The following is a 60,255-nucleotide window of genomic DNA, read 5'->3' on the forward strand; positions in this document are numbered from 1 at the left end:
ACTGTAATGGTATTATTTGAACTGTCTCGTCTTTGCTGTTAATCTTTTTCTCCCTCTTTGCTACCTATTTATACCCAAAAAAAAAAAGAGCAACTTTTAATATATAAATGTCCGATATAATGTGATACGATTCTTAATAAAAAGTGAAAAACTAAAAATATTTAAAAGCTATAATAATTAATCATGTTGTTGCTCTCCATGTTGATATCTTTGCATTAATAATTCCTCGTTAATTCTTTGCACAAGAGCTAGTAAGTAGTAACTCAATACTATTTTCTATATATAAAAAATAAAAATCAATTTTCTGGTTATGGAGAATTTGGATTCAAATTTCCTACCCTAATTTATTGTAATTCTAATAATATCAAAAAGATAACTTTTTGTAATTCAAGTATTCAACTCTATCAGTATCAGACAAACCCAAACACTGCATTAGCATCTTGACTTAATGAATAAGAAACGGGTATGCCATTTCCCCTTATTGGGCCTGAAGTAAAGGCTTTGTCCAAAATCGGACCATTTAATACAAGTAAAAGTTGGCCCAAAATCAATATAAATACTATTATTTTTATTATTTTTTTGGGTTTTGTATTTTACACACACAACTTAGTACCCTAACATGTGAAGTTACAATGATATAATAACAAAATCAAAACAGAAATTCATCTATTGCTTATTGAATCACGAAGTTGCGAATTGCCTTTACTGTGATGGGAAGGGAAAGAAAAAAAAAACCCAAACCAGAAAAAGAAAAAAAAGAGAGAGTAGAAAGAAAGAAAAGTAGAATTGCATGCTGTTATTGGAAGCATAATGGACTTATTCAACATGCAAATACCCTTTGAATATTATTTTATTTAATCAATACCCCTTGAATTTTAGAACTAAATAATTTTGTAAAATAGTGATGTGTAACGAGAATTCAGCCCAAGTCTTTTCTCGTCCATATGCGTCGTCCAAGGAAAAGACGGAGAATGGAAACCCAAGTTCAACCTCGTCTGTCCGTCCTCGAAGGACGAACGAGGTTACTACACTACAAACATGTCTCCACTGGGTAAGAGAAAACGTACCGTTTCTAGTCAAGTCCAACCGTTGTGAAATGCAGACTTGAATAATCTAACTTCCACAGCAGTTATGGAAGTTACCTCTGAGCCTTTTTGGTTTCCTCAACAATAGGAACGGTTACCAAACAAGTAACCGCTCCCCGCATGCTATATAAACGCTCGCCAACAAAAGAGTAAGGCATTCTGAAACTTCCAATTTACTGGGAATCACAAAAAAGGCTAACTTTACCATTGGAGGGTTCTTGGCTGGCTTCCACCGGTCTCCTTTGAATTTTCTGTTTGTTTTCTCAGGATTCAATCACAAACTCATCAAGGTCTGAGACTTTTAGCCCACTAATATCACATGATTCATCAAATAGTATGTTACATATTCTCTCCTACATATATATATGTATATATATATATATTTTTTTTTTGAGATAATATAGACAGAAAACACAGGAAATAATAAAAGAGAGAGTGAGAAGACAAAATTTACAATCAATGTTTGAAATTAATGTTACATATTCTCTTCTGTGTTATTAACGTATTTTTGTAAATATTATTTTCTTAAAACGATAAATATTAAACAAACCTCACAAAATTTATGCATTAGAGTAACTCTACCTCTGCAACCACCACAATCAATGTTAAAGAAGTTGGCATGCCTCCTTTATAATCCATGTTTGCATACCTCCTTTTTAAAGTTGAGAAAGTTGTCAATTATTAATTTCATCACATTTACCTCTTTTGATCATTAGTAAGTGATCATTGCACTAAAACATATAAACATAAATACTAAATGACATAATTAAGTATTTCCAACGTAAATGTCTATAGTTGGCTATCAAAAACTTGGATCTCTATAGTTTGAATTTTTCTTCCTAACTTAAAAATATATAAAAACAACTAAATGCATTTAATTAATAATTAAAAAAAATAAAACGCCACTAAAAAACCAAAACTTTGAAAAATGAATACAATGGGTTATAATATCCCTAATTTTCTTAAGAATTTTTTGTATTCAGTTTTACCTATTTAAAGAAAAAAAATTTTTTTCTTGATTATTTAAACAAAATTTACCTAAAATTTAAATTCTGGTAAAACAAACTACATACTGTAACTAACAAGCAAATTAAGCATGTCTACTAAGAAACTAATAAGTATGTTGACGCACTTACTAATATAGGAATTATTTTGTTATCTAATCACGTATCTTTTGTTTAATCACGAGATGTGGTGAAATGTTGGCCGGCCCTTGATATGGTTGAACACTTATGTAACAAACTTATTAATAGCTAATTAATCATATATCCTTTGTTTATCAAAAAATATCATAAATGTTCATTTAGATTGAACCAACACTTAAGTAACAAGTAACAACTGAAGTAACAAGTAACCAACTCTACTATCGCTTGAACCGAAATATCAGCAAAAAAAAACCTTCTTCCTTTTTTTTTTATTTTTTTATTTTTTATTTATTTTTATTTTTATGATTAATATATAAATATAAATAAACAAATAAAAGAGGTAACATTCCAAATCAAAAAAAAAAAAAAAAAAACGTTTCTTTTTTCCACATCTGACTATTAATCCAATTCAATTTCAATTCCATTACGTCTCTCTTTCTCTCATTATCTCTATCAAATTCGTGGTCTTAGTTTAGATCTCTCTCTCTCTCTGCTTCGTAATATTGGATCTAAATTCAGTAATTTTGACTAGTATTATTACAATATAGTTTGGATTTTTATTTTTAGATCCGAAGGAAATGGACAATGGCGATATAGAGAGTGCGGAGGAAGAATTCCCGGGCCGTATTGGCGCTCGCAAGTACCGACCTGTCGTTGCCAATGATCGCGCTGTGCTCCAAATGTCTTCAATCGATCCTGGATCTTCTTCCTCCTCCACCGATCACCAAGCTTCTCGCCAGTACTTTCTCTCTCTACAATTGGATTTTGTTGTTGTTGTTGATTTGAATGGTTTGTGAAACTGTGAATGTGTGGTGGAGTTCGAAGCAGCTTTACAATCTCTTTTTTCAGTGCTTTAGAAATCTGTTTGGATGCATGCAAAGCAAATCAGGCTGAATTTGATCGATAAAAAGAAGAAAGGATTGTTGTTTAGGAGGATTGGATTAATGAACAAGAAAATGTTATTTTGTTAGGATGAGTTTTTGGACTTTTTTTAAATCTAAAATTTGAACTATCAAATCTAAAATCTGATTACTTTTTTTGGCTGTTCATAGTGTATGTTAGAATAGTCATGTTCTTAATTGAGTTCTTGCACATTTTCTTTACTGGTGGAGCATATTCAAGTAGTCAAAGTCGGAAATATTTTGATATACATTTTAAGATAGTTTTTTTGAACTTTTTAACAAATCTAAACTTTGATTATTTGTTTGGGTGTTCATAGCGTGTGTTAGAGTGATCATGTTCTTAATTGAGTATTTTTTTTTCACATTTTCTTTACTGGACGAGTCTATTGAGTAATGAAGTTAGATTTTTTGTCTGAATTTTGAGATAAGAGAGCACAAAGAACTTAATATTCGGTCTCTTTGATATTTTTTTGGATATGCAGAAATCACTGACGTGAATTTGGTTCGGTTGTGCTTAAATTATAGGAATGGACTAATAAGAAGGTTTTAGAACTAAAGGTTATTTTTTTGGATGAGTTTTGGAACTTTTCTATAAATCTAAACTCTAATGTTAGAGTAGTCATGTTCTAATTGACGTTTTCTTCACTGGACAAGCCTATTAAGTAGTGAAGTTAGAATTTTTATCTGAATTTTGAGATAAGAGAGCACAAAGAGCTTAATATCCAATCTCCTTGATATATTTTGTATACATACAAACCAGGCATAAATTTGGTATATAGAAAACATCGCCTGGGAAAGCCTCACGGCCCGGTGGTCGGTGTAAAAATAATGACATTTTTCGATATGCCACTGCCTGTTTATTAAGATCATCATAGTTTATTAATGTGTGCGTCCCATTATTGCGGAAATATTCCCCTGTGGCACACCCAGCATATGGGGCCAAAAATTGCAGAGGAGCAGGATCTGAAGTGGTGGCTGCTACAAGAATGGAATATTCCAAAGCATTTGCTTCTGAAAGAATTTGAACTAATTGTGCCACAGTTGAGCATTTAGGTTTTGCTTTAGATAAAGAAAAGAAAGCATTGTGTTTAGGAATAGATTAAGAAGTTTTTAGAAATAAGTGTTATTAATTTGGATGAGTTTTGAACTTTTTATAAATCTAAACTCTGATTACTTATTTGACTGTTCATAGTGTGTGTTAGAGTAATCATGTTCTTAATTGAGTTTTTGCAAATTTTCTTTACTGGATGAGCTTATCAAGTTGTGAAAGTTAGATTTTTGATCTACATTTTGAGATAAGAGAGCACAAAGAGCATAATATACAATCTCTTTGATATTTTTTGGATGCATAGAAATCAGGCTACGTGACGTGAATTTGGTTTGGTTGTGCTTAATTTAAAAAAAGAAGAAGAAAGCATCGTGTTAGGAATGGATTAATAAGAAGTTTTAGAACAAAATGATATTTGTTTGGATGATTTTTTGAACTTTTTACAAGTCTAAACTTTGATTACTTTTTTGGCTGTTCATATTGCATGTTAGAGTAATCATGTTCTTAATTGAGTTTTTGCACATTTTCTTCACTGGACGAGCATTTTAAGTAGTGAAGTCTGATTTTTTATATACATATTCAGATAAGAGAGCACATTTTATATATATATATATATATATATATATATTGTTTTTTGTTTTTTTTTTTTTTCAGAAAAATCAAAGTAGGAAAACAGGCTAATATGGGTGCTGATAGTAATGGAGGATCCTTGCCGATACATGAACAAGCCAATGGTCCCTCGGGAGAATCAAAATTGGAATTGTTCGGTTTTGATTCTCTTGTTAACATTCTTGGTCTCAAGAGGTAGGTTGCTTTGCTTTTGTTCTTATTGTTTCTGAATTTAATCCATCTTTTTCTCAAAATTCAGTTTATATATTCCAGTATGACAGGGGAGCAGATTCCAGCACCTTCTAGTCCTAGAGATGGTGACGATGTCTCCATTACTCTTGGGCGGCCAAAGGTATATGCTAGTTTCTTGAACATTTATGCTGTTTCCTTGCATAGTTTTTTCCCCTGCTGTTTGTTGTGGTATGCTTTGTTTTGATAGAAAATCATAATTTGAAATCACAGCATAAGAACTGATGAAATAACAATGCAGATAACATTCTTTCTTTGTATGTTAACGAAATGGAGATTTAAGAATCTAGGTTCTTATTTGTGGTTTTAATTGAAGAAAGTGTGATATTGTTTGTTATAATCTCTGGAGAAAGTGTGATATTGTTTGTTAAAATCTTAAGAACTGGTCTTTCTTTCCTGGATTTCATTTTCAATAGAGCCTTATTTACCGAGGGAAACTATGCTAAATTATTTTTAAAGATTGAATTTAGAGGTGTGAATCAGGTGTGTATTTGCCTTTTCATATGTTTCTTTTGACTGCTTCCTTCTATTCTAGATGTAACCTATTGCTTTGCTTGAAAACTGTTTGTGACTGAATATTGTATCAGAGTTATCTCTGGTTCATTGACCTTGGGCACTCGCTGAACTATATTTCTGATGCTTTTTATTTGGCCTTTTGATGTGCTATCATATGCAGCCTGCTGATCCCAAATTTGGTACTCTGATGGGTGTATTTGTCCCGTGCTTGCAAAACATATTGGGAATTATCTACTACATCCGATTTTCATGGTAAGCAATGTTGCTGGAGTTCCTGCTGAGACTAGTTAGTTTCATAACACTTGATACATACATATTCACACACAACTGGTGGGTTATGCATCCCCACCTCCATATTGCTCTTATAAGGGGAAGAGGTGCCATTGGAGAAGAGCTCATTGGTTACATATGTATATATTAATTGATGGGGTCTCACCCTATTTTACGTTTAATAATCATATTATTTATAGATCTAAACCGTTCAAACAAATCTTGTTTCTTGATAATTCGATAGTTGGGGGTGAAGCTATTTGAACCTTGGATGTCTCCATTGGAAATACTAGGAGGTGCCAAATCTATAAGCATGACAGTAGATAGTTGTCAAATTTGGCTTAGATCAATGAAGTGACCTATATGTTCATTTATATTGTGTGGGTGTGCTTCTATAATAAGATAATGTGATACCGCTTCCCACTTTTGGAGCACTTAGGTGAGCATATTGCATATATGAGTAAAAAAAAAAAAAAATCCTGTTTAGCTTTTAGTAATGTCGAATTTATAATTGTCACTTAGTTATCTAGTGTATAGGAGATGCTAAACCTATTGAATGGTTTGAATTGCAAAAAATTCACCATTATACACAAAAGTGGATGAGATCCCATCAACTTTGATGGAGCACTGTTCTATCATAGTTTCTCGTGTGTGTGTGTGTGTGTATATAGAGAAAGAGAAAGTAGTACGGGCAAGGGCTTTAAATAAGCAATAAATAACACTTTAGGGTTTAGAGTGCCTGCATAGAATCTGACTGAGAAGAAAGAGATCTTCTTAGCATCTTTATATGTATAAAAAACATACACTTACACACACATTCAGATGGTCATACATGTGTGTGTGTGTCCATGCACATACACGCACAAATAGAAAGGGTATTCTCTCCTTTTGTGTCATCTTACGAATATCCAAATTAACCATAAAAAAATTACTAGTAGAAGAGCAGAGATATACATCTAAGGCTTATTTAGTCAGAAAAATTAAGAATACAATTTTTTGTTCAGTTCTCTCAATAAATATCTTATTACTTATCAAAGAAAAAAAACTAAACTACCGTCAATCAACTTCCAACCCATGTTCACTGCCATTTTCTTCTTTAATTTCCCTGTGCTCCTTTCTTCATTTTCAATTTCTCTCCTGCAACTAAATAATTTACCAAATTTATTCATTTAACTTCTTTTATCTTTTATGTTTGTAACTGTAGTAATTCTCAATTATTTTTAAATAGTTAAAAAAAGAGACACATCATGTATGTCCTCATGTAGCGTGTGTTTGTGTGTGCATAGTTTTCTACACACACACACTAGATGGGGGCATATTTATAGAAAAACGTTTATACATACTTATATTGACATAAGCAAAATCATGAAATCTAGATTAGACTCAACCATGACCACTCTTCAGCCAACCCCCCACACCCGCCACTAGCACCACCATAATCAATCATGATTGGCATGCTAGGTTCTTGCCATTTAGCCAAAGTTGGAAATTAACCAGTTAAAATGTGGGACTGAAATTGTGAATGTAATCATTTAATCATAATTCTAACAATCCCCTAATGTTTGGGCCCAAACTCCCCCTTGATAATTGAGGCCCAACATGTGAAATTTTTAACAATTTTAAATGGGAGATAGAGTGGAGACATGGATCGAACTTAGAACTTCATGCTCTGATACTATGTTAAGTTACCAATTGTCCCAAGTGGTTAAGCTGTTAGGAAATTGTAAGTTTAATCATTTGACTATAATTCTAACATATAAAACAATGGATAGGGACAAAACTGCCATTTTTCCTTGTTGGTTTGACTATTTATGAAGAAAGATGTAAGGAGAATTGTGTGATTATATGCTTCATGCAGTAGGCTACTGTTTGATCTTGTATTCAAGTAGATCATGTTTGATATATAATCAGAGTTTAATTCTTACATATCATTGCTTGATAATTGATTTTTACTTTCTAGGTGCATGTGAGCTTAAACTAATAAATTGTAGTGTTCTTAAAGGGAAGACATATATATATATATATATATATATTTTTTTTTTTGTGTGGATAAGTAATGTAAAATTTCATTGATATCAAAAAATAGAGTTACCCAAGTATACAGGAAGTATACAATAGGGGACCATACAATCAATCTTGCGAATTACATAAGATACTTATATCTTTTACCAAGCTACTTGAAGTCTGCTTAAGATCTTCATTTTAACTAAAGATAGAAAAAGGATGGACTAGTGTAAGGCTTATGAAAGAGAGGGGGGGGGGGGGGGGGGAGAGGAGGGATAACCTAGAAAAGTAGGTGGATGAAAGGGTGGTAGCTATTTAACATCCTTGTTAAGGGAAGTAATCTTATTAAATTTAGGATATAGGTGAGGGCCCCATGGTATGCAGAATTTTGGAAGTTTCAAGATTTTGAAGAGAAAACAAAGTAGACTATGAAAATAAATAATTCTAGAGGCTCTTTATCTGTGTAGACCACAAAGATGAGCGCCATTTGTTTTTGTCAAGTTGACTGTAAGGTGTAAACCTTTTTGTTAAGAAAAACTAAATTTCCCCATCTATTTTATGGACTAAATAACAGAAAGGAGGCACGCCTATAATATAATTAAAAAAAAAAAAAAAACCTATAATGAAGTTTACTATTATAGAAAGAAAAGGCAGTTTTAGTTGACACTGCAATGTTGCAATTTGGAAGATTGTGCTGCATTGCTTAATGTGGTGCATTTTTGAGGAAGAGAAATGCTAGAAATTTTGAGGATGTTGAGTGGTCTCTCATTGAGCGTAAATCCTTTTTCTTTTCTTCTTTGCTGGAATGGGCTAGAGCTCTCCAAGTTTTCCCTTGTGTTTCCTTTTTAGATTTGTTAGAGTTTTGTTCTTTGAGATGTTGATGTTGATCTTTCTTTGTATACCCCTTGTACACTTGGAAGTTTTGCTAATTCAATAAAAGTTTGTTACTTATAAAAAAATAAAACTGTTATAGAAAGAAAAGCTCCAAGGTGGAAAAAAGTCAAGTAGGAGCTTTCCAAGTATGCCTGGACTAAATAACAACATTTGGTTATTTGGCAGATTGAAACCATCGAAAGATGGCCGACATTATTGTCTAAATTGCAAATGGACCTTGTCATGTCTACATGTTTATTGTTTATACCTTTTCCTAGATCGAAAGAATGGTTCTCCCAAAATAACAATTACATGTCCACATGTGAATTGAGTGTTCCTTAATGTACTTGCAGTGTTTGAGGTATTGGTGTTTGATTTATACATGGCTCCATTGAGGATGTTCTCTTCTTGTGTTGAGAATTAGTGAGTCATTATTTTAAGGCTGCTGTAAATTCCCCATGCGGCTGTACCAGGCATTTATTCACATTTGTTAGGGTGGTAATTTTGTAAGGGGGAGGGCTACCATTCCTGGGTTTGTGTTGAAGAACTCATTCTATGTTTGTTATGGGTAATTTATCAGGTAGCATAATAATGTAACCTGGATCTCTCTATAGTGACTAATTTTGACTGGATACTGATGATCATAATTTCTTTACCTGTATGTCCTTGTTGTGGTTTTTTTTTTTTTGGTAAATGATTGAATTCAATGTGTTGCCTTTCTTGTTTGACCAACTATTTTGTCAGTGATTTCTTTTTTCTAATTATGAGCATTGCAGGATTGTTGGTATGGCTGGCATAGGCGAGTCATTGTTGCTGGTGTCTTTTTGTGGTTTGTGTACTTTTCTGACTGGAATATCACTGAGTGCTATTGCAACTAATGGTGCGATGAAGGTAGATGATGTTTGCAATCTACTTGCTACTTTATCAGATTTGCTTGCCTCTTTTTGCCTCTGGGGTGATGATTATGAATGTCAATGAAAACCAAAACCACTAGCTATTCCAAATATATTAATTGATCATGCTTGAGAGGAGCAGGTGTTATTTCTGGGATGCCAGTGTTGACAAATTATCCGCAAGTACTTTTCTATATCTTACTTGTTGGCTTCAATATGTTATTTTGTGTGAGTCAAGAAAAAATTGGGTAGGTTATTATTTCTTCGTGTAAATTTGCGAGGGAATTGAGGGACTTCTCTCTCTCTCTCTCTTCCTGATCGTTAAATATAACTCACACACTCATATGGGATTGAACTATTCACTCCTTATTTATGGAGAGAGGAGATGCTATTTGGCCCTAAGATCATTGGGGACATTTTTGATGAGGGAAAACACATTTATTCTTTAATGTGTTTTATTTTGTACTGGGATACACTAGTGCAGATTGGTACAAAGTATTTAAAACCTGTGGATTAGATGATCAAGTGTTGATGCAACACACACACTCACTCACATACACACGAGATATTCACAGGGTTTTTGCACATATTTGGGTTTATAATTATATACGTTATTGTTCAAGTGTTCTGCTGCATTATATTGTTTATTGCAAAACCTCACCTCTGGAATGCCTATTCATATTAAAATTTGCTCCTGTCGATTTCACCAAAGAGATCATGTTGGAATTAATGATAAAATGTTCTTGGAGGGTTTTGCTTGTTCCTCTTTTTTGGAATTTTTAGATCTTTGTAATTTTTGTTTATATCTGTGTTGCTTTTGTATACTTCCCATGTACTAGGGCTTTACCCTCTTTTCTTTTTCAATAGAACTTTTATTACTTATAAAAGAAATTTACTTTGCTTCTAGGGTGGGGGACCGTACTATCTCATTGGTCGTGCCCTTGGTCCAGAGGTTGGAGTTAGCATTGGACTATGTTTTTTCCTTGGGAATGCAATTGCTGGAGCCCTGTAAGTGTATTCTATGAACTTAGCTGTGATAATGGCATAATATATATGGTTGAGGTCCTTAAGAATGATAGTCTTTAGGCATGCCATTAATGTGTCTCTATATTTTGCTTGATTTATGATATGAAAACATTACTTTTGTTAACTTTGCATTTTCATGTGCTTCTGGTACTAGGTATGTGTTGGGAGCTGTAGAAACCTTTCTGAAAGCTGTGCCAGCTGCTGGGATTTTTAGAGGTTACCATGAGATTTTGCTAGTTGACTGCATCCTTTTTTAGATAGCATGAGACTACCAATTGTTGACAGTTGATGGTTTGCACTTTGGTTTTCTAATAGCTGTGTGGTATTGGTACTGTCATTGCAACTCTGACCTTCTTGCCTGATACCAAGTTTGGTGTGAATTGGTGTGCAGTCCAGCATTTCTTTAATACAGTGTTTTTTTTTTTTTTTTTTTTTTTTTTTTTTTTTTTTAATTTTAAATTGGTAACTTTCACAGGACCCAATGGGTCTTGAGTGCACGACCTCACTTTCCACCTAGCACTTGCAAGAGGAAGAGGTGCCAGTTGAGCTTTAGCTCATCAGACTAATAGTAGAGATATAGTAAAAGTTGTGTTGATGCCAAGAGCCTTGTAGCTCAATTGGCACCTCTCCATGCACAAACTGCTTGGGGGATTAGGAGAGAAGGGGTTCGAGCTATGAGGTTAACAGCACATTATTGTATTTTTTTTTCTAACTGTCTCAAAAAATAAATAAATAGCTGATGTGGCATCATTATTTTAAGGTTGTTACTTATATAAAAATGGTAAAAGTTGTGTTGATGATATAGTAATGATTTTGAATCCAGTGTCTTCTTCTCATTTGAAAAAAAAAAAAAAAAAAATCCACTGTCTTCACCTTGACAGATGAAAAGATTTTCCTATCATGTAAATGGTTGTGCTATTTGAACTGTTACAGAATTTTGACATTTGATGTAGGACATGGAGGATCTTTCATAAAAGGCGCATTTTGTAATTCTTCCTTCTCTTTTGCACGTGTTCACCTTGCTTCCCTAAAACAATAAAAAATGTAGCATCTTTAAAAAAAAAATAATAATAAAAGAATGCACCCACCACATTTTTTTCTGTGTGAATGTACAAAAGCTTTTATGGTTATTCTATATGACTATCCATTATGTTTGCTTTCTCTGAGGTTTGCAGTTGCACTCTGTATACTTAAACCCAGTCACACTCTGTATAGTTAAATTGTTGGCAGTTGTTTTTATTGCACAAATAAGCAAAATGTACCGTTCAAAGATATTAAAATTGTATCTTGTAATATTTATAGGTTTCTTGTTGTTAATGCAGAGACTGTCACAAATGTTAATGTGACAACATTTGAGCGGGTAGAAAGTCCTAGTCCACATGACCTGCAAGTTTACGGGATTGTTGTGACTATTGTCCTATGCTTTATTGTGTTTGGTGGTGTGAAAATGATCAATCGGGTTGCACCTGCTTTCCTTTTACCTGTTCTATTCTCCCTATTCTGCATATTCATAGGGGTCTTTTTGACAAGGAAGGATCATCCTGCAGGTGAGTGTATTTTTTATGTTTTTCAATTTGGGAATTGGTCTCTCTCTCTCTCTCTATATATATATATATGTGTGTGTGTGTGTGTGTGTATTATTTAACATCACACTGTAGTGCACATGATAGCGATGCTGTGAGTCTCTTGTAGTTGAGAGCATCAATAGACACATTGAAGTAGCTTTTGGGAGAATTTTGTTACATGTCCTTATTTAGTTACTCCTCGTGGGACCCAAATCAATGTCTAGAAGTGAAAAGTGGGCAAGGGTTAGTTAGGGCGTTCCCTGTAAGCGATGCACTACATCTGTACTTTTTTATATTTTGTTTTAAAAAAATATTGATTAATACTTGGGGGCCTAAGGCAGTTGCCTCACTTGTCTATATACTAGAGCTGGTCCTACATATATGCACATACACACGTTTACATTCATTGTTATGTGTTGCATTTTTGGCTAATGATTCAAATATCAATTACGTAATAGGCAGGTGGTCTGCTTATGATATGAGGTCAGGTACTTTGATTGTCTTTATTTTGTGTGTCGCCATTTTTACATTTGTAGCTTTCGCCTTTAATTCTTATTAGATATTTGTGCTGCTGATTCTTTTATCCTTTTTCTGCTCATTCTGGAATTTATTTGGTGGAGGGGTCAATAAAGTTATCTTCTCTTGCAATCTTTGGAACAGTCTTATTAGATATTTGTGCTGCTGATTCTTTTATCCTTTTTCTGCTCATTCTGGAATTTATTTGGTGGAGGGGTCAATAAAGTTATCTTCTCTTGCAATCTTTGGAACAGTTGGAATAACGGGCTTGAGTTTGGACACTTTTAAAGACAACTGGAGTCCAGGTTATCAGAATACCAACGAAGCTGGAGTTCCTGATCCCGAAGGAACTGTTTACTGGAATTTTAAGTAAGCTATGGCCCTAATTTCTCATGCCAATGTTATCAGATAAATGCCTGGTTTGTCTATTATATCACTTAGGGATCCAATGCTATTTCTACAACATATTTTAGGATTGTCTCAGCTTTAGAGTTTGGTGGATTGTTTGGCCTCCAAATTATTTATCCCTAGTCATAAGATGATGATTTAATGACACTTTTAGTCATTTAAGAAAAAAACCTTAGCAATGATGGGGTTATACACCCACACGTCACTCAATATCTTTTTATTGGGTTTGAATTTTACAAATCTACCATTGGATTATATTTTCTTTTTATATCCTCCATGCTTACAAAATTTCTAGAAGATCAAAAATAATAGATATGTCATCAATCAATCATTCAAATTGCAAGTTTTTATAGTCTAAAATCTTGCATAAAAAATAAGTTTATGGATCATATAGTAAATAATATCTGATTGGCCCAAAATTTGACATGTGTGTTAAGAGCGTAAAGAATTCAACGATTAGATTTTCAAAATATGTAGTAATGTTAATTGTTTTGAAGGAAGTTGTAGTCTTAGGCTACAACCAAGTTTGTAGCCAATTATATCGTGCTTTGCCATCATTATAAGAGAATTAGGAGTTTCCATTTGGTCCTAGTTTTACATTTAACTCTATTAATAACGTGACTAGTTGTAAGATATCAAATCAGTTTTTTATTTTGTTTAATTTTTTAGTAAATAGCTGCTTAGGAACTATGTATAGTTATTAAAGGTGCTATGCACATCTAAATGCAGATTGTAGGGTCTTCCTAGAGCTTAAGCACAAATTTGAGAGCAGGATCCGTTCTCAAATTTTCAGACACCACCTTACATGCTAATCTCATAAAAAGAAATGACTGTTTAAGAAACTTAAGTCGGGAAATGATTAAGAGGTAAACTAGGAAACGAAAAATGAAAAGTCCAGTATTTATATAATTTATAAAAGAACTAAGAAAAGACTACTATATGCCAAAAACAACAGGAATCTGAAAAGAAATGAAGGAATCTGAAAAAAGAGAGAGGAAGAGACACTTGGAAAAGAAATTAAAACAAAATAAAAAAGGGAACTGAGAAACACTGAAAAGGGTAAGGAACAGACAGAGAAGAAGAAGGAACAGAGAGAGAGAGAGAGAGAGGGGGGGGGGGGGGGGAAAGTGTCGTCTCCTTTTTTACCTTCTGTTCTTTAGTGAATCCTTTGCCTTTTAACTTCATATTCTCTTGATCCAGTCGATAGTATTTCAACTTAACATAGAATGACTATTTTTTTGGTGCAGCGACATTTGTAGCAAGTAGGTAATCTGTGGTCGCTTTAGGTGTGCTTATGTGAAATTGCCTTGCGTTGGCTGTGAAAAACTCTAGACTTCTGCTGCATTGTGCCTTTACTTAATGATGTAGGATAAATTGGGGAATTTGTCTACGTGTGCTTTTGCTGGGTTTAGGGTTAGGAGAATTTATGGATCTAGGGTTTAGGAATTTTTGAAGAAAGGATTATGGGATTGTGTTAGGACTTTGGAATTATAGGTGGTTTGATGGCTATTTAGTAGAACAAAGTGCGTTCGGGTTTTGATAGGTAAAAGAAAATATATTTGATTTAGAGTTGAAAAGAGCTAAGAAGAAAGGGTTATGGGATTGTGTTGAAGAAAGTGTTATGGGATTGTGTTAGGACTTACAAATTAAAGGTAGTTTGATGAGTTATTTGATGGCTATCTAATAGAAGTGTGGGATTTTAGGGTTTTGATAGGTAAAAGAAAAAGAATTGTTTTAGGGTTGAAAAGACGTAAGAAGAAATACATCTTCACCGATTGTCCCAAAAGCTTAATTTATTGGGATATGGTAAATTTAATTATTTAACCACATAATTCTAACACTCCCCCTCACGTGTGGGCCGAAACTACCTTATAATAAGTGAGGCCCAACATGTGAGAATTTAAATGGAAGGTAGAGTGGAGGAGTCAAGGATCGAACTCAGGATCTCATGCTATGATACTATGTTAATTTACTGATTGTCCCAAAAGTTTAAGCTATTGGGATATGGTAAATTTAATCATTTAACCATACAATTCTAACAATTTCAATAGATCTTTGTAATAACAGAGGAATGGAAAAAGAGGTGGTATGTCTTAGAAAATACTTGGGAAAACATGCCTAAGATGGAATGCTTTCTTAGGCATTTTTGCAATATGTTCTAATCCAGGTGACCTGTTGATAATGCTTCAAACAAATATTTCTTGTGTTATTCTTTTCTTGGGATATTGCAGCCTGATTTTGTAGGCAAACAAGACTATTGGATTGCCTGGCATGGGAGTTTTGAAATGACACCCCCCCACCCCCCCCGCGCGCGCGATGTAGGATTTTAGGAATTCAACACTAAGTTAGGATTCTTGATGAGATCTTGAAGGGTTCTTGAATGGGGTTTGATGTTTAAGGGTTCTTGTGGGTTAATCAATAAAAAGACTGGACCTTGAAGGAGTTTGATGGCTGTTTGGTGTTAACACAGTGAATAAAGAAAGATAAACCCTAGGCAATTACACCTAGGTTTCCTAAACAGTTACACTTAGGAACGAGAAGGCAATCCCACCCTCAAAGTTTGAAATTAGCTACTGGAATTAAAAACAATCTCACTATGAATGTTATAGATTCTAATAAAGCCCTTTATTTAGGCTCACTCCAATCAACATTTATTATTCTTACCTTAAAAAAAAAACCTTTATATAGGCTATTGCTAAATTAGTAAATCCTTTCCTTAAAGTACTAGGACTTGTAAATATCCTATTTTTGAAAAGACTAGGACTACTAATAACTATGGAAAAGTACTTAAGAACTTCTAAACCAAATAAGAAAAGGACTTAAAACACAAATAAGACTTTGGTACAGCCAATGACAACCAGAAAATTAAGACCTTACAGATTCCCTTATTCTTGTTAAACTTAATTAAAACTGATCCAGTGGCAAATGAACAATAAAATAAGACTAAATTCAACCTACATTAACTAAGAAAGGTCCCAAGAAAGTTTTCCATTATCTGAAATATCCCAAATTAATGCTTGAGCACTAGAACCAGCTTTGCCCTGTTGCTTGTAAGTCTCAGAGTGGGCTGCCAATTATGAAACTCATCATCCCCCCATGTGCATGCGGGTAGATGGGCAATATATATATATATATATATATCGCCTGCCCTGTCTTAACTTGCAACAATTGTGTGCATGACAATCAGGTTTTTATTTTTATTTTTATATTTTAAATGGTTCCCCTTCCCAAAAAAACCAGCAATAACAAAAAAGTCTTTCTTTTAAAAGGGTCTAGAAGATGAGAAGTGGAAAATGAGGTGATGAGGTTCAATGAAGCCATATCTAATTTTTGTATTTAATTATCAAAAAAAGAAAAGAAAAAAAAGAGTCTGGAATTGTTTGCACTTTGCATGCTTGTTTAAGATAATGAATTTATTGAGAACCGAGCATCCAGATCCTTGGATCATAGTAAAATGTAGAATGCTGTGAAATTCTAGTTGTATTGTCTCAAAAGTTGTTTCCTTTGTGGGTAAACTTTTTGTGATCCAGGATTTCTCTGAAGCATAGCTATAAATTTATTAAAAATGAAATGGAATTATTTATTTCATGGTCTTTCTAACCTCATGTTTTCTTTTCTTACATTTTTCAGTGCATTGGTTGGCCTCTTTTTCCCTGCTGTAACAGGAATTATGGCGGGTTCAAATCGATCAGCTTCACTGAAAGATACTCAGCGTTCAATTCCCATTGGAACGTTGTCTGCGACTCTCACAACTACTGTAATGTATCTAGTTTCTGTGTTTTTGTTTGGAGCCCTTGCCACCAGAAAGAAGCTATTGGCAGACAGGTATTTATATTTCTTTTAAGTTGTTGCGCATGCAGTTCCTTTTTCTTTTCTGCTAATGAGCTATCTCAAATTCAATTGACACTTCCTTCTCCACAAGAATGGGTGGATGGTTAGGTTGTGTTAAAAATCTCTTGGTTTCTTGTGTAACTTTAGTTACCAATAAAAATAAATAAAAAATCTTTTTTCTCTCTCTCTCCCCCTTGCCTTTGACATCAGATTTCTAATGATATTCATATCAAAAGTTTAATAAATTGCATATATTCCAATTATTTTCAGCAGCTAGTTGTATTCAATTATGAGGCAAATCCATGAGCCATATACCTTGTGAAGCCGTCTGTTTATATATGTTGACCGATTAAGAATTGACATCTCCTCTCCCTATAAACAAATGGGTGGAGGGTAAGGTCAAGGGTACAATCTTGTATAGGTGTATGAACTTTATTTGTATCAGTAGAAAGAAATTACAACAAAATTAGGAACCTCTAAGATAAGGTAGAAAAGAGAGGGAATAAAATTTGTAGTTCTAAATTGCTGCATTTGTATGATTTAAAATGTTGCAAAGGTAGTATCATCCTTTTCGCTATTTGGAGAATGTATTCCTCCATACTCCAAATGTGCATGAGAACTATGTAACCAACTGTTGCATAGAATCAGATTTCCATAACCTAGGGCTTGTATTTATTTTACGTCACCCAAGTATCATGTTTCTACTTACTCTGGTATGTGCAAAGTAATTTGTAAGAAGTGTTAAATCTTGCATAAACCAAAGTGCAGTAGACAACCATGTTGACTGTTCCATAAACTTCTTTCTTTTAACAAAGCGACCAATCCAAAAGGGCAGATCATGGCATTTAAAAGCTCAAATCCAATTTTTTGTCAAAAATTAATGGATGAAAAGCACAGAAAAAGAAAAAAAAATGAGAGTAAAAAAATAGAGCAGTTTCAAGAGGGTCACTTACCTTATTACCATGTTAGAGTTTGACATCCAAGGGAAGAAGCAAAGATAATTGGATGAAAGTGATAGGATAATTGATTGCTCAGAAGATTTTAACTCTTTTCAGTCATATATTGGAAATTTTAGCCAGGAGGCTTTGGAAGAGTTGACTATATTTCTTCTTTCTTTATTATTATCTTTCCTGCTGTAATGTGTTGTTTCTCTTGTTTCTCTTCGTCATTACTTGCCTAAGAAGCACAAACGCTCCAAAATCCTCATCATGCACATGTCAAACACATGTTGAACACTAACACATGTGTGTCCCCGGGAGGAAGAAATAGATGTTTTATTTTAAAAATTCCTTTGACTTTAGATATGTTTTTAAAGATTTTAATAGTTATTTATTTTGAAAACTTAATTTTAACATTAAAAAATGAGAGGTCGGGCCTTGGTGTGATGACCAGTGCCTTCCATCAAAAGCAACAAGTCAAAGTGTCTTCCATCAAAAGCAACAAGTCGTGGGTTTGAGTTTGGGAATTAGCCTTTCCAAATAAAATTGGGAATAAGGTGCCTACTATGACCTCTCCTAGACTGCGCAAAATAGGAGCTTTGTGCACTAGGTATTACATTTTTAATATAAACATAAAATATGCCTAAAAATAAATAAAATATACATAAGAGAAATGTTATATCCACAACATTTTCTCAACATTTTCACAACAAATCTTAATGGATAGGTTGTTATTAGCTGCTATGGGTGGATAAAAAGGTAATTTAAGTGGTTGATTCAAATTAGAATCAATAATAACTTATCACCTATGACTTGTTGTAGAAGTGTTGTGAGAATGTTTTGGACATAACATTTCTATATACAAAAAGATATAATAATGAAGTAGCATATCCGCACCATGTCATGTCCTACTTTTTTAAGAATTACCATGTCGTCATGTCTTGTGTCATGTCCATGTCCATGCTACTTATTTGCAAAGCCTTTTGGGTTGATAGAAGCTGTATGGTTTAAAATATTCTTCAAATAGAAAAATTAATTACTTGGTATATCCATGAAGAATACAAGACATTAACTTGCTGACATTTTACTTTTATTTTTTGAATATGGATAATTATCTCTATAGAATAATCTTAGCAACCTTGTAGAATAATCTGTCTGCAGGAGTTAGATATTGTAAAGAATGCCATGAAGAATATATTAAAGATCCAAATACGTACATTATTCTTAGAAAACCTGGATGGATAAGTAATAAATCCACTTGGTTTCACACTTGGTGCAATCTAAGTTAGGTCATCATTCTCTTTGGTTTGCACAACCAAGAAATTATTCCTAGGGTTTACAAGAGGATTAAAAATATGAGATACTTAAACGAATTGCTCCTATATCGCGCATGGTACATCCTTCTCTTTGACATTCTTTCAACCGGAAATATTTTATGAATCATAAATAACTACATCTAGTCAAAGATTGCTGAATAGTTTATGATGGTGTCTTCTTATCACTAATCTGTCGTCTGCAGCACCCAGCAGCACCCAGTTGTTTATGATTTAGGGGTTAAACAGCTGGCTTAGTTGCCCTTGGTCCTGTTTATTATTATCTCTACTAGCCTTCCATGTGACCTGTTGGCTGTGTGGGGATCACAAAGTAAAAGGTCCATGGTTTGAGGACTGGTAGAGAAAAGAAAACTTCTTTTGGTAACTGTTTTGTGTCAGTTTTGAGAGTGCATATTCGTATTACTTTTTTTCAGGTTTTAAGACTTACATTTTAATGTGTATGTTAAAAAGAAAATGTTTTCATGAATTTGAGTTAATTAATAAACTACTTTTAACCGTATAAACTTTGAAAACTGAAATCAAGTTTTTATGCAGGTTACTTACAGCTACAATTGCTTGGCCTTTCCCGGTCATTGTTTACGTTGGAATCATTCTTTCAACATTAGGGGCTGCTCTTCAGAGCCTGACAGGTGCCCCACGCCTTCTTGCAGCAATAGCCAATGACGACATCCTGCCTATTCTTAACTACTTCAAGGTTGCAGATGGGAATGAGCCTTACATTGCTACCCTCTTTACTGCATTCATCTGTATTGGGTGTGTCGTAATTGGGAACCTGGATCTTATCACACCGACTATAACTATGTTTTTCCTTCTGTGTTATTGTGGTGTGAACTTATCTTGCTTCCTTCTGGATCTTCTAGATGCTCCCAGCTGGCGTCCTCGGTGGAAATTTCACCACTGGAGCCTCTCTCTTCTTGGAGCATCACTTTGTATAGGTATGCTTCCTTGTCATGTATCTTATTTGTAATTTTGTTTTCTGATTATCTAGTTTTTGGGTGCACAGGTCATACCCATGTGTATGTATGTGTGTGCAGCCAGTCTGGTTTGATATACTCTGACTGTCATACTTACGTGGTTCTTTTGTTTTGCATGCAGTGATTATGTTCTTAATCTCTTGGGCATTCACTATAGTGTCCCTAGCCCTTGCAAGCCTTATATATTATTATGTGAGTCTTAAAGGAAAGGCTGGGGACTGGGGTGATGGTTTCAAGAGTGCATATTTTCAACTAGCTCTCCGCAGTCTCCGGTCACTGGGAGGTGTGTATACTTCTGAGAAGACTATACCATGACCTCTTATTACTCTTCATTAGTGATTTCCCATCCTCATTGAATTGTGAAAGGTACCCTGTGCCAATTTTTTAAAAGTTGGGTGGGGCCTGTAATCCTTTGGTCTGTGTATGTACGTATCATGAATGCATATATGTCTGTTCCAATATTGTAATTTAATTATCGTTATTTTTGCAGCAAACCAAGTGCACCCAAAGAATTGGTATCCAATCCCCCTGGTATTTTGCAGGCCATGGGGGAAACTTCCAGAAAATGTACCTTGCCATCCAAAACTTGCTGATTTTGCGAACTGCATGAAGAAAAAGGGCCGAGGAATGTCTATCTTTTTCTCCATACTAGATGGAGACTATCATGAATGTGCTGAAGATGCTAAGACTGCCTGCAAGCAGCTCGCTACCTACCTTGATTACAAGCGTTGTGAAGGTGTGGCAGAGATAGTTGTGGCGCCTAGTATGTCTGAAGGCTTCCGTGGCATTGTTCAAACCATGGGCCTTGGTAATCTGAAGCCAAACATTGTTGTTATGCGTTACCCTGAAATATGGCGTCGTGAAAACTTAACTGAAATCCCTGCTACCTTTGTTGGAATAATAAATGACTGTATTGTTGCAAACAAGGCTGTTGTTATTGTTAAGGGTCTTGATGAGTGGCCCAATGAGTATCAGAGACAGTATGGTTCCATAGATCTGTATTGGATTGTGAGAGATGGTGGTCTCATGCTGCTTCTCTCTCAGCTCCTTCTCACTAAAGAGAGCTTTGAGAGTTGTAAGATTCAAGTCTTTTGCATTGCAGAGGAAGATACTGATGCTGAGGCGCTCAAGGCTGATGTGAAGAAGTTTCTGTACGATCTTCGGATGCAAGCTGAGGTGATTGTTGTAACGATGAAATCGTGGGATTCACAGGCAGAGGGTGGGTCTCAGCCAGATGATTCAATGGAGGCATTCACTGGTGCGCAACAGCGGGTTGCTACATACTTAGCTGAGATGAAGGCAGTGGCTGAGAAAAATGGGACCCCACTAATGGCTGATGGAAAGCCAGTTGTTGTGAATGAGCAGCAGGTGGAGAAGTTTCTTTACACAACTCTGAAGTTAAATTCAACGATACTAAGATACTCAAGAATGGCTGCAGTTGTGCTTGTGAGCCTACCGCCGCCTCCAGTGAACCACCCGGCATATTTCTACATGGAGTACATGGATTTGTTGGTAGAGAATGTTCAAAGGCTTTTGATGGTTAGAGGATACCGTAGAGATGTGGTAACTCTGTTCACATAGTTGTCAGTGGACTGCAATTCTGGACCGTAATTACTACATTGTTCATATTATTATTATTATTTTTTGTTCCCCCCTCTCTAATTTTTGTAGTTTAAATGTTACATTTATTCTTTTTTTTTTTCTCTCTTGCAAAAAGCGGTATTTTGTTATTTCATTCACTAATGTAGAAATTTTGGAATGACTGGTTCTTTTGGGGGAACTTTATAATTTTAGTAAAAAGTTTAGAATCAAATTTCACAGAATTGAGACAATCTTTCTTTGAACTACAACATACATTTGATTAATATTTAAGATTTCTCTTTACGTGGCAACCATTTTGATGGAGCATCTCTCTCTCTCTCTCTCTCTCATACACACACAAGTCATTCAGAGATTTTTCTTTCGTTTTAAAGTTTTACTTAATAACCATTGATTGAAACTTGAATGCGCATGTATATTATTATAGTATCATACTAAAGCTATAACTGATTCGTGGTGCCAATCCGGATATTATCTTTTTATCAGAAACAAAAATTAAAACTCCAAAGGTGAAAAGAATTTGTGATAGATTAAAGTTTGTAGATTCTTGGTGTGTTGATTCAGTTGGGAAATCTGGTGGTCTTGCTCTTTTTTGGAGAATGGGTGTGGATTTAGATGTGGTTTTCTCTGATAAGAATATGATAGTTGCTCTGGTATATTCGGACCCCCCCTGATTTAGGATTCATTGGTCCTTCCTTCACATGGTCAAATAAAAGAGAAGGTCTAGCCAACATAAGAGAAAGATTGGATCAGTGTTTGTGTGATCAAGGTTGGCAGACCTTATTCCCCAAGGCTGGGGTTAGACATCTTTGTAACTCTAATTCGGACCATAATCCAATTATGCTGGATACCAATTTGGAAACTAAGATGGGCTCTTGACCTTTCCGGTTTGAAGCAATGTGGACCAAAGAAAAAGAGAGCAAAATGGTGGTGGAAAATGCCTGGCAAACTAGGGTGGAAGGTTCCCATGGCTTTAGGCTAGCAAAAAAACTATCAGTAACTAGTACTGACCTAGTGAGGTGGAACAAAAACTCTTTTGGGAATACAAAGGAGAAAATTAAAGACCTCCAAGACAAGCTGTTGAAGATCCAACAAGTAGTGCGCACGAAAGGGAACTTGAACCTTGAAGCATCTCTAAATTTAGAGCTTGATGAATGGCTAGCCAGAGAAGATTTGTGGTTGCGGCAAAATTCTAGAGAGTTGTGGGTTAAAGAAGGAGATTGCAACTCTAGATTCTTCCATCTTTCAACTATCATTAGAAGGAGAAGGAACTACATTTCAGAAATCAAGTTAGAAAATGGGTCTTGGATCAGAGACTCGGAGGATATTCAAAGATATTTTTTGGATAATTTTTCATCCTAATACAATTTGAGCCATCCTCAGTTTCCTGAGAATCTTGAGAGTCTCATACAACCTTGTGTAATCGACCAAGATAATTTGGAGCTTTGTAGAGTCCCCTCTAGAGATGAGATTAAAAAGGTAGTATTTGGAATGAAGGCTCTTAAAGCCTCGGGGCCAGATGGCTTCCCAGTGCTCTTCTATAAAAACTATTGGGATATAGTTGGTGATCAACTAATGTTTGCTGTCCAGGGCTTTTTCCGTAATGGCTGGCTGCTGAAGGAATTCAACAAGACTTTTATCTCCCTTATTCCTAAAAAGAAAGGTGTGCACAATTTTAACTATTTTCGCCCTATCGGTCTTTGCAATGTGTGCTATAAGGTGATATCAAAAATTATTGTGAATAGGCTGAGACCTTTGCTAAACAAAATGATAGATCCGGCCTAAGTGGCCTTTTTGCTGAATAGGTGGATAATGAGAATGTGGTACTAGCCCATGAGATTGTGCATACTTTCAAACATACGGGGGAAAAAAAGGCTACCTTAGTATCAAATTAGATTTCCAAAAAGTCTACGATAGAATGGAATGGAGTTTCTTGATAGCGGTTCTTAAAGCCTTTGGGTTTAGCAGCAATTTTACCAAGCTTATCCACCAATGCTTATCATTAATAGAGTTTACCTTGTTGTTAAATGGGGGCCAATGTCCAAGCTTCTTCCCTTCTTGGGGTCTTAGACATGGCGATCCTTTATCGCCTTATCTCTTCATCCTAGGAAGTGAGGTGCTCTTGAGGCTCCTAAACAAGGAAGTATCACAAAAAAGGCTTTCAGGGGTTAAAGTTTCTAACGCTGCTCCGTCCATCTCCAAGCTATGCTATGCGGATGACATTATTTTGTTTTGTAAAGCTAAATCTACCGAGATTGCCATCCTCAAATCTTGCTTGGAGAAATTTTGCTCTTGGCCGAGTTAGCTTATTAGCGTGGAGAAATCTAGCTGTTTCCCTTCTAAAGGGATAAGTTCCCAGTTCATTAGTCAGGTTAAGCATACTTAAAAGACTCAATACGTTGTCTCAAAACTCCAACTATCTTGGGGTTCCCCTCTTTCTTTCCAGGAGCAGAAATAAAGATTTCAGATTCATTAAAGAGAAGTTGGATAACAAGCTATGTGGCTGGAAAAGCAAAAATTTATTTTGGTCAGGAAGAGCTACTCTCATCAAATCGGTTACTCAAGCAATTCCGATCTATGCCACGTTCGCCACTTTGCTCCCTAAAGGCTTGTGTGACCAACTTGATGCTTCAATTCATAGATTTTGATGGAATCCAAATTCAAAATTAGGTTCGTACTGGACTCTGATGTCATGGTTGTCTTTATGTTGGCCCCAAAAGGAAGGAGGCTTGGGTTTCAAAAATTTCTGGGACTCCAATCAAGCTCTCCTCTCCAAATTTGGCTGGTGGATTGTTTCAGGAAAGGATTGCCTCTGTGTTCAAGTGATGAAAGCAAAATACAATGTTTGAAATAATTGGCTTTCCCTCTCCTTTTTGGGTAAAGCTTCTCCTTTTTGGAAAAGTTTAATGGGCATCAGACATCTTGTAGCTAAGGCAGCTTGCTTTCAAGTTGGGAATGGTGCTTCAATTTGAATCTAGTTTGATCCTTGGATTCCCAACCTCCTAGGCTTTATCCCTTCTCCTAAAGAGGGCGCTAACTCAGATTTGGCCTTGGTGGTTTCGTAACTATTAACGCCAGAGCAAAGAAATTGGGACATAGCCAAATTAAATTTTTTTTTTTTTGAAGATCCAGTGGTTGAGCTAATTCTAAGCATTCCCATCCTTGTTTTCCAAAAGGAAGATAGTTGGGATAGGACAGCTTCAAACTCCGGATTGTTCTCTGTTAAATCTGCTCATTGGCTCTCGAGAATGGAATCTCCTCCCTCCAATATTGATGCTATTAGGGGTTAGATTTGGAAGAAAAAAATTACGTGAACGTTTCTAGATGCTTCTTTGGAGAATTGTTGCTAACTTGCTGCCTACTAAAGAGGTAATTAGCAGATTTAATGAGAGTATGGATTTATGCTGCCCTCTTTGCAGTTTGGCAGTGGAGACAACTTTGCATCTATTCATGGTATGTCCCTTTTCTAAATCATTATTGTTCCAAAGCCAACGGGGGTTGAGAATGGAAGTTTTGAATTTTGAATCCCCTTTGGAGTTTGTCAATTTCCTTTTATCTCCAAATTTTGCGAATAATTTGTTGCCTAGCCAAAGAGATGACTTTTTGTTACTTGGTGCCATCCTCTATGATGTTATTTGGAAGTAGAGAAATCGTTCCATTTTTGAGAACATGGACATGAATTTGGAAGAAGTTGCAACTAGAATTTTCAGCTTTTTGTTGAGCATAAAAGTGCTAGACCCCCCCTTGTTAGACCTCGAGTTTCTGCATCAGCCTTGAGTTGGAGTTCTCCATCAAGACATGGCTTAAAAATAAATGTAGATGCTGCGGTAGGACCAAGATTCTTTGTCATTGCTGTGGTCACAAGAGATTGGAGAGGGAAAGTGGTATTTGCTAGTTCAAGGAAAGTGAACACCACCATCCCTCTTAAAGCTAAAGCGGAAGTAGTGAGATGGGTGCTTTCTTTAGTTTCGGATTTAAGGTGTGATTCTGTATCAGTGGAAACAGACTTTCAAGTCGTGGCCAAACTCCTCTCAAACTCAATAGCGCCTCCCCCTTGGAGAATCAAGTTTTTATGCTTTGATTTGAGGTCCTTTTTGGCTAATTATAGTAATGTAGCTGTTAGATGGGTGCCTAGGATTTGTAATGAGGCTACCCACATTTTAGCCAAGTGGTCTTTATTTTGCAATTTTTATGGCTCTTTTGATGTTAGCTTTAGCCTGAACTATTTCTCTTATGTAGGGCTGTCCACGAGTCGGGCGGGTCGGGTTTGTGCCCAACCTGCAATCGACCCGCTGGAGATCGAGTTTTACGGGTCGGTTTCCTGTTGGGTGAGCATCGGTTTTAGGTGAAGCCAAAATTTGCCCGAAACCATCGAAAAAGGAGAAAATCGGCTAGATCTCTCCTGAGTCGTCTAAGATCCAGTGCAATCTAGTCAGATCTGGTAGAGATTTCTCCAAATCCGATGCTTTTTCCCCCAAATCGTGTTGGAAAACTCGTCGGAAAGCTTGAATTCACAGTGGGTTATTCTCTTTTTGGGTGAGTCGGGTTGAATGGTTTTTGAAGGAAGGGACCTGAAACCAAACCGCCGGCATTGGGTTCTGGAGCTCGGACCCCGTGTCCGACAACTGGAGTAGTCGGATCGGGTTGTAGCGGGTTGGGTACGGGCGGGTAGGGCAGGTGAGATGGATAGCCCTACTCTTATGTTGTTTTGAGAGAGTCTAGTTGCTTGTTGTAGTTTGTTTCTTTCTTAATAAAAGCTTCTCATTATCAATAAAAAAAAAAAAAAAAAAAAAAAAAAAAAAAAAAAAAAAAAACTAATTTAGATCCAACAGCTTTCACTCCCTGTCGTTACGTCGGTTCTATGGCCTTCCGCACATCTCTAAAATGGACATTCTCCATGCAGTTGACCGCAATCAAAACTACGTCAAGCCTTTTTTTATTTTATTTTATTTATTTTTATAAACATGATACACTACGAAAAATTCTATTACTATTGAACTATAACTTGAACCCCACCTAACCATCAAAGTTGGTTACCCTTCATTTTCCCTCTTGAAAAATCTTGGGTTTTTTTTTTTTCCCTTACAACTTGATGGTAGGTCATGATTGTGTAGGGTAATTTAGAATTAACTCCCTTTAGAGCATTCTCATTAAGCCTCCTAAATGCTATAAATGCTATTTTTTAGCATCTAAACCCCCAAAAACCAACTCCATCAAAACTCTTATATGTTATAAAATTTACAATCTTGCTACAGTGCACTCTCATTTTTGAGAGCGCACTGTACCAATATTGTATAATATATTATTGATTTTAATTTTCTCTCTCCTCAGACTCTCATACTTTCCCTCAAACTCTCAGACTCTCCTTCTTGTTCTCTGGTTCTCCCTCACAACCCAGGCATCATTTCCCTTCCCTTTTCATCACGCTGCCTCTGTTTTGATGAGCATCTGATCTCTGTTAAGCTTCAATGGTTTGTGGTCGGCAATTGTGGTCATGATTTGGTGGGTTTCGTGGGTCTGATTTGGTGGGTATCGGTGGTGCTTGGCGACGGTTTTGATGGGGTTGAGATCGGGGTGGTGGGTTTTGGTTGGGGTTGAGCTCGGGGTGGTGGGTTTTGGCTGGGGTTGAGAACTGGGTGGGTGGTGGTGGGTTTTGGTTGGGGTTGAGATCGGGGTGGGTGGATGGTCGGTTTTGTGGTGGCAGCGATGGAGGTTTTGTGGTGGGTTTTTTTGCTGTGGTTTGTGGTAGTGGTTTTGGTTCGGTGTGGGGTGTGGGTCGTGGGTCATCGATACTGGGTTTGTGTGTGTGATGGGTTTTGGTTGCTACAATGGTGGTGTTGTGACTTGTCACGGTGGTACTGTGACTTGTGGTGCTGTGGTTGGTTGTGGTTGCTACAACGGTGGTTATGGCAAGTGGAGCGGTGGTGGGGGTGGTGGAGGAGGGGGTTGGCTGGTTGCTATAGTTTTGTGCAGTTGTTTTATTATTATTTTAATGAGTAGTTTATATTATTTATTTGAAATGGTAAAAAAATATAGAATCTTTGATGTTGGGTATATTATAAAATGAGTTGTTAAAAGCTGAAATTTTGAGTTTTGAGGTGTTATATGCTAAAAATTTTACTCACCTTGATAAGAATGCTCTTACAAGATTGATGTGGCAAGTTTTAAATACAAAACGAAAATTATTTAAAAAATCATATATATATATATATATATATATAGTCAAGGGAGAGAAAATTCAATTAAAATTTAAATAAGAGCTAGAGTCTAATTTTGTGTCATGTGTCCCATTTAATCTTTTTAATTTTTGTGACAAATAAGTTAATTAAGTGCAAAATACAAGAAGTCCAATATAAATGAACCATAAGAAATCCAATTATATATCTAAAATTAAGGAAAGAGAAAGTCTGAAAGATTATGCTTTTCAATGTCATTTTTTTTTTCTAGCTAAAATTAATTCAAATTTATCAACTTTATACATAATACTATGAACAATGCTTATTTATTAAGTAAAAATTTATTTATAAGTGTATGCATTGTACCTGTGCATATACATGAGGTTTTAAACTACTTTATTTATCATGCTGTGCGAGATGATACCATCCAGATTCAATATACAAGTCTTTTGTACTAAAATTGATGGTAACTTTAACATTTTTCTATAATTAATGTCATTCTTTGATGGGGTTAAATTGATTGTCATTGTGTGAATATCCTTTGCCTATTGTCTTTTGTTATTGCTTTTTTGCTCTCTTTAAGTTATCGAGATTAGTTGCTTTGTGAGGTTGTTACTATCAACGAAATTTTTCCAGCTGTTTGGTATCTGCCTTAGTGGCACAAGGGACAGAGGTCAGTTATGTTTTTCTATAGAAAAACATGTACGGGGTCTACGTTTTGCAGTAGGAATCAACGTCTTATAAAGTTATGATTCTCGGATTTATCTCCCACTTTGAAGTTTCAGTGTATTTATAAAGCTTCTGAACATACTCGCTGCCAAAATATTTTAAAATAGAGGTTCTTCAAATCAGGTTGATATGTTTTAGTTTTCTCTTATTCTCATGGTTCTTGAACTTTTGATCATTTTTGGGAAAAGAAGAGTTCAACTGTTATCATTTTTGCATTTTTTTAGTTGCCTTAGAAAGCAAAACCTACAATAAAACAAGAAAGAATATGCAGTCATTTGCTTCACTCACATAAGAATCCAATATGACTGTTTCCTTTGACTTGCAACTTGTTCAAACTATATGACAATAATAAAAAAAAAACAATATTATGCCTGTATTCTGCATTCAAATTTAACCCACTTTCATTTTTTTGTGCATATTACTAGAATGGCTGGGACTGAAGCGTCAATAAATGGTTTTCATGACTACCCCAAGAACTCATTCCAGAGTTGGGGCAACTATTTCCAAGCACTAATGGAAATACCACACCGGTTGTTGGACCGGATTATGAGCCGATCACTTGACCAAACGAAGCTGGTGGAGGTGAAGGCTGAGAGCCAGCTTGAGATGAAGAAGACACTGACTTGGTGGGATCTTATTTGGTTTGGCATGGGCGCTGTTATTGGTTCTGGTATCTTTGTGCTCACTGGTCTTGAGACCCAGTCACATGCTGGTCCTGCTGTTGTGTTATCTTATGTTATCCCTGGAATTTGTGCCTTGATTTCTGTTTTCTGTTACACTGAGTTTGCCGTGGAGATCCCTGTAGCAAGTAAAAGCTTTTTGATCCTACAATTTTTTCCCCCATTAAAAATGATTCAAGAATCTAATTATTATGTCCATCGTATGATCAAGTGGTTTGTATACTACTGATCACTTCATCTTCACTATCAAGGCTGGCCCTTCCACTAGGCCAATTAGGCCATTGCCTAAGCTCCCTAGGTGGAAAGGGGGCCCAAAATTTTGAAAAAGAAGGGATAGTAGAAATTGAAATTGAAAGCTCTGAGTTCTTATTGGATATGACTATTTGGTATGATATATTATTTGTTGTCAACTCTATTAGTAAAAATTTACCATCGATTAAAATGCCTCATTTCTTATTTTAAAGGATATAGAGAAAATAGATTTACATCTACTATGAATTCATCTAAAAAAATTGCATCTGAAATGGAAATAGAACCTATATTTCGTGAGAAACACATAATTCATAGAAAGAAACATTTTGATGAAAATGTTCATAATGAGACAACACGATTTGCTAAAGAATATTTTAGAATTGATTATTTCTTATATATAGTAGATAAAGCAATTAGTTCAATTGAGAATAGATTTGAATAATTTCAAATATATGAAGATATTTTTGGTTTTCAATTTAACATCACGAAATTGAAATCACTAGATGATTATAGTTTGCAAAAATACTGTCTTAAACTTGAATATTTCTCAAATATGATATTTATTATGATATTGATGGTTTAGATTTATTTTTAGAGTTAAAAGTCTTAAAAGAAATTTCACAAATAAAGAATATACTCCAATTTACATACTAAATTATATATATATATATATATATAAAAAGGTTAAATTCATTTCCAAATATATGCATTACTTATAGAATTTTACTAACAATACCTGTAGGGACACGATTTATTTAACAGCCCAAGAATGACGTTGGGCTCGTATGCAAAGGGCCCCAACAATATGATTTGTAGAGAGTGGGCTTGAAAGGCATGACCTTGGGCACAGGTGGACGGTTTAATCGTGGCGTCTATGGAAGTTCTTATATGGGCGGGCTTGGCTTGACTAGCTAAGCCCTCTATTAGTACGGGTTGTAGGACTTCAGTCCTCGGACGCTGTCTAAGGAGTCTTATATCCTTCCCTTTCTCCCTTTTACCGGGGGAGGGAGTCCCCCTTCTTCTTCTGGGGGGTTTTTCTTTTTATACTAGTGTTTGTTTCTCCCTTTAGAGTCCACGTGTAAGTTTCACTTTTCTGGGGTGCAGACCTGTCCTGTCAACCCATACCTAGAGTGGTTTGGGGTCGTTGGGAAAGTTAAAGGGTATGGTTTAGAGTATGGACTTGTCAGATACAGGGTTTTGTATTATGATGTTGGCAGCTTTTTCTCTTGCCCTGCCCCTACATTCAGTTTGCCCCTTTCTTCAGACATTTCGTGAGGTGCCGAGCATGAGGTCGTCCTCGGTAATGGCTCTCCTCGGCTTGGGCCCTGGGCCCTAATGCAGAGTGGGCCTGGCCCGCGAATTCTCTGCCCCCACAATAGCCCCTCAAAATCCTGCTGCCCGACTTTTAGTCGGGGAGGAGGGTTTTGGTAATGTTGGGCTTACATCATAGCTTGTTCAGATTCTGTACTCTACTAAGATTTGTGTTTTTCCATTTACATGGGAGACGTGCCATATTAGAGGCATTCCTTTACCCACTCACGTGGAGTCCTTTGACGCTTCAATACTCAAGGCGCGCCTTCACGAGGATCTTCAGATCCTACGGTTGCGAATGGCATTGGAAATTGAGCCAACTCTACCTTGTCCGTAGCATTCCTTGGAAAGCTGCGTGAATTGAATGCCCCCACCTTACTTCTTATATAAGTAGGATAAGAGGTTATTTTCCTTACACACAAACCCTTCGATTCTCTTCAAAATCATAACCCTTCAGCTATAATCACAGTTTTCATCTTCAGTGCTATACGCCCTTTGTGCAATATGTTTGAGACACGGACAAGGGTAAAGGAACTCCATCCGCCACAGAGGCGCCGGGTCCTTCCGAGACTCAAGGTAGCGTGGTTTGGGCAAAGGAGGCACAGATTCAAGAAAATCTTCCGTTTTGACAAAGGGGGAAATGGTATTTCTCCTTCTTTTAGTCAAAATCCGAAGCAGGTACTGGTCGCACCAGATTCTTGGTGCGTCAGAAGTAAAGTTTTCTGCCATCAGCGCCGTCTGCTATATCGCAGGCGTGGTTACGTGGAGGCCCATCAACTTCCGGCTGCTTGCACCTTTTCTTCAACGGTGCTGGCCTTAAGTTGGGTTCCCTGCACCTTTTTTTCAGCTGCGCTAGCCCAAAGTCGAGCTCTCTGCGCCTTTTCTTCAACGGTGCAAGCCTCGAGTTGGGCTCTTTGGCTGCCTGAGTTATAGGCATGTAAAAGTGTTGAGGAATGGTTTCCTTGAACAACGTCTTGGAACAGCAGCCAACCTTTCCTCTGCACTTCTTCCTCGGCTTTCTCTTTATTCTCTTGTATCTTTCTTTTCGCCTATGTAGTTAGCTTTAGTATAAGCTTATTCCAGCTTTTCATTGTACGCTGTACTATTTCTTTGTCTTAATAAAAGATGAATTTATCTCTTTGTAAATACTTTTCCTTTCGGCAGCAACTACTTTGTGAACGGGTGCGCTATGTATGTATCTTCCTTTAGTGATGCTTAAAGCAGGAAACCTTGAAACATAACCTTACCAATTGAGATAACGGCTTAATGTCCCGTAATGCATGCGCGGCGACCGTTCGAGAACGATAAATACTAAATATTTCTTCCGAGAGGGTAGCCGAGCAGCGAGGGACTTTAACTGTGTTTTGACAACGTATGACCCTATATTGCAGTTGCACCAATTCCCTTGGTACTGAGAATCCGAGAGTAGGCTGGGGAATCCATGCAGTCCTGGGATTAGCCCCACTATTAAATGGGGAATTCTTTCTCAGGGTAGATTCTAAAGGCCATCTAACGTCCAGGTTGTGTCCAAACCCCGTATTGTCTCTTTTAAGTAGTTGGTTTCCCCAGAGGCTTGAGTCTGAGGACCATACAAGGCCTTGGTTCTGTCCAAAACTTGTAGTTTTTCATCTAAGTAGTTGGTTTCCCCAGAGGCTTGAGTCCGAGGACCATACAAGGCCTTGGTTTTGTCCAAAACTTGTAGTTTTCTTCTAAGTAGTTGGTTTCCCCAGAGGCTTGAGTCCGAGGACTATACAAGGCCTTGGTTCTGTCCAAAACTTGTAGTTTTTCATCTAAGTAGTTGGTTTCTCCAGAGGCTTGAGTTCGAGGACCATACAAGGTCTTGGTTCTGTCCAAAACTTGTAGTTTTCTTCTAAGTAGTTGGTTTCCCCAGAGGCTTGAGTCCGAGGACCATACAAGGCCTTGGTTCTGTCCAAAACTTGTAGTTTTTCATCTAAGTAGTTGGTTTCCCCAGAGGCTTGAGTCCGAGGACCATACAAGGCCTTGGTTCTGTCCAAAACTTGTAGTTTTCTTCTAAGTAGTTGGTTTCCCCAGAGACTTGAGTCCGAGGACCATACAAGGCCTTGGTTCTGTCCAAAACTTGTATTTTTTACTCTAAGTAGTTGGTTTCCCTAGAGGCTTGAGTCCGAGGACCATACAAGGCCTTGGTTCTGTCCAAAACTTGTAGTTTTTCATCTACGTAGTTGGTTTCCCCAGAGGCTTGAGTCCGAGGACCATACAAGGCCTTGGTTCTGTCCAAAACTTGTAGTTTTCTTCTAAGTAGTTGGTTTCCCTAGAGGCTTGAGTCCGAGGACCATACAAGGCCTTGGTTCTGTCCAAAACTTGTATTTTTCTTCTAAGTAGTTGGTTTCCCCAGAGGCTTGAGTCTGAGGACCATACAAGGCCTTGGTTCTATCCAAAACTTGTATTTTTCTTCTAAGTAGTTGGTTTCCCCAGAGGCTTGAGTCCGAGGACCATACAAGGCCTTGGTTCTGTCCAAAACTTGTATTTTTCTTCTAAGTAGTTGGTTTCCCCAGAGGCTTGAGTCCGAGGACCATACAAGGCCTTGGTTCTGTCCAAAACTTGTGTTTTTCTTCTAAGTAGTTGGTTTCCCCAGAGGCTTGAGTCCGAGGACCATACAAGGCCTTGGTTCTGTCCAAAACTTGTAGTTTTTCATCTACGTAGTTGGTTTCCCCAGAGGCTTGAGTCCGAGGACCATACAAGGCCTTGATTCTGTCCAAAACTTGTAGTTTTCTTCTAAGTAGTTGGTTTCCCTAGAGGCTTGAGTCCGAAGACCATACAAGGCCTTGGTTCTGTCCAAAACTTGTATTTTTCTTCTAAGTAGTTGGTTTCCCCAGAGGCTTGAGTCCGAGGACCATACAAGGCCTTGGTTCTGTCCAAAACTTGTATTTTTCTTCTAAGTAGTTGGTTTCCCCAGAGGCTTGAGTCCGAGGACCATACAAGGCCTTGGTTCTGTCCAAAACTTGTATTTTTCTTCTAAGTAGTTGGTTTCCCCAGAGGCTTGAGTCCGAGGACCATACAAGGCCTTGGTTCTGTCCAAAACTTGTGTTTTTCTTCTAAGTAGTTGGTTTCCCCAGAGGCTTGAGTCCGAGGACCATACAAGGCCTTGGTTCTGTCCAAAATTTGTGGTTTTCTTCTAAGTAGTTGGTTTCCCCAGAGGCTTGAGTCCGAGGACCATACAAGGCCTTGGTTCTGTCTAAAACTTGTAGTTTTCTTCTAAGTAGTTGGTTTCCCCAGAGGCTTGAGTCCGAGAACCATACAAGGCCTTGGTTCTGCCCAAAACTTGTATTTTTTACTTATTTATTGATTTAATTTCCAAAGGTTAGCCCCTTGACCCAGGTGGGGAGGGGTTAGCTTGATGTTGGAAGCCCCTTGACCTAGGTGGGGAGGGGTTAGCTTGATGTTGGAAGCCCCTAGAATTGCCCGTGCCCTTGGCACTGCCAGACATAGCTCCTAGTGGGAACTTATGTTGGAACAACAACAACATGTCGCTGGAAATGAAGGCACCCTCGCAGATCCTTACTTGACAAAAGCTCAACTCTGCCGCCGCCTGAGCCAACGCGCAAGCCTTCCCCACAGACGGCGCCAATTGTAGGGACACTATTTATTTAACAGCCCAAGAATGACGTTGGGCTCGTATGCAAAGGGCCCCAACAATATGATTTGTAGAGAGTGGGCTTGAAAGGCATGACCTTGGGCACAGGTGGACGGTTTAATCGTGGCGTCTATGGAAGTTCTTATATGGGCGGGCTTGGCTTGACTAGCTAAGCCCTCCATTAGTACGGGTTGTAGGACTTCAGTCCTCGGACGCTGTCCAAGGAGCCTTATATCCTTCCCTTTCTCCCTTTTACCGGGGGAGGGAGTCCCCCTTCTTCTTCTGGGGGGTTTTTCCTTTTATACTAGTGTTTATTTCCCCCTTTAGAGTCCACGTGTAAGTTTCACTTTTCTGGGGTGCAGACCTGTCTTGTCAACCCATACCTAGAGTGGTTTGGGGTCGTTGGGAAAGTTAAAGGGTATGATTTAGAGTATGGACTTGTCAGATACAGGGTTTTGTATTATGATGTTGGCAGCTTTTTCCCTTGCCCTGCCCCTACATTCAGTTTGCCCCTTTCTTCAGACATTTTGTGAGGTGCCGAGCATGAGGTCGTCCTCGGCAATGGCTCTCCTCGGCTTGGGCCCTGGGCCCTAATGCAGAGTGGGCCTGGCCCGCGAATTCTCTGCCCCCACAATACCTATTACAGTTGCTTCTACAAAAAGAAGATTTTCAAGATTAAAATTAATAAAATCATATCTAAGATTAACAATGTTCCAAGAAAGATTAAGTTGATTAGCTATGTTATCGATTGAAAATTAGGTGTTAAAAGAACTTGAATACAAGAACTTAATTATTAGTCAATTTGCATTTCAAAAGTCAAGAAAAATATATTTTAAATAAAATATATTATAATAAAAAATATTAATTAATTAATAAATAAATATAAAAAAATGCCTCATTTTAGTTCTCGGCCCTAAAATGTCTAGGACCGGCCCTATTCACTATTCATATCAAATTACATGGTCATATCTATATTCAAATTTTCACGATCAATGGTAAAAAATAAAGTCTATAAAATTCATGAAAATAGCAATTGTAAAAGTATATACCATTGTCCAACATCTCTTAATGAGATTTAAATTTTTTTCGAATGAAGCTAAATTTTGTACTCGGGCGAAATTAGATCTTTAAGAATAAGAGGGTCAAAGTAATAACAAATATAAAAATTAATCCAATTTAAGAAGGTTACATTGGAAATATGAATAATTGGGGGAGGGGTATCCATATATCATTTTAAGATTTTAACTTACCACCTATGAATAGTTCTTTCCTACTATTTAACTTATTTGTTTAGGTACAGTTTAACTTATTGGTATAAATAAATCCCATTCTTCACGAACAACTAAGTATTTAACTCAAAAAAAAAAAAGTACATTTATTCACTCTTAACAAGTAAGCAAATCAACAAATTAATAAAAACATACATATGCATACCATAAGACCAAGGTGAAGGATTGTGTGACTTACCAAAAGAGTAATAAACAAAGAAATAGTAATTTTATGGTCCTAAAGGATTCCAAATAGCATTAACAATATAATTAATATCCAAAACCTTAACAGGAAAATGCAACAATGGAGTTCAATTTCCATGACACAATAATGCTCGAATATTATTAGGTATGTTTAGAATAGTGACATGGTACGTACGTACGTACGTACGCCACACCAAAAACTAATAGCCACTTGATATGAAAATATAACCTAAGCTCAAAAGGTTTTAAAAATAATTCTTGTATTACATAGCTGGTAATTGACACAAAACGCTACTATATTGTAGGTGGTTCATTTGCCTACCGAAGGGTAGAGCTTGGAGATTTTGTGGCCTTCATTGCAGCCGGCAACATTATCATCGAATATGTGATCGGTGGAGCAGCTCTTGCAAGTTCATGGACATCATATTTTGCCACTCTCTGCAACCACCAACATGGCGATTTCCGCATCGTAGTCCATTCGCTACCAAGCGACTACCAATCACTAGACCCCGTTGCTGTTGTTGTCATTTTCATCATCTGTATCCTCGCCGTCATAAGTACCAAAGCCTCATCACGTTTCAATTATGTCACCTCAATTGTTCATCTCATTGTCATCATCTTAATCATCATTGCCGGTCTTACAAAAGCCAATCCCAAAAACTACACTCCATTTGCTCCTTTTGGTGCTCGAGGCATGTTCCAAGCTTCAGCTGGACTATTCTTCACCTATGTTGGATTTGATGACGTTTCAACTGTGGCTGAGGAAACTAAAAATCCAGCTAGAGACATCCCGATTGGACTTTTTGGCTCAATGGTTATAACCACATTGGCCTATTGTTTACTAGCTATGACACTATGCCTTATGCAACCGTCCGCTAATGTTGATAAAGATGCTCCATACTCGGTAGCATTTCAAGCCGTAGGTATGGGTTGGGCTAAGTATAGAGTCGCACTTGGAGCACTAAAAGGCATGACTTCAGTTCTGCTTGTTGGAGCTGTTGGTCAAGCTCGGTATCTTACACATATTGCACGTACACACATGATGCCTCATTGTTTAGCTAAGGTCCATGAAAGGACTAAAACAACCATTAATGCCACGGCTATCATGCTTGTAGCAACCGCAATCATTGCCTTTTTCACACCGCTTACCATTCTTGCAAACCTTCTCTCAGTGTCTACACTGTTCATTTTCATGCTTGTAGCTGTTGCGCTTATTGTGAGGCGCTACTATGTTAGTGGGGTGACAACACAAGTGAATCGTATTAAGCTCATTGTGTGTCTTGTTCTTATACTAGGGTCTTCATTTGGGACTGCTGTTTATTGGGCCCAAAGTGATGGTTGGATTGGGTACACAATAACTGTGCCAATTTGGTTTGTTGGAACAATGGGGCTTCGGCTTTTTGTTCCACATGCAAGAAATCCAAGACTTTGGGGTGTACCATTGGTTCCATGGCTCCCTTCAGCATCCATTGCTATTAATTTTTTTCTACTTGGGTCTATAGATAAAGCATCGTACCTAAGGTTTGGCATATGGACTGGAATTCTCATGGTTTACTATTTATTTTTCGGATTACATTTGTCCTATGACGATGCAAAGGCAAAGGCATCTAGGGATAGGAGGATGGATGAGCAGTCGAAGGTGCTGGAAGAGGTTCCGGCTCAAGAGTTTGTGAACGTTGGCAATGCTTCTACACTTGGCGCCACTTAGATATTTATCATGGTCACTTATTGGTGTTATTTAAATCTTGAATGCATCTGTCGAAAACATTATAAAGTACCAGTTGAGCTACATGTGTAGAAGCATCATAGTTGTTTATATTGTGAAAGAACTAATAGAATTTAGCTGTTACAGGTGGCCACAACTATGCTTCCACACTAGGTGCAACTTAGATGTTTATCATCCTCTTTATTATAATGGTAATACATATGTTTGTTGTTAATTAATAGCCGTTTATAATGAGGTGATCGTATTTATTTATAGTATTTCAATGGGTGGGTCCATAGTGGAGTAAATCGCTGGTCCAGAGAATTTTTTCAAAGTGCAGATAGTCAGATTTGAACTAGGGAGTACACTCAGTCGAAGCTGGTACAAGCACCTTAAGACCGAGTGCACAACCAACTGGGCCAACCCCTGAGTTAGAAATTATAAGTGGAGAATAATTAAAACATGTCTAAATTATAGAAAACATTTTAATAATTAAATTAAAAAGATAGAAAATGTTTCACTAATAAAATTAAAACTAGCATCAGTTTCTTTTATGCCATATATATCTATATTTTTATACAGATTCAATAGTTCTTATTGGGCCTAATATAAGTTTAATTGTACATTAGTGGCATGGCTACTGACAATATAGCAATTCATTTGATTTTCATCCTTCATACTGCATTATTTATCCGCTTTAAGTGGGCTTATATGTGAGGATAGATTAAAAAAAAAAAAGTAAAAAGGCTTTGCTATTCAATTTGCTCGGTCTGTATGACAACTATTTTTAAAAACTTAATAAATTATTTTTTCTTTCTCATGACCGCTCATTCCAAACATGAAAATATTGCATTTTCTCTTCCCTCCTAGCCAAAAAATCTATCATTCCGGACATGATCTTCGTGGTTGGTATATCAACCTTACTTGTGAATATCTTTGTACGACTGAAAAATAACATGACTAGGTGGGCCTATCAACCAAACTATTTTTTCTTTCCCAAGACCGCTCATTCCAAACATGAAAAACACTGCATTTTCTCTTCCCTCATACCAAAAAAATCCATTGTTCTGGACATGATCTTTGTATGTGATATATCAACCATACTTGTGAATATCTTTGTACTATTGAAAAATAACATGACTGGGTGGTGTGGCCTATCCTTGAGTAATCGCAGGTCCAAGTTGCTGAGTTGCATTTAATTTTATCAGTCTTCGCAGCCTAGGAGAGGTGGTTGTAGACCATGTCATTGCTAAAGTAAGGGATAGCGATAAAGGTGATGTGTGGCTATCATAAGGCGGGAAAGGCTGATCAATTACAATATGTTACTTGAACTATTATGCAAAAAAATTAGTGAAAATTTTGTCACTTGACTTTATTCATATAATTATTGTATTGATACGGCTCTCTTGAGTTTTATATAAACTAGTCTTGAACTTACGCGATGCGCAGGACTATATAAATTTTATAATGTGATGATATAAAATTTATTTTATGAAATATTCTCAAGATTATATATTTAGATTAGTCATTGTAACAAAATATTTTTTTCATAAAAATATTTCATTTAAATGTATTTAATTATTAATTTAACTCATGGCCAAGGACGTGGAATCGACTCTTTCCATTGCACTGAGCCCAACGTTGCCTGATGATAGCATTATCTGGGTGCTGACTCCTTCAGGGAAGTTCACAGTGAAGTCAGCTTATAGATTGGCACTTGAGGAGAGAGCTGGCAACGACGCTGAGGAGAGCTCAAACTCAACACGCATGAAGGAGTTTTGGAAGTTTATTTGGCGATTGAATGTCCCTAATAAGATTCAAAACTTCACGTGGCGTGCTTGCCAGAATATCTTACCCACAAAGGATAATCTCTTTCGGAGAAGGATAACGGCGGATAATACATGTGAGGTATGTGGAAGCTTTGAAGAAACAACAGGCCATGCACTCTGGCACTGTCACCGTGCGAAGGAAGTATGGAAGGAAGCAGGGATGAATACGGATAAGGTGATGGACAAATGCCCGGAATTCTTGGACTTATTGTGGTATGCCCGAAACGTGAAGCAGTGGCCGATGGAGGACGTGGGTTTGATGGTAACGACGGCATGGGGCATCTGGGCGAACCGGAATGAAGTGCGCCACGGAAAGAGCAGAAAACCAGCATCTGTTCTCATTGGGTGGACAAAAGAGCTCTTGGAGAACTTTGTGATGGCTAACTATTCTACACGGCCATTCAAAGATCCTGTGGAAGCAATATGGCAACCTCCCAAGCCTCCGTGGTACAAAGCTAATATGGACGGTGCAGTTTTTACTCAGCAAAAGGAATCCGGGATTGGGGTGGTGATAAGAGACCATCACGGAGAGGTAGTGGCAGCACTTAGCAAGAGGATAAAGGCTCCGTTGGGTGCTGTTGAGATAGAGGCTAAAGCAATGGAGGAAGGCGTACGTTTCGCATGGGAAATGGGAATCCGAGACTACCTGTTTGAAAGCGATTCCCTCACAGTGGTGAACGCCATGCAGCGACGCACAGAGGCCCCAGCTTCTATTGTTAATGTTATTAATGGGTCCTTGTCCCAGCTTTATAGGTTTAGAGAAGTAAACTTTAGCCATGTGGGTCGGTCAGGAAATAAGGCTGCACACACGCTAGCCCAATTTGCTAAAAGCGTGCCAGACCAATACGCTTGGGTTGAGGAAGTACCAGATTGTATTGAAGGGCTGGTGGCCCAAGATGTCACGTAGTTGGTTTGAGTTTAATTTAAAGTAATGAGTTTCACATCAAAAAAAATATATATATATATATTAATTTAAAATAACTCTGTTCTATCTTGCCCTCTACAAAACCAACCAACGGGCAGGGCCAAGGCTAGCATTTGGCAAGGCCACTTAGGCCTATATAAAAAAGCCCCCAAAATATTGAGTTATTTTCTTGGAGGGGGGCATAGTTGAGCTTTTTCACTTCAAGAAGACCCAAAAACAAATATGGGACAATAGAAATCCAACATAGTTGAAATTATAAATTGTTTCAAAAAAAGTTATGTGGGTATACCAAATTATCATTGATGATCAATTTCTGATAACAACTTGAGATTTCAATTTTTGTAAGTTTCTCATGGGACCTACATAGTAGATTGTCTATATTAATTATCATCCAATATCTCACATGATCACACACCAAACAATCTCTATCTCTCTCAGCACTAAGATCAAATTTAGAAATTAGAATGCAACTTTCATTTACAATGTATCACTTTACTCAAATTAAATTAAAACTTTTTTAAAACAAAAAATTATCTCTTTCTTGAAAATTGATACAAGAACCATATTATTGATTCGCTATATAAAATTTATCTTGAATAATTAAGTATTAACTCATCAAGTTATGTATTTAATTTGCTTTTGTTTTGACTGGTAGGATTTGTTAGATGATCATATAATTAAGTGAAGCAGTAATAGTGTCTTTCATAAATTAGATTATACTAGCATGTATCCTATGTAAATGCATGAGTGCATTTAAAATTAAACATAATTTTTATTATAAGAATATAAACAATTAGTCAAATTATTTTAAAACAAAATAGCATATAACACATGCATATATAAGTATGGATACATTTAAAATTAAACATAATTTTTTTCATAAAAGTATAAATAATTAGTCAAAATATTTAAAAAAAAAAATTTAAACGAAATTAGTCATGTAATAAAATTCTTACCTAAATTTAATATTACTTATGATCATCTAATTTTTAATAAAATAGAATGTGTGGTGATCTTTGTTGTGTGGTGATTTTTATTGAGTATATGGGATTGGTTTTCTTTAAAAAAAAAATTGTATAGTTCATTAATATTAGATTCTTAGTATTTTGCACTTATTAACTCACTTAATTAGCACAAAAATTAAAAAAACTTAAGTGGACATATGACACAAACTTAAGTGGATAATTATGATGTAGTTCCCACATAAATTTAGACATATGTCGCAAAATTGGATTCTATAAAAATATAAATAATTAGTCAATTTTTTTTAAAGTAAATGTAATTAGTCACATACTAAAATTCTTACCTAAATTTAACACTACTTGTGATCTTTTTTTTTTTGCTAATTTTTAATAAGATAGAATAATGAGTGATGATCTTTGTTGTATTGTGATTTTTATTGAGTATATATGATTGATTTTTTATTTTATAGTTCATTAATATTAGATTTTTAGTATTTTGTACTTATTAACTCACTTAACACAAAGATTAAAAAACTTAAATGGGCATATGGCACAAACTTAAGTGGATAATTATGATATGATGCCTACATAAATTAAGACACATAATGCAAAATTGGATTCTAATTTCAAATTTTAATTGAACTTTCTTTGATTTTTACCTATTAATATATATAAATATATAGATTGCTTTATGCTTTAAAATTTATCTTGAATTAAAAGATATAAATTAAAACACCAGAACAATAACAATATGACAATATTTATTATGATTAATGATGTTCAAACTTGTAATATAAAAATTCTTGACTATATAAAAATATTAAATTATTTTTCAAATGCATGTATCTCCTATAGAATGTTACTAACAATATAGTTAGTAATTATTACAGTTGTTTATGCCAAAAGAAGCTTTTCACAACTAAACTTTATAAAATCCTAATAAAAATTGATTATATCACAAGGGGATTAATTTGATTAGTAATATTACCAAACGAAATGTAGATGTCCTAAGTATAAAAAGTGATTAATAATTTTGCATCTCAAAAACAAGAATAATGAATTTTTAAATAAAGATAGTAAAATATAGAAAATTAAATAAAGAATGCTCCACCTAAAATTGTTTCCTAAACACTATATTTGGTTTGAGGGGGAAGAAAAGGAAATGAAGAGAAATTAAATATTTTCCGTTGTTTGGGTAGCAGGAGGAAAAAAAAAAAGAGCTAAATGAGATGGAAAATCTATCACCAGAAGCAGAAACCCACATTTTGTTTCCACCCAATTTGGGCGGAAATGAAAAGAAATTTCCATTAAAAAATACATTGGCTGCAATATTGACTTTTAAGAACTATAAAATTACTTTTCTACCCATAAAACTTTGTAGCTTTCTTTACTTTATCAAGACATAAAAGTAAAAATAACATATTTTTCTTTTCTTTTCTATTTCTCTCCCAATTTCCAAACACACAGGGAAGAAATACTTTCTATCCCCTGCCCTTATTTTTTTCTCTTCTCATTCTTTCCATTCTTTCAAACTAAACATAGCTTAAGTCTAGAATCCTATTGGGCTAAACTTAAGGGCCATAGGATAGGGAAATGAAGACGTGGCACAATTAACTAGATAAAAACGGAGAATTTGAGACATGCGGGCTAATACATGGATTTTTTACCAATAAAAAATTCCACCAAAGATGTGGCACAATTTATAAGTTTTTGACCATTTATAATTATGGGGTGTTATTAACATATGCTTTTAAGGTATATATTCTTAAACCATTTTAGAAAGTTTTTTATGGAAAAATAAAAAAAGTGACTAACTTTTTGACAATTTTTTAAATTAAATTAAAAAAAAAATAAATGATACTCCTTTCTTGTGTTGATAGTGTTGTTGTGTTCTTTGAATCTTTATGTGTCTATTCAAAGGTTTGATACTCCTTTCTTGTGTTTCTCTTTATCATCGTTGGCACCACCTTAGTTGTAAAGTGAAGTCCCAGAACTAGACTGTAAGGCCGTTTGCTAGGAAAGCGTTAGGGCATGAGCGGTATAGGGTTAATTAGGATATGTGTTACAAAATGCAATGGTAGTAAAAAAAACATGATAATTGAGTGCTAAAACTAGAATAGTATGGATAGGTTGTGGAGATCCAACTCCTTTGTTAGCTCTAGGACTAGTGCTCTTCCTGATATTATAAATGAAGAAGATCACACTGTGGAAGAAACGAATTTCCTTGATTTCTAGAAATGGAATATTCCTAAGGTTGATCCTAAGTCCATCTACAGGACTAGTTGGACTGAAAATACTTTTTGTTCTCAATATAGAGTTAGAACTCTTGAACAAACTTTCTCTATTTCAAGAACCCATGAAAAATGTTGCATGTTTTCTAAAAGAAATATTAATGATTTCCTTGCAAAAAAATTCAGTTATTTACATATTGGCCTTGTTCAAGTTGCTATTAAACCTCTTACTAGAAAAATTATTAATGCTTCTGTTCTCATGTGTTTAAGAGATGCTAGGTTTAAAAAGTTTTATGATAGCATTCTTGGCATGATTACTGCATCCTTGTATGATGGTCCTGTTTATTTTGATTGTTATCCTGATATTTCTCTTGCTTTGGATAATCCTAATATTGTTAAAGCTTTAACTTTAAATGTTTTGACATCTGGTTATGATATGGATGAAGGAAGCAAGCCTTTTGCCCTCATTTATCGTATTCATTAGGGCTGTCCACGGGTCGGGTCGGGTCGGGTTTGGGCTTGACTCGAACTCGACCCGACTGGATCGGGTTATAAACAATTTGACCCGCAACCGACCCAATAATGGGTCAGACCCGGCGATTTGGGTCAATAGTTGAACGGGTCGGTTTGGTCGGTTAGGCGGGTTTGGGCCGAAATTGGGCTAAAATTCTGAATTTGCATAATTTTTTTTTAATTCAACTTTTGACAGGCCTTTTGGGCCCAAATTAATGGGCATACTACTTTTAACAAAGATTTATATCATTAAATCATGTATATATATCAAATGGGCCTCTTTTCACCTCCTTTATTTCAAATTGGCCCATTACACAACTTTGAACCCTTTGGGCCTCTAGCCCTTCAGTCCAAATTTAATTTTCTAGCTCACATCTAATGACAAAAAATATAGTAAATATATAACACAACAAGCTGGGTAATTGCAAGCACATAAAAAACACACATGATATTACTTTCTAACCACCTGTTAAAACCACACAATACAAGACAGAATTTTTCAAAATGCCTTTAGTATTATAGGACCTGGGCAACAAAAGCACAAGAGGATAGAGCAAACAGATTCCATACATGTAAACCTGGGCAACCTATTAAACCTACCAAGTTGTGCCAACCACTCCATACATGTAACACAACTTACACAAGCCAGCAAACAAATTCTAACAAATAATTCAATCACAGCCACACCACAAGTATGGCAACAAGCCAGCAAACAAATTCTAACAAATAATTCAATCACAGCCACATCACAAGTATTGTAACAAAAGATAATAAGAGCATCTCTTGCAATATTTCCATAGAGTTAAAGAAGGCAGAAAGTGTGTAAGGCAGTAAACTACCAAGGCAGTAGCTAGTTATAATTAGTTACAAACTTCCAAAAAATAGCTTTTCTAAAGCATTTAAAGAGCAACTACTATATAGTTTAGTCCGTGACTTATATAAAAGAAAGCCTATTAAACTTAATAAGTTTTCTTTCCTATAAGCAAGAGTTGATTTATCAATTATCAGTTAGAAAAGCACTGTCCAAAAAAACTTCCAAATTGCATCCAAAAATCTGCCTCCTATACAAAATGTGTGTCCTTCCTCCTACAAGAAAATGGGCAAAAAGATATTTATCAATAAAAAATATAAGGACAAGACCAAAAAATACAGAATAGTAATAACCAAAAACAATAGAGAAAGCAGAACCAAACTCAATAGAAATAACATAAGGGCAGAAACTTACCCAGTTTTTGATTAGTCATCAATGTTAATTAAGATACCTTTGCTTGAGCTTGAACTTCCACCACCTGTTGCTGCTTGACGTATAACTAGAAAAGAGAAAGAAATGAAGGCTATTAGATTAAATTTCATTTGCATAAGACACATTTAATAGCACTTAATAGACAAAAAGTTTGGAAGTTAACATATTACTTAAATCATAAAATTCATCTTCCAAGGCCTCTACCTCATCCTTTGATTTGCGAAAAGAAATTGGAACCAAGGCTTGAAGCCAGTCTTGTGCACAAACAAGATTTTGAACCATAAATGGGGAGAGTGAACTCTGAAATGGATCAAGTATGCGTCCTCCGGTACTAAACGCTGACTCAGAAGCAACAGTAGAAACAGGTACAGTCAGCACATCCCTAGCCAATTTGGACAGCACTTGATATCTATCTGAATTGGCCTTCCACCACCCCAATATCTCAAATTTCACATCCTCTCTTCTACTTTCACAATTTTCAGCCAAATATTTGTCAATCTCATTGCTACACCCTATGGACTGCTCAGCCTCCAAAAACTGTTCAAACCTAGAATTAACCATCACATATGGATCGCTACAACCAATTGACTCACCTCCTATGTGTGTCCTCTCCCTCCCACTTGCTACTTGTACATTTGATGAATCAACACGAGAATAAAAATCATACAACTTGACCAAGGTACCCCTCACCAATTCAACCATCACATCAGCCACTTCATTTCCATAAATTTCAGAAAAATAGAACTTCAAAAACCTCAACTTCTTTCTTGGATCAAGAATCACAGCCACATACAAGAGATGATTCATTTTATCCCCTTTCCCCCAATACTTATCAAACTTAGATTCCTTTTTAGTTGCCATGTTTTTCAAGAGGTGGTTTTGTGATTTACTTAAATTGGAAATATTCTCTTGAATGACAAACATCTCATCAAAAAAGGTGTTTGCAGTAACATACAAAGAACCTGAAAACTTTTTCGTGGCATTGTAAAAAAGCTTCAAAAACCCCACAAATGTCCTACAATTTTGAAAATCAATACTACTAGGAGATCCCATACCACCACTATTCTCCTTGTTCATAAAGTATGAAGAATAACTATCATCCTCAAAGTCCATACGTATGAACACTTTCTCAAATTTTTGTGTGGTTTCTAACATGAGGTAGGTAGAGTTCCACCTAGTTGGTACATCTAGACAAAGAAGAGACTTAGACTCAATACCTAATCTCTCCACAAAACCCACAAAAGTTTGATTCCTATTTGGTGAGGACTTCACATACCTCACAGCTTCACGCACCTTTGCAATGGATGCATCAATTTCTCTCATACCATCCCCCACAATTAGATTTAGGATATGTGCACAACACCTCATGTTCTAAAATAGTCCCCTCCCAATCTTTAGTTACATTTTCCAAAAACTTAATAGTGGCACCATTTGAGCTAGCATTGTCCACTGTCAAAGTGAATATGCCATTAATACCCCACTCACGCAAACACAACTCAATCTTTCTACCTATAGTCTCTCCCTTATGGTCTTCAATTTGACAAAAATTCAAAATTCTCTTATACAACTTCCAATCATCATCAATAAAATGACTTGTAAGGGACATATAACACAGATTTTGAATACTCGTCCATGTGTCCGTAGTAAGATACACCCTACGACCCTTCAAGGCCCCTCTTAGTTCTCTCTCAACACCATAAATGCTAATCACATCCCTAGCTATAGTTTGACGAGATGGGATATCCCTAATTCGCAACTTAGGTTGTAAGGTTGTCGCATATCTTTGAAACCCATACCCTTCAACAAACCTAAAAGGCAACTCATCTATTATAACCATTTCAGCAAGTGCCTTTCTAGAAGCCTCAAGAGTAAAGGCTGTCGGTACAAGCTGAAACCCTTCCTCCCCATCCATTTTGGGTTCAAACATTAAGGTTTGTTGCCCACTAAGTGTCTTTCTATTAGGGTTTTTAACACAAATTGGTGTATGATTCAATAAATTAACAGTACCATGCCCCTTACTATCAGCTAGATAAGTTTTTTGACAGTAATTACAAACAGCCTTAAAATGACCCTCACCAATATCTACTTTTTCAAAATGGTTCCAGGCAATAGACTTTTTCCTATTATTACAGACATTGCCTTTACCTTTAGGTGGAAGTGGGGGAACCTCAGCATTAGTTGGAGTGGCAGTAGGTACAGCTTGGGCAACAGGTTCAGCTATGGCAGTAGGTGTTGCTTGGGAAGGGGGTGCATCACTTGAGGGTTCCATAACCTAAAAACATCAAATTTATACATTAGCAAACAACCATAAAAGTAACACACAAACAATAACAAGAAGTTAAAAGAGAAAGAAATGATACCTCAAAGAACTCTCAGCTATCAGGGATTTAACCTTGAAAAGGAAGCAAAAAGCCTAGGATTTCAACTCCTGTATGAAATTAAGATTTCAAAATTTTAAGTTAAGAAAGCAAAATGAATCAAACAAATGAGTAATAAAATACAATCAGATAAGAAAATAAGAATGTGGATTTCATCTTTTTAAAATAGAGGTTCATCTTCTTCTTTTTTATACAGTGAAGATACAAGTATATTGATCATAGAAAACAAAACAAAACAAAGAATAAAACAGGCAGATAAGAAAATAAAAATGTGTTTGGATTTCATCTTGTTAAAATAGGGGTTTATATTCTTTTTTTACAGTGAAGCTACAAGTATATTGATCATTAAAAAAAAAAAACAAACAAAACAAGGAATAAAACAGGGCAGATACAAATCACACTCAGAGCACTAACATAATGAGTCAAAGCAAGAAAATGATAAACGCAGGGAGCACTAACAAATCACACACAGAGCACTAACAAAACGATAAACCCAGATTGGGCAAAAAAAGAGGAAAGCTTGATGTATCAATTATCATACAAAGTTAATAGTGTAAATAAAGAATGAGATACATCCTCCTAAATAACTAGCAGCAGATGGCTTGAGTAAATAAATTTATGACAAACTTTGTCGTCTATTAGAATGGTGACTCAGTATCATAGCCTATAAAGAACATATATTTGTACAAGGTGAAATGAAAATGAGATTCCTTATAATGCATTTAACAATCTAATTGCAAACAAGAGTTTCAATGCAATTAAGTAGCAGGTCACAACATTAACAAATAAAATAAAATAAAGCTTAGCAATTTCTAGCATCAAGTTGTTGTGGCAAGTTAATCAACTCGTGAAGAACAAATTATACCATACAAAGGACTGAAAATCATCAAGCTTTCCTCTTTTTTTGCCGAATCATAAACACAAAATACAGAAAAAGAGGGATGAAATAGGAAGAAAATTTACCTGATCTGAGACTAGGAAGTTGAGTCTGAGAGGCTGAGTGTTAAGGAGTAAAGGGATTTGTTTGTTTCAAAATAAAAATGAGAGATTTTGAAATCACTAGAGAGACTAGAGAGCAGAGAAAACGTAGAACACTCGGGAAAAGTCCAATTTATAAGAGAGAGATATGAGGGAAAATCTGATTTTGATTTTGATTTTGAGAAGTGTAGCCAAGTTGAGTCTTGAAACCCTAAACTATGATTCATGAACAGAGGCATGGGAAAGATCAAATCTGAGTTTGATTTGAAGGGTAGCCGACTAGCTATTTGGGGCTGGATCGGCTGGTAGAGAGAGAGATAGAGAGAGAGAGAGAGAGTGAAGGCTGAAGAGAATTAGAGAAGAGTGAAAACTGAAGAGAGTTAGAGAGGCCGAAGACTAAAGAAGAGTGAAGAGACTTAGAGAGAGGGAGAGAAGGCTGGACTTTGAAGAATGAAGGGAAAGTTTAGGCTTTTAGTTCCAATTTTAGGCTTTTAGTTTTAGGAATTAGCCGTTCATTGATCTGATGTTTGCTTAGTTACTTTGTTGGGCAGCTGGTGATTTGGTGTTTGCTTTTTGCGTGGAAAGAAGTTTGTGGTGCCGTGTGGTTCTCAATGAGGCAGAAGCAGTGCTCAGTCTTGTCAATTACCAGTCTCACGTGATTTGCTCTTGATCAGATTTTTTTTTTTCTTTTAAAACTTCGGTCGGGTCGGGTTATACGGGTTTTTAAACCCTTAACCCGCTACCCGAACCGAATAGTCGGGTTTCCTGAGAGAAGGAACTGAACCCGACCTGCCAAGGGCTTCAGGCTGACCCGTTGGGCTTCGGGTCAGTCGGATTCGGGCGGTTTGAACGGGTCCTGAACCCGTTGGACAGCCCTAGTATTCATTATAGACTTCTGGGTACTTAACTTAATCCTCGTTCCAGGATAAGAGACCCTGAAGGTAAAACTATGCTAATTCAATGTTCCACTCCTGATGCTAAGGTCCAAATTCCAAAAATGATTCAATGGCAAGATATTAATCTTCCCAAAGAATGGTTGTTGGAACAAGAAACTCCACCAAATCCACTTACTAAACCTGTTTTTGATGAGTTAAATCTTGATCATATCCAACAATATCTTGATGGAACTATTAAAATAAGTTTTCATGATAATAAACCATTGAGGATCAACGAAGGAAGACATTCCTTTGCTGGATCTGAAGATATTTCAAAAAGAGACCAGGATCTCAATGAATTTTTACAAAAGAATTTCGAAAAACCAATTTTAAAGCTAAAAGGAGTTTCGAGTAACAACTCCCAAGTTAGCATTTCTTTTTACTCTACAAAAACAAAACCTCCTTCTACACATAGCAAACGTGTTATTGAAGAAAAGGAAGAGACCGAATCTGGGTCCTCAACTGCTTCTGATTTTCAAACTCCTATTATTAATAGTCAACTTCGAGTTTTAAACAAAAGCTTTGAAATGGACATGGTCGCTTTGTTTAATGAATTTAAATCTGCAAAAAACAAAGACAAAAGAAAGACCTTCCAAACTACTTTTGATCAAAAAGAAAAAGATCGTGTTAAAAGAAAATAGAAAGAAAGAATGAATAGCCTGCAAAAACACATTTTATTTTTTGATTTCCTTGAAAATTACTATGTTTCCAAGAATGTTTCAAAAAATAATTTGAATATGGTAAATAAGTCAAATTTTGTTAAAGAAGACAAAACCATTGTTCGGTCTACCCACCCACCCCTTGAGACAGTTCTTATAGACTGCAAAGGGACTGAGGTAAAGGCCTCTCCCTTCAAAATTGCTGATGCTGATACTCCTGTTTTAAAAATTATTGAACAAAACAATTTTACTAATAATTCCTTGCATATTATTGGCCAACAACTTGACCGTATTGAAGAAAAAATTATTGAGAAACCAACTTCTTCCAAACTTGAGAAACCTTTGATTGATTTAGCCAGTCAAAAAAAAAAAAAAAAAATTGAGTCTAAAAACCTCCTAGGCTAAGACTATTGAAAAGGTTGAACAAATGCTTTCTAATTTGAAGATTAAAACTGAGCAAAATACTTCTACTAGCACTGCTTATGCTATTTCAAGAAAAGAAAAAGAAATTGTTTTTGATGAAAGCACAGATTCTGACTCTTCATCCTCTACTTCTAATAAAACTGATTTAGAATTGCCTAAAGTTAAAAGATTTGTTGGAAAACCTAATCCCATGTCTTTTACAAAAAATTGGTATTCAAAACCCACTCCTCATGATATGTAGTTTGAAGAAAGAATTTTTCAAACCCAGTTTTTTGTTTTTGCTGATAAGCTTTATGAATGGAATATTGATGGTTTATCTGAACAGGAAATTATTAATAAGATGGGTCATATGTCTATGGTTGCCACTGCCTATATGAATAACTATGATCTAGACCATGCTGAAATTGTTGATTTGCTTGCTACTGGTTTTTCTGGAACTCTTCGTGGATGGTGGGAAAAATATCTCACAGAAGAATCTAGAGAATCCATTAAAAAGGCTGTTAAAAAAGATTATGAGGGTTTACCCATCTTTGATGAAAGTATTGGTTGAGGTATTCTCGATGGAATCAATACCTTAATCTATACTATTATCAAACACTTTGTTGGTACTCCTTCCAATATTTGGTCTCGAATTAGTGATTATTTAAACAATTTAAGATGTCCTACTATGTTTGATTACAAATGGTATCAAGATGTTTTTATTTCCAGGGTCATGATTCAGAAAGACTGCTTAAAGCCTTATTGGAAAGAGAAATTTATTGCTGGATGGTAAAACAAGAACTAATTGGTAAAAATGATGCTATTGATTATAATAATCTGACTTATGGTGATATTTTCAGCACTATTAAAAAACTTGGCATTAACATGTGTAATGATCAAAAAATGCTAAAACAACAGTTAAAAAAATAGTTGAAAAGCTAAATATGAAATGGGTAATTTCTGTGAACAATATGGTTTACCCCCTATTGCCCATTCCAAGCAAAAAAGGAAAAAGAATCATGATAAAATTCACAAAAATTATAACCATAAAAAACACAAAAAATACAGAACAAGTTTCATTAAACCTAATGATTTTTATGCAAAAAATAAACATGCTTCAAAAAAATATGATAAGCAGAAATCTCGTAAAGGAAAATGTTTTAATTGTGGTAAACTTGGTCACTTTAGTAAAGACTGTCGCCAAAAGCCTAGTAATCTGAAGAATAAGCTTAACATGTTAAACATTAATGATGAAGATCAAGAAGATTTGTTTAGAATCCTTGAATCGACTACTTTGTCTGATTCTTGTGAAGAAGACTTTTCTTCATTATCTGATTTTGATTACCAATATACTGAAACCTCTGATTCACCTAATATTAAAATTGGTTGTAGATATTCCTGTTGCAATATTGTTAATGTTCTCTCCAAACCCAATAAAACTATTAATGTTCTAATCAAAAGTGAAGAACAAGAAAACTTGTTAATAAATCTGATAAGTCAAATTGATAACCCAGAGCTAAAAGAAGAATATCTTAAAAAACTCAAGAAAACCCTAATATAAGACGAAAATGATAAAAGACTAAAATCAAAGATAAGTCTTGATGAAACTTTGGAAAGATTTAATAAAAAGAAATCCAAATAATTAACTGCTAATGAGCTCCAACATGAAATTGCTATCATTAAAGAAGAAATGATTGAGTAAAAAAATGAATTAAAAATGATAACTTTAATCTAAAACAAGAACCGTTACTTTTAAAAATTGATAAACAAACTTGATGATCAACAAGGATATTAAATTATTAATGAGTGTTAATTACACAATTGGTTACAAACATGTTGGAATTATTACACAAAGAATTGAGACTGAGATGCTGCAGATAATGCAAGAGATAAAAACATGAAGGCCCACAATGAATCAAACATTCGAACTTCTTCACCACTCACCAGGCAGTAAAGTTGGAAGATAAAGTTGATCCAAAAATAAAAAAAGGCGCACATGTATCAATTTTTTTTTGAAGCAACGCACATGTATCAATTGGTCAAAGTGTGATTAATCATTCGATCTGTGACTTTTTTTACTTTTTTTATTTTATTTTTTATTTATTGAGGATCTCTGACTTTTCTATTAGCTTGTGATCAGACCCGCAATACTCATTATCAATGCTTCCCAAGGTTTTTCACTCATTTAATGGATTATGGAGCACTTTTTACCTTTTATTTCTTTCAAGAGACTTCCAAGAAACGTTGAGATTATTATTATTATTTTTTTAGCAAACAAACGTTGAGAATTTGGAGAGCTCTTTATATATATATATATATATATATATATATATATATATTTATTTATTTAATAAGGTTAAGCTTGTTATCAGTAGAAGCATTACAAGAAAGAGGAACCTGTTGTGTGGAAGCATCATCCTTTCCTTGCTCATCATCCTTTCCTTGCTCATCATCCTTTATTAGCAAACTGAATGGCTCTATCAATGGGACGAATTTGTCCTTCAGAAATATCATAACCAAGAAAAAGTACTTTTGTTTGAAATAATTTAATTTTCTTAGTAGAAACAACAAGACCATTCCATTTGATGGTTTCAAGAAACAAATACAAATGTTTCCAGTGCTCATTAATGGAGTTAGTGTCCGGTTGGATCATGTTTACACATTTGCGTTTCTGGGTTTTTGCCTTCTTTTTTTTTTTTTGACTAACACCTCTTGCATTGTTCATAGGACATGAATAGTGCATTAAGGCAAAGTTACAGTGTTTTCAACAGTGAATAGTAATCCAGAAATTATTTTTTTATTATTTTCAGTAATAAGTTTTCAGTTTTAGCAAAATAAGCGATATCCAAACACACACTTAGAATAAACAAGGACATCATCAATATAAACAATGGTGAAATGACTGAATGAATTGAAGATATCATTCATAATATTTTGGAACTCACTAGGGACATTCTTGAGACCAAAATGTAACGATCTAAGGAAAAACACTAGTCATATCTGCGTTATACCTCAAAAAAACTAGTCACAATTGAGTCTTCTTGTAGTTAATTGTTAATAAAACCCAGATCTACCCAATAAATACTAGATGTGGGACTCATCACACATCCACACACATCACACAATCAATTAAATTGGGGCATCACAATCTCCCTTACTTAAATCCCTAACGCCCTCGTTAGGGCCCACTTTGTGAGGTAGTGTCTCTGAGCCCACATGGGGTTACCGGGCCGGCTCTGATACCATATGTAACGACCTAAGGAAAAACGTTAGCCACATCTGCATTGTACCTCAAAAGAACTAGTCACAATTGAGACTCTTTGTAGTTGGTTGTTAATAAAGCCCAGATCTACCCAATAAATACCCGATGTGGGACTCATCACACACCCACACACATCACACAATCAATCAAATTGGAGCATCACATTTATGTAACGACCCAAGGAAAAACGCTAACCACATTTGCGCTATACCTCAAAAGGACTAGTCACTACTGAGGCTCCTTGTAGTTGTTAATAAAGCCCAATTCAACTCAGTAAATACCCGATGGGGGACTCATCACACACCTACACACATCATGTAATCAATCAGATTGGGGTATCATAATCTCCCCCACTTAAATCCCTAATGTCCTCGTTAGGACCCACTTTGTGGAATAGTGTCTCCGAGCCCACATGGGGTTACCGGGCTAGTTCTGATACCATATATAACAGTCTAAGGAAAAGCGCTAGCCACATCTGCGCTATATCTCAAAAGGACTAGTCACTATTGAGGCACCTTATAGTTGTTAATAAAGCCTAGTTCAACCTAGTAAATACCTGATGTGAGACTTATCACACACTCACACACATCATACAATCAATCAAATTGAGGCATCACACAAAAGGCATAACATTCCACTCATAATGTCTAAAAGAAGTGGTAAAAGCAGTTTTATACTTATCATTCTCACTAATCTGGACTTGCCAAAATCTAGATTTCATATCAAATTGGGAGAATACAACCGCATCACTTAGCCTATGAACTAGGTCATTCTTATTAGGGATGGGATACCTAATCCATTCTAAGACCTTATATAGAGGCTTGTAATTAATAACTAAGCGAAGAGTTCCTCTCTCAATTTCAGCATTTTTTTTGAACATAGAAAGCAGCACAAGACTAGGGGGACTTGCTATTCCTAATCAGCTTTTTCTCAAGCAAATCATGAATTTCTTTTTTTTACAAAATTCAATAGTTTCAGCATTGATTTGAATAGGACGAGCTTTAGTAGGAATGTTTTTCTCATTAAATTCTTTAACAAAAGGCAGATTAACAATGTGTCTTTTCCTATGCCAAAAAGCATTGGGAATATCAAAACAAACATCATTGACCAAGACTTTTTGAAAATTATTGATCTTGGACTGTAATAGTTTATCAGAAAGTTGTTCAACAATCTTTTAATATCTTACTTCTTGCTTAAGAAAGTTTAGATGCTTGGTTTTGGCATGAATTAGGTTTAAAGCACTATCTGTATCAATTTCAAAATTTGAAGCAAATTTAAATGTAACTTTTTGCCCAAAAGGGTCAGTAGTTATTCCCATCATGTTCAGTAAGGAAGGGGTATAAAGCATTTATAAAGGGAAGACCAAGAATCACTTTATCAGTCATGTTTTTAACAAACACAGAAGGAAATCTTAAAACAAACATTTTCATGGCACACATGAGCATTGTTTAATTCATATTTAATTTTCATTTGAGTACCATTAAGAGAAAACAATTTTTCAGTGGATTTTTCATAATACTTGGAGGGAATCATCCCTTCCTAAATGCAATTCATATCAGCACTAGAGTCAATCATAGCAATAACATTGAATTCATATTCATGGCAAAGAACTGTTACTTTTAAAAATTGATAAACAACTTGATGATCAACAAACTAATGGTGAACTTGATGAGCAAGGAAAGGATGATGCTTCCACACAACAGTTTCCTCTTTCCGGTAATGCTTCTACTGATAACAAGCTTAATCTTATTTTATATCTATATATGTATATATATATATATATATATATATATATAAAGCTATCCAAATTCTCAACGTTTGCTTGCTCAAAAAAAAAAAAATAAAAAAAATAAAATAAAAACTCAACGTTTCTTGGAAGTCTCTTGAAAGAAATAAAAAGTAAAAAGTGCTCCATAATCCATGAATGAGTGAAAAACCTTGGGAAGCATTGATAATGAGTATTACGCGTCTGATCAAAAGCAAATAGAAAAGTCAGAGATCCTCAATTAAAAAAAAAAAAAAAAAGTCACAGATCGAATGATTAATCACACTTTGACCAATTGATTTTTGTATTTTTGGATCAACTTTATCTTCCAACTTTAACGCCTGGTGAGTGGTGAAGAAGTTTGAATGTTCGATTCATTGTGGGCCTTCATGTTTTTTGTTTTTTGTTTTGTTTTTTATTTATTTATTTATCTCTTGCATTATCTGCAGCATCTCAGTCTCAATTATTTGTGTAATAATTCCAACATGTTTGTAACCAATTGAGTAATTAACTCTCATTAATAATTTAATATTCTTGTTGCCAGTATGAATGCAATTCCCATTTTCTTTTTTGGCCCTCTCAGGATAAGGCTTGCTTTCTATAATTCAAAGTCTTCTTGGGTACTCTCAAAAAAAAAAAAAGTCTTCTTAGGAAGCATCTTGCTAGAAGGAAAAAAATTCTCAATAATATAGGGTTCCTTTAAATTAAGAAGAATAGAAGAGAGTAAAATAAAATTGACTAAAAATAAATTAATTTTAAATTAAATCTACTTTACTCTATTCCCCTTCTTTTCTTCTCAATTCAAATGGACTGGTAGAATATTCACATATTCCTATTTAATGCAGGCCAATCTGGTAACAAAAGTTCAAATAAATAATAATCAAAGACTCCATCTTATCCCAAAATCATTACTTATTTTGGATAAAGACAATTGGTTTTTCCAACTATAATGGGTATTGGGTTAGGTGGACTGAATTTTTTTTTTGACTGAATTAAATTTGTAGCTGACCACCGAAAGTGGATTGCAACGTACCTCAGCTAGTGGAAAAGTTTGTAATGTCAAAGCACGAGTTAGCATTTACACAAGGCATGAAATCAAGTGGCTACTACGTTCAAACCAGCTAAGAATCAAACTGATTATAAATTGGCTGCAATCAGTCCACACTAGTATAATTATTAATTATCAGCTGGATACTTGGAGTGGGGCTCACTCAGCTCCTGTCCAATTTTGAATGGAATTAGCTATACCATATAACAAATGTCACAAAATATGAATTATAAATTAATTTGATAATAATAATCTACGAATTTAATTTATTTCTAATTTAATCAGGTTCAACATCCCCATGTCACACATAGAATCATGTAGTGCAGCACTCCTAAAATGTGACTTCTTTTTAGTTTTTTTTGTCACAATAAAAAGAAATGCAAAAGTATGTTTTGGTGCTTCGGTTAAAGAGGGAGAACTAACGGGCTAGTTTATTTTTACTGTCATTAATAATATTTTTAGTTTATGTTTGTATTTTGTTAATTACATTTTGTTGGATTAGAAGATCTCTAATCTCATAATTACAACCTAGCAGTTTTGGAAGCATGCATGTGCATTGTTGTCATGTTTTTCATTTGGAATGAAATTACAGTTTATAAAATAAAACAAATAAATAAAAGCAACTAATTTTTTTTTTGAGAATCATAAAAGTCAACTAATTAGATTGGCGGTGTTGGAATATTTATTTGAAAAAAGAAAAAGAAAAAAAAGGCATTCCAATCAGTGAACCTAAGGGGTCGCCGAAGTCTGCGCCAACAAGTCAGAGTCAGACGACGTAAAGTCGTAGACTTGTAGTACTACGAGTCTAATATATTAGCCACCTGCCAACTAGTCTGAAATATCTTTTATAAACAAACAGCGTGCACGAAAGAAAACAAATGTATAATTTTCTCTCCCTATGTTAAGGTAGTAGTAGTACCTTAGCAAAGTTCATTATTAATTATGATTAATAATAATTTTTTAGCTAAAAATTAATAATAATGTTATTATCAAGTAGAATAAAACTTATATACTTTTTTTTCAAAGACAAACTTAGACTCTATTATTAACTTTGGAAAAAAAAAAAGTTTACCATTTACACTTCTTTCTATTGTATATGAATCACACATAATGGCAACTTTAAGAGTTTTTTCTAGGGTAGACATTAACAAAAACTTACATTATTCAAAATTTAATAAAAAGAGAATTTGAATATATCAACATTAAAAAAAAAAGTAAAAACATGAAATTTTATACTTTTCTGCTACTAACAAAATTAAAAAGCAAAAATGATAAACGAGAGATAAAGTGAGAATTGAAAATGTTGAGATGAGAGTAAAGTAAAAAAAAAAAGAGTAAAAAATGATGTGAGAGAGAGAGAGAGAGAGAGAGAGAGAGAGAGAGAGAGAGAGAGAGAGAGAGAGAGAGAGCAACAAATGAAACTTGCTATGACTGTGAGCTAAGTCGCCAAGGAGAGCAAAACTATTGTGAATGCAAAGTCGAAGAGAGTTGGCAGAGCTACTGGTGACGTTGAGGAGAATTCACGGTCATAGTATCTCTCTAGATACCCTTTTTAGAAAGAATTAAATTATAAACTATTTTTATGGAATAGGCTAAATGAGTTACAAATTAGAATTATTGGTTTATTTATTTGGTTTTTGAATGGGTTTTTGTTGAATATTTTGTTCGTTTGTTGTTGTTCGGCCTAATCTTGTTGTTTGGGATTTTATTTATTTATTTATTTTAGAGGTTGAGGATTATGTTTGTGGGGCTAGAATGGAAAATTATTGTGTACTCCCAAAGTACCATAAATGCGTACTCCCTCCTCTCACATGAATGGTAGGTCCCACTAATTAAATTCATGGTGGGACCTACCATTTATGTGAGAGGGGGGGAGTACGTATTTATGGTACTTTGAGAGTACCTATTAATTTTCCAAGTATTACTAGGAACACAACAAAATTTCATAAGAATTTAACAATATTCCTAAATTAGCATACCAAAAAAATTTGATTTAGAAATTGTGGTAAACCCATGTGTGAGTTGGCATGTTAATTTAAGAAAGTCGTAAAATTTTATTGTGTTTCTAGCATTACACTTATTTTTGTTGAAATAAATTCTTGAGATTGTCAAGTTAGGGTGTTCAATATATTTTTACAGAAAAAATATATATGTGTGTGCCAAAAATGGCTACAAGGGAAATGTATGGATATAATGGATTGACCGTCACAATTAATTTGATAAATATGGGTAAAGGGCTTTGGCAAGTAAAAGATCTAAAAAAGATAGAGACACTGGACCAAGTAAATAAAAGAACTGATCAAATAGACAAATACTCTACTGTAATTTCGACCTTAGGAATGTCGAGGATGGGTTTGTTAAGTACAACTTTTCCTCTAAATTTTCGGATCCCATGCTCTGGGGGTAAGGTTCTTATTTATAGGGCTGGAGTTCCTTCCCTTACCATTCACCTGTAGGGTGTAGGATTAGAGGGGAAAGATATTTGTTCCATCTCTTTTCTCCCCTTCTTTTGAGGTATGGATGATTGGAAAAACAGGTGTATAACATTGTTCTGACATGTTATTTAATAATAAATACGTTGAATTTAAAATAAGATTTTTTTTTTTGGTGTGTGGGTAGAAATGGAGTTTCTTATTTACTTAAAAAAAGAGTTCATACAACAACATCATTATCTGACCTTCGGACACATAGTCCACTACTCCCAAGGCTAACCAAATCCCTTACTAAACAGTGGTATACAAAAGTGGGACAGTTATTATAGATAGTCAGAATATGCTGTTGGTGGGTTCCTTGTTTCGCTAGTGCATCCGTGCATTTGTTTGCTTCATGATATATATTACGCGCCTGCATCTCCCATACTCGCCCTATGAGGCTCCTACAATCACATATTAAAGACAACACATCAGGAGGGTAAGTAGAATTTGTATCAGTTAATCAGGATAAAATTGTTATAGAATCAATCACAAGCTGGATAAATTTGAATCCCAATTCCCATGCTAACAGGAGACCCTGCCTGACTGCTACGAACTTTACCATATTATTAGTTGCTATACCCATATTTGGAGAAAGTCCTAATATCCAGAATCTTGAGTTATCATGCAGTAGTTCCCCTGCGTCGACCATCCCTAGGTTATCTATGGAACTACCATCCGTATTTAGCTTTATATAGGGTTCATTTGGTGCAGCCCATCTAATAATTTGCGGGGTCTTAACTTGAACTGGTCTATCAAAACTGGCTCAGAAAAAAAAAATATTATGTGGCTGTTTGCATCGTTGTGTAGACTAGGCTATGCTTGGATCAAGATTGGTTCTTAAAAATATGTTCATTTCTAGCTAACCATAAATTCCAACATAGGAAGGGAAAATATATTTTCCAAGGAAGTTGCTGGTGCAAAATTACAC

General features: G+C 35.5%; 2 protein-coding genes across 2 annotated transcripts; both read left to right on the forward strand.

Moving 5' to 3' along the window:
• The first annotated feature begins 2,637 nt into the window (after window positions 1-2,637).
• Window positions 2,638-22,078, forward strand: LOC126726636 (cation-chloride cotransporter 1). The gene is made up of 13 exons (XM_050431946.1): window positions 2,638-2,969; window positions 4,835-4,984; window positions 5,063-5,141; window positions 5,715-5,806; window positions 9,478-9,592; window positions 10,502-10,602; window positions 10,775-10,836; window positions 11,943-12,167; window positions 12,956-13,070; window positions 16,740-16,934; window positions 19,747-20,147; window positions 20,308-20,469; window positions 20,677-22,078. The coding sequence occupies exons 1-13, from the start codon at window positions 2,809-2,811 to the stop codon at window positions 21,765-21,767; spliced, it is 2,949 nt and encodes a 982-aa protein (XP_050287903.1). The 5' UTR covers window positions 2,638-2,808; the 3' UTR covers window positions 21,768-22,078.
• Window positions 22,079-29,116: 7,038 nt separating this feature from the next.
• LOC126728521 (cationic amino acid transporter 1-like) lies at window positions 29,117-37,726 on the forward strand. Its single transcript, XM_050434330.1, has 2 exons — window positions 29,117-29,498; window positions 36,324-37,726. Exons 1-2 carry the CDS (start codon window positions 29,117-29,119, stop codon window positions 37,724-37,726), a joined length of 1,785 nt encoding a protein of 594 aa, XP_050290287.1.
• The last annotated feature ends 22,529 nt before the right edge of the window (window positions 37,727-60,255 follow it).

The sequence above is a fragment of the Quercus robur genome, chromosome 5 (assembly GCF_932294415.1).
Source record: "Quercus robur chromosome 5, dhQueRobu3.1, whole genome shotgun sequence".
Lineage (NCBI taxonomy): Eukaryota > Viridiplantae > Streptophyta > Magnoliopsida > Fagales > Fagaceae > Quercus > Quercus robur.

Excerpts from the sequence above, each read along its gene's own strand:
- LOC126726636 (XM_050431946.1), top strand. The coding sequence starts at position 2,809 with ATGGACAATGGCGATATAGAGAGTGCGGAGGAAGAATTCCCGGGCCGT. Across the intron at positions 5,142-5,714 it reads TTACTCTTGGGCGGCCAAAG|CCTGCTGATCCCAAATTTGG; the intron begins GTATATGCTAGT and ends TATCATATGCAG. Across the intron at positions 13,071-16,739 it reads ACTGTTTACTGGAATTTTAA|TGCATTGGTTGGCCTCTTTT; the intron begins GTAAGCTATGGC and ends TACATTTTTCAG.
- LOC126728521 (XM_050434330.1), top strand. The coding sequence starts at position 29,117 with ATGGCTGGGACTGAAGCGTCAATAAATGGTTTTCATGACTACCCCAAG. Across the intron at positions 29,499-36,323 it reads CGTGGAGATCCCTGTAGCAA|GTGGTTCATTTGCCTACCGA; the intron begins GTAAAAGCTTTT and ends ACTATATTGTAG.